The sequence below is a fragment of the Watersipora subatra genome, chromosome 10 (genome assembly GCF_963576615.1).
Source record: "Watersipora subatra chromosome 10, tzWatSuba1.1, whole genome shotgun sequence".
Classification (NCBI taxonomy): Eukaryota; Metazoa; Bryozoa; class Gymnolaemata; order Cheilostomatida; family Watersiporidae; genus Watersipora; species Watersipora subatra.
In genome coordinates, this window is record NC_088717.1 from 13,714,263 (window position 1) to 13,786,351 (window position 72,089).

Consider the following 72,089-nt stretch of genomic DNA (forward strand, 5'->3'; position numbering starts at 1 on the left):
CCCTCCTTAATCCCCACACCCTTTTTAAAAATTCAGCCTCTAGTACAACAGCTTTTTTACTACCTAAGCTTTTAAAACCTTTAAAGGGAAGTCGTCAAAAAAGTATTTGAAAACTACAAACTCGCCTGTCATTTTTCATTTTGTTCCATTTTGAGTATCTTTGTGTTTGTTGAAACTTTGGATAAGAAATATTACGTGTTGGTTGATTATAAGCAAGCATGAAATGATGCAAAAAGTATTAGCTGATGCCTATAATTATGTTACACATGTATATACAAAATATAAATCAGAATTTTATCACCATTACCTGAATGGACAAAGGTGGAGTTATCTTCTCTTTTTTAACAATAGTAGACAAATCCTAATTTCAGTTGACTTGAGGCGGTAAGGTCAGGTATCAGCTTTAGTGAAGTGTTATGTTGGTTAACAAATAACTATGACTACAGAATGTTGAAGATTTCAAAGTAATAAAAGGGTAATTACAACTTTATCAAAAGACTTGCTTGAATTTCTTTTAGTTTCGAGTGTTGATTCTTGTTCTCTTTATTTCAGCAACAACCAGTCTGAAGCATTTCAACAGAAAACTCCATCGCAACCAAAAGTAGAAGCTGCCTGAGTGATATTAGCATTTTTATTGATTTCTGTTACACCAAAGAGTGTGAATTTAATGCTATCTCCAGGTTCTTTTAGCTGATCAAATGATTACAGGCCACTTAGTAGATGCTAAGTCCAGATAAAGATAATAAACCCACAGCAGCGCGCCGTATCATGTCCCAAACCACGAGTGCCAAGGCATACAGGGTTGACATTTTAAAACATCGTTTTATCTTTAGTGCCACTTAGGCGTGAGCATTGAGCGCAATAACCTTGAAAAAAATCTGTTCAAAAATTTTCTAATCTTGTTAAGCTTCAGTAAGTTTTTCCCACAGCTAGTGGCCTTCACACCTTTCCAGTATGAGATTTGCCAACATTTTACTGACATTGTTCTTTTTAGGCCTTTTCCTCTTTTTACCTTCCACTTTATCATAAATTAATACTACTGATGCTTTGAACAGGCTTACAGTTCATCTGCTGAAGAGTTGTACTCTCGGCTAGGTTTTATTTTCTAAGACTTGCCAACAGTTCTAGCATCTTCTGCTTAAAGATAGTTTTGAAGTAAACTTTCACATATATAAATAGACTATATATGAAAAAACATTATACGCCTCAGCCACAGCTTCCTTTATTTAGTTTCTGCTTTATAAAGCTGTGAAATTAAATATCGACCTTCTATTTGAGTCTGCACTGCTTGTAAATGATTTCCTTTAAACACTGTGCATTGGTGAGAAATTTTTTGTATTCTCACAGTTTTTTCGCTTTTATTTACTGTTGCATTTTATTTGGTCTAACTTTATATAATAATTTATATAATTCTTTATATAATACTTTATATAATACTTTATATAATTAGAGAAATGTACAGTTGTGAGTGAAATAAACTGGAATCATTAACTAAAAAATTAAAATTCTCATATACAACTTTGTTACTCATTGTGGATTTAGTCAATAACCATAAATTATCTATTAAATTAATACTCATTTTGTCCTGATTTTGAATATGTAAACCAACAAACTGAAAAAATTAATTTTGTTTTTGAATAATTATTTAAGCTAAAGTTTAGAAAAATTAGTTTTCCAACAACGAGGTCCAGTTTATTCCACACACCGCTGCATATACTGCATCAAAAATAGGGGGTATTTTTTTAAAAACGAAGCTTATTAAAAAATTACTATTGGGTGTTTGTTCTGAGTAAATGACAGTTCAAAATTTTGGTTCAAAATTGCACACATTAGTTTTATTTTAATTTATCAAACATGGTTTGCTGCAGCTTTAACCCCGCGGTCTATATATTATAAGTGCCATTCAAGAAGGAGAATTTCTATAAGTGATCAAAATGTAAGAAGACACGGCTGGTTCTATAAAATTTAGCAAGTCCTCATTGGTCTGACATTAAGCAGACGTTCACAGTGTAGGGAAAACAGTATCGTGTTTCCGTATCTAATTGAACCCTGATTTATCAGCTGTTGCCTCAAATTACAGATACATGTATATAACTATCTGCTATCAGTTAGATAGCAAGGACAGATCAGGCGACCCACGTAAATGGGCTACTCCTGAACAGACAGTTGTAGCATTCCTACTACTTAGACTGTCTCAAAGGGACATCAATGGCGATGTCAGAGGACGAAGATGGAGCAATAGCGGGCAAAGAAACAGAAGAAAGCAATGAAAATGGAGAAAGCGGAGAAACAGGAGCAGTTGTTAGAGTCAAGCTGCAAAAAAGGCTAACAGTGCTGCCGGTGATGGCTATAATCATTGGGAATATTATTGGTGCTGGGATCTTCATCTCTCCGAAAGGAGTACTTTTATACACTGGTTCAATAGGTTAGTAGAAATGATAGTCAGTAGGGTTAAAGGAGTGCTATTATACACAGGTACAATATGTTAGTAAAGGTACTAGTCAGTAGGGTGGAAGGAGTAGGCCTACTCTGAGAACACAACCTGTGGCAAGCGATTGTCAAGTGTAGGACCAGATAGGAATGAGGTCAACCACATGGCAATTGACAAAATGACCAGGCCGAGCGCTAACTCAGCAGTTGACACAGTCCCCGGTGATACTTCTGGTCGACCGAAGGTTGGCTGCCGAGCCGACCATGCCACCGAGGGGCGAAGCCAAACCGAGACGAAGAATATAAAAGACGTTGCGGAAGCAATCCAGAGCAGAGTACAAGCCCGTGCACACTATTGCTAAAATCGACCACTAGCTGTGCGATTGACCCAAACGATGGGCTGCTATAACATCATTTTGCGATGAGCACCCACCGTTATCGTTGCTAGCGACGATGCGATAGACTTTCAACATGTTGAACTTTAACACCGATGATCGCAACTGTTAGCATCTTGATTGGCTGTTTGTTGACCACTTCCAATCCAATTTCAACAGTTGTGAAGATTGGTGTCAATTCACATTCGCAAGCAGGGCAAAGAACTATGCTGTGTTGAATTACGTAATCAGATAATTAAAAAATAACAAAAGTACCCGCGATATCACCAATGCAATTTCATAATTTCTAATTGGTCATTGGACACCTACAGTTAATAGCTCATAGCCATAGTGTGTACACCTTATCGTTGGTGATGACGTCGAAACAGATAATCGTTGATTTGAGCTATAGTGTGAACTGGCCTTGCCTGAAGCCTCATTCTATGCAGCTGATTGCATGCACACTATTGACTGTATTACCCTACAGGATGAAATTATTTGATGGATTTAATAATTCACGCGTTCGCATACAGTCAATTCCGCGAACTATTAAAATCCGCAGACAATCAATTTCATTTTTAACATGAGGGAGAATAACTACTACCTCAAATTAAAAACTAGCCGTTTAGCAGAGTTAGCAAACGTAGCTGAGTTCCGAACTCTTAAAATCATCGCCGGGGCTTTGAGTTAAGCCCATTTCTAATGCATCACACTTCTTAACAAAATTATTCAAGGTCGTCACAAATTATTCGGCATGGCATCATCGAAAAAATCTCTCCTGCAGTTCTTTACGTTGAAAAAACTCATAAATTACCAAAAATTGTTGGTTCACCAAAAGCCTCCAAATCGATGAACATTTGTGGAAACCTCTGGATGCAGCCAAAATTTATAGCTTAGCATGATCGACATAAATTTATCAGCTAAATAGAAACCTAAACACGTGGTATACGCATGTGAAGGTTTTATTCTACTGCTGGCTGCTCTCACAGATTAATTTATTCGCAAATGTGTTTATCCGCGAATAATTTAGTCCGCAAATATGCATAAAAAGACAATTTTCGCGCAATTTAACTCCGCGAATAATTTCATCCTGTAGGGTAGGCCCTATTATATATTTAAAAAACACATACTCATTGCCTTGCTCAGTGGTTTATCTCCTTGTGGAATAGTAAATGCCACACGGAAGTTTCCTTTACAAACCCACATATTTTAAATGAAATATTCTCAGCAACAACAGCCCTAACAGTTTTAAAATGAAATATTCTTGCTCTGACCTATTCACAAATAAGTTATAATTTCCTACACTTCTTATCAGAGACAATGTTGCAACAACGAGAGCAAACTCTGTATCTACAACTTCAAGCATTCAGAAAGCTTCATTTTATAGACTGGTTGTTTTAAGCTATGAAACGAAGGAGTCGTAGAATGACCTATTTCATGTAAGCTCCAATGTGATAACGCTTTATTTTATGACCATCTGACCTTATTTACTTATTCTAACCTTCAATGGCTTATCTCGTACAAGGCAAACCTGTTTTATTAACTTATAAAGATACTCATCGACCACTCGGCTCCTCTTCAAATATACACCATGATAGACATCTCTAATGATTTGAGCTAGCGGCGTTGACTTTATCTGTGTGATTAGATTTATTACCTGAAATGCTCTAGTTAGTCTTGTAGTTTATGCTGCAGGATGCTAAAATCACAAGACACACAGACTTTTGTACTTAGGAATAATTACGAACGTTGGGAAGTTGTTAGAACCTCTGATGAACTAATCCTATACAAGCAAGCCCAGTCAGTTTTAGTCAGCATTTAATGCCAACTTAATAATGTGGTTAAGGAACGAGTCGACTCAAAATGGTCAATGACTAGCTTGAGCCAATCCATCTGTTTTGTAAACTAGCTCCAACCAATCAAACTTTTGATTTAGCTAACCTTAGCCAATCAAACTGTTTTCTGAAATTTAACTGCCATTTGAAGCTAAGCTTTTTGTGTCTTTACTGCTACTAGCATTCACTTTGACCTTGACCCTAGTAAGAAATTCGTCCACCTTTAAAAAGAATTTTTTGTTGATACGAAGTGGCAAGCATGGAGTTTATTCAGTACCAATCCCTGATAAGGATTTGCATGACAAATATAATGTTCCGTTTAATATTCAGGAATGAATCTAGTGGTTTGGGCTCTGTGTGGACTTATCTCTCTTGGTGGTTGCCTCTGCTATTTGGAGCTTGCAACAGTTGTAAAGGAATCTGGAGGAGAATGGGCTTACATAAAGGAGGGTTTAGGTGGAGCTCCAGCCTTTTTAGCAGCATGGATGAATACTATTCTGCTGTCATCTTCATCAGCAGCAACATGTCTGGCTAGCTGCCAATACCTGCTGTCGCCATTCTTCACGTGCGGCATCCCTGTAAGTGAGTGTTATAATGAGTACTTCTTCAAAAATTTGTAAATTTATTTGATGCACTGTTAAAGCTATATTGAATTTGTGTTTAGTAAATTGTCAGTGCTATATAGGAAGTGAACTTTAATAATGTTCAGAATGCTTCAATTATTTTAAATGCATCAAACAGAATGTTTCCATTATTTAATTTGGAGCATTTTCTAAAGAAGTTTCATTTGGTTATAGTTGAGAACGTAAATTTAGTTTCACTTGAATTAAGTAGACTAACAAGTACATTCAAAGCCTGTTCCTGATTAGGCTAATTAAGGTGTGAGAAACCACATGGGCAATAGGCTGAAGACGGGTACAGTAAAAAACCTTTCTGTTAAACCCTTGAAAAAATTAGTACTTTTTTCTTTAAATGAACTTGAATCTAGTCACTTTTCAAACCAGACTTTTCTTTATATGATCTTGAATTCAGCAAGTTTTTAAAACCAGACAAGTAGCTGACTTATTAGATAACATAGCACCATTATTTGGGAAGTTTATGAGATGGCAATCGTTGGAAAATTGGAAAAGACGTGTTTCACCTTTAATTTTCAAAAACAAACTCCGGCCTAATTGGTTGAAGCAAAAATCGAAAAAATAGATGTATGCGTACTTAGAACTCTTGGAACCACCAGCCAGAATACCAAGACTGCAGGCTACAAGAAATACCTAAATTTCTAGAATAGACTTGAGTAGAATTGCGCAAATTGCACAACAACAACAAATGAAGGCTTGCTTATAGACAGATATATTATTACTACTGACAATAAAAATGCACTGAATGCTTGAAAATCACTCATACGCACCTGATGACACCTGTACTGGCATTTTTTGCTTACTGTAAGGTCACCGTGTCAAAAGTGACAGCTGTAGCGGTGTTGCCAATAAAAATGCATTGAATGCTTGAAAATCACTCATACGCACCTGCTGACACCTGTACTGAAATTTTTGCTTACTGCAAGGTGACGGTGTCAAAAGTGACAGCTGTAGCGATGCTGTGGCTGGTCATACAGCTCAACACCTCCTCAAAGTCGACCACCAAAATCCTCAACTTACTTTTCCTGGTGAAAGTGTTGGCACTGGCTTCTATTGTGGTTGGTGGAATTTACTGGGTAGTTACAAGAGGGACAACAAACCTAAATGATGCCTTTGCAGGTAATGTATAGACATTTACCGTAAGACCTCTAATTGAACGCCACAGCGCTTTATTTTTCAACCCTTTTCCCATAGTGGCCGTCAAATACCGGCGGGGTTTAAATAGAGGTTTTATGTTAGGTGAAACCTCTTAGCATTTCACCTTCAAAACAACTATTCAGATTTACACAGCGGTAAATTTTCTGAAACTGAGAAACTTGTAAACTCAGTTATACAAGTTACCTTTTTAGCTTGCTTTCTCAGTTAATCTCTACATCTAGCTTTAAGGAAATTAGACACACATCGAGCCTAAGGCTAGGTAGACAAAGTTATAAGCATGTTGGAACTGCCAATCGAGATTATTCCCTGAAAATATATCTTTAGCCTTTATACAGCAACACTGGTTGTTAGATAGCCTGTGATTTTAAGTATACTCTTTAGAGCTTGAGACCTTTGCACACTCTTGAAGGGAGTACTTAGATCTAAAAGTATTAAAATTGAGAATTTATGCTAAAAATCTCCTTTTCAATTGCTTCAACATATGTGAGAAATTTTAAAATTTGTTCACAAGCTATTTGCAATTTTATAACTTTTTATAAAAAAGTTGTAGAATTGAAAATCGCATGTCGCCTTTCCATGCTTGGGTACTTGTGCGCTCACTGCAAACTACAGTACTTCAGTGATGTTATTTATTAATTTATATTATATCTTCTATATATATAAATCTCAAAGTTTGTTGTCATTATGTAGACCTGCAAGATTTGTCTCCCCATGCCAATTCGGTTATCGACCTCAACTTTAATCGAACACCGTTTATAACCGACACACATGAGGACTCACCACGGTGTCAAACGATGTCACATATCTACGTATATGTAAAGTAAAGATTAAAAAACCTTTCAAGAGAAAGTAGTGTCCATTTCTATGGAAGATTCCGTGTAACTCCCCCAAGTACGCAGGCACAGTTTTTATCATATGGAAACCGAAACCGCACCTCAAACTCACACCGGTTAACAGGTGTTTTCGGTTTTGTCCGGTGTCAGAAAATAAAACATTCGGCTCGATTTAATATAAACTCACCGCAACCACTGGATCAAACCGAAACATCGTGCAGGTCTATCATTATGTGTGCGTGTAGTTCAGTATGTCCGGCTATTAGCTATTAAAATCTTGGAATTAAAAGCTCACATTCTGCTAGATTTGAACTCATGAAGATAACAAACACATGATGATAATCCAACTGTTTAACCACTAGTCTACAAAGGCTCTTACGATTTGCAGATCTTACTATATACTGTATACAACTTTTTCTCAATTGCACGAGCTAAATGTCATTTTATTTGAAACTCTGTGAACTCTATTAATTCTATGAAACACAATGGTTTGCCGTGTTTGCGCGAACTTCTATTTCCAGTTTTTCGTAAAGTTCAATTACTAAATCGCGGTCAAGGCTAATTATTTTTACGTTGACAATAGTATTATCTCGAGTAGGAATAGCCCCTACACTCTCTCTCCGTTCGGTCAGACGAAGTACTAAACAAAGACATTCCGGTATCAGAAAAAGACAGTCCGTATCTCATTTTTACATTTGAACCAGTATCGAAAAGTACCAGTATCATTGTATTCAAAGTTTTGATGGATAGCTTCTGCTGGAGCAGTAACCTTTATTATACACACACTTCTATGCAATAATTGTTATTATTAATTAAACATATTCAGGATTTTTATTTTGTGTTCTCAGTTCATATTAATTGCATTATTACCTAATCATCTTTCATTGTAATCATAGCAAAACTGACTTAATTTAGCTATTATAACTATAGCTAGTTATAAGATATCACTGCTAAAAGTGACAGCATTACAATGACGATAAAACAGACGCGTAAGAACAATAGACATGATTTTATTGAATGCGTGAAGTATATTTGTGAAAATATTTCGACGAATAAGGTTGCATGAAAGTGTAAACAAAAACCATCTCCCACAACTACGTCACATTTGAGCCGTTTTGGAAAGAGAATCCAAACTACTGCAATCTCGTGTGGCTTCGATTAACTGTTCATTTTTGAGCTTTGAAGAGCTTGTAATCACATTTCCACATATTTGGCACCTACAACACAGCAAATTAAGACATGGTGAATCTTTAGATACCAAATAACTGTAATGTGAATTTTGTTGCGAGTCAACCTTTAAGTGCAAAGATAATCTATCCAATGATACTTCCTCCAGAATCTAGTCATCAACGATTTAACGTCACGCTTAGCAGCAAATATACAGGCAGCCGTAGCTTACAAGTAGCTGTACAGTAGTACATTAGCTGCCTACTGTACTACTGTACCATCTTAGTGTGGCTGATTGATACTTATATATAACCATAGGAGTGTGATAATTGTCTAACAGTTTGCAACTGGATCTAATAAGTGTAAAAAGATATCAAATTTCTTTGTTTAATTCCTATTCTTTAGCCTTAGTATATTCTTATTACACTTAGCCTTAGTGCATTCTTCTTTCGAGGTGTCAAAGATTCTATCCGGTCAAACTACATTCTTTGCTCATACCCCCAGCGACAGCACAAATCAAATACATGGAGTTGTTGTTTGGTACTATTTGCATTGAATGTGTCTGAAACATGAAAATACATGCTAGTTATCATGGCTTGACAAATAAATTTTTCTTATTTTTTAGACCCTAAATCCAGTATAGATTTTGTAACTGCTTTAGACAGATTTTAAATAATCAAGTTGAATTTTAGTTAGAACAACTTTGAAACTCCTGTTTTTTGGCTAAATAACCAACTCATGTAAGACGACAAAAGCAATGAACAAGCGGATATCATAACGATTGCTTCACATTGCTACAATACAGCGTTGTCCACTTGAACAAAGTTTTAAAACTGATTTGCTGAAGGTTTGTCTTGACACGAGTTTAATCTAACTATTTTCTAAAAACCGAGAAATATGGCAACAAACTTGAAATCCTATGAGCTTAAGGAGTTGTCCCCTACTGCTGATTGTTACGCACTAAAACCTTTCTCAACTCTTTTTCATAGAAACGACCAAGGATGGCTGGCAGGTTTCACTAGCGTTCTACAGCGGTCTCTGGGCCTACGAAGGCTGGAATGTTGTCAACTTTGCTACAGAGGAAGTCAAAGATTTAAAGCGCACCATGACAAAAGCTGTGATTGGCTCTACAGTTCTTATCACCATTTTGTACCTGCTGGTCAATATTTCATACTATGCAGTCCTTACTCGACAGGAAGTGAGTTTGCTTTAAACTTGTGCTTACATAATTCTAAGAAAACTGGTAGCATTAGCATTTAGATGTACAGCTTGTTAGTAGGTCAAAAATTAAACACATGAAACTCAAGCATGTGGAAGTGTATGTAAAAAACCATCTATTTTGGTTGTTGTCCTCTCATGAAAATACACTACTAACATCACAACTATGTTTTCTACAGTTAAGACTTGAAGACAATCAAACTATAGCCTTATAACTTAATTGATTTATGTTTCAGGTGCTCGATTCTGATGCTGTCGCTGTCGACTGGGCTGTGTACCTCATTGGAGATTGGTCAGGCATAATCGTCATTTTAGTTGGTCTCTCAACGTTTGGGTCGGTCGTTGCTGGTTTCTTTGGATCCAGCAGAGTTTTAATGGCTGTCGCACGTGAAGGTAAGTATGACCTACGACGTATGACCAACTAGTCCAGCACTCGGCTACTAGCAGGTTAAAAGAGTGCAGATCTTATGCAAGTATATCTTTATAATGTAATAATTTGGTTATTAATTCTATAACTTTTGAATCAACAGAATTTAAATGTTAGTATTAACACGATGCATTATTTTCTATTTAAACTGCGATCAAAATTTTATTCGTTTGTTTTTATTTTTAAATGGCGAAGCGATTCACAATTTCGTGAGCTGATCATCTCTTCAAGATTTGAACCACGCAAAATGGCATAAAGTTTTAAAAGTTACTGTTTCAATATACTTTACTCTTTAGTGTGTGAGGTAGTTTTGTCGCAACCTCCTACCAGTTTTGACTCATACTCGCAGACAGAATAGCAAATAATTTTAATAATGATCCACTAAACATGATAAAAATGCTTATGAAAATGTGAAGGCATATCAGCCTCGCCTTTACACTAAAACTAGCTCTATGTCGATCATCTGGCTCATTTACAATTTAATGGTGTCCCGTGCCCTCTAATCAGTAGCTCAGTTAATGATTGGCTGGTTGTTGCACTCGACCCCTTCTTAACACATTTGTTGTAACGTGGTATAGTGTCAGCGCATGTTGCACAGGTATCTGTACCAATACAGTAGCAACAGAATTGCTACATTGTAGAGAGCATCTAGTATAATGTTGCTCTATGCAAAAAATGGGCATACAGTCGACCTCCGTTTAGGTGTGTAGAGTTTGATACAATCGACCCCCGCTTTTTCATATTTTACTTGCCCAGACTTAATCGTCTGGACAACGTCTGTAGTCTGTATGATTGTCTGATGCGGTCGTGCCTGTTTGAAGAATGACAACTTCGACCAATAGGTGGTTATCATGACATATGATGCGAGTGATGAGTACGCATTGAGTTTCTGGCTCAAGTGTTGTCTTGTAAACTTAGCTTGTTGTTATTACTGTTATTAATATTATACTGTACCCTATTGCAGATATAACCATATTTTGTTATCTTGGGTATCCGCATATATTGGGTATATCCATATTGTATTGCTTTATTGTAGCCTAGGAGTATGCGCAAGACAATAGAGGCTGTTTAATATGCAGTAGGCCTACAGTACTTAATTTTCAATGTCTGGAATTTTTCAATGCCTGGACATGAGGTTTGTCTGTACCATGAAATGCGGTCCAACTACCTGACAGACTTGACAAACCTTCATTGCAGCAGTAATGGCAGCAACATTAATGGAACTCATTTTTGGATTGAGTCTCCTGTGCCTAGTTTATCAACAGGCTATACTGTATATATAAATCTCAAATGTCCATCGTTTGGTCTGTCTAGCTATTGTTATTAAAACTTGCGAATGAAAGATCCACATCATGCCGGATTTGAACTCGGAACTTTCTGTTCACCCGGCAATAACCTAACCAATTAAGCTACGCAAGATGCAATGGATTCATTGGGCATTATGAGTCGTTATCTTGGTTAAAATATGCATAGTACTCTACGTTACGCAAGGTTGCTAAAGCTTGCTCTCTTATTAGTATGTTTAGCAGTACAGATAGAAGCTTACTCAAATTAGTCATTGGCAATGTACTAGGCTAATGATAAATTGCAGGCAACTACATTCACTGCGTTTCCATGACCTGCATAATTCGCAAATTAGAGATAATCCGCAAGTTATCCGCGTCATGGAAACGGCATAAATCCGCAAGCTATCCGCATAAATTCGCAAGCTAAGCAGTTTTGCAATCCGCAAAACTTTATCGAATCCATCGTGCTTGCGAATCATGGAAACGGTACTTGCGATTAATGCGCATTAGAATATCGATGGCTATTACTTTAAAAACATTTTTACGCTTCAGTCGTTTTTATTTCGATATCAGCAGCCTCAATGCGCCAACGCTCCGAACGATCGCTGCTAAGCTGCGATCAAATAGCTAGAAATGACTGCTATAAAAAGCTAAGTGTCAAGACTGCTTAGCTATTTATAGAGTCACTAGCTGCATTACCCGTGTTCGGGAACAGATTTACGCAAAGAAATAGTTTTATTGAGAGTTGTTTTTCATATTGTAAAACAACTCCAAATATGCAAGTTTTATTGAGAGTTGTCTTTCACACTGTAAAACAACTCCAAATATGCAATCTACTGAAATTTTTGTGCTGATCTGACTGCATAAACATATGCAGTCCTACATGTCAATAATGTTAAAGAGCCCAATGGAAATATGCAATGTGTTTCACAGCTAGTCTACAATGCATCAGTCTCGAACCACTCAAATCGGAATTGTCCTAATTTTGTACACAGAACTGATAACGAAATTGACATTGCTAGGCAAACTGTCGTTCTTCAAACTGGCAGTATTGAAAAGTTTTACATATTTTAAGAAATTCTAGAAAATATTTTCCTATTGCACTGCTTAGCTATCGCCAGGATTTATTGAATTGAGACTTCTGCATGCTTGAAACACTAATCATGACTCACCAGTTCTTCGTCTATAGCCTGTGTTTTGACATGGTATATACAAACTGTGCAGCAGTAATGTGGTAGTGTTGATAAAATTTACTATCAATAAAATCTACTATATAAACTACATATATGGCCTCTCGTCTTTTCAACGTAAGGCATTACATCTGGAGCATTTTTGGACATTCGTCCCATAGAAAAATTCGGCCCTATACTATGTTGCAGGACTGTAGTCAAGTGCAAAGTTTTCTGTCCATACACGGGGCCTGGTAGCAGCTGCTGTAGTTAGTGCATCTCGCTGTTGTCGCCGTTTCATCTGCTCGGAAAATTCAGCTCGGTGAGCAGCTGTTGTAGCTAGTGCATCATGTTCTTATCGCCTTTGCATCTGCTTGGAGGTTTCTGCACGTCTGGCCGATGTAGCGGCTGCTCTGAGCTGTTTGAGTCGCTACTGGGTCGGTTCAGTAGTCTCTGCACTTCTAGCGGCTGCAGCATCTATTCTGGCCTGCTCTCGATGTACCTGTGTTTGTTCAGTGGTTTCTGATCTTCTAGCAGCTGCTATTCGGGTTTCTGACATTCCTCTTCTAGCAGCTGCTATTCTGTTTCATTGTAGGTGTAGCTGTGTTTGCTCTGCAGTTTCTGCACTTCTAGCAGATGCAGTAGCAGTTCCGCTTCGTTGTGGGCATAGCTGCGTTTGCTCTGCAGTTTCTGCTCATCTAGCTGCTGCTTTGCGAATTCGGTCTCTTTCTCTACGGGAATCAATCTGTTCTTGCGTTTGGGCGGTAGGCTTTTTGAAAGGCATTGCACTGCTTCAAGCATTTCTAAAATTGAATGAGATGGTGTGCTTTTTTGTAATATACACTGCTCACTTTCTTCTCACCGTTGCCTATCGCAATGCTCGGAGTGCCCGTGCAAGTTCTGTAGTAGCTACTAATAACTACCTATGCTGATGACACTATAGCCATTCCAGATTTTTGTGATTACACAGATAATTAAAATGCACAAAGTATAGATACAATGAATTTTTCGCATAGCAGTACTAGTTAACATGTTGGCAAAATCTACTATATAACCAAAACAAACGTTATAGATGGAGTTTCAAATTGAAAACATATCATGAAGCAATATCGGCAAAATGGCTGGCAGTAGGCCGATAGCTAAATTTGTACACGGACGCAAGTGAAAGGTTTATGTGGTGGAAGTGCGGCAATTCATAGACAATACAACATTGATTAAGGAATACTAACCTTTTTTATGTAGAAATGTAATAGGTGAGAACTGCGTTTTCCAGTGGCCGCAAGAAACCAACGTTCGCGTGACCTTCTCGGTACACGTTGGCAGTAAATATTAATCGCATGTAAATTACTATTCATTAATTTATTTTATTTAATGATTAGTACATTTGTATAGCTGTATAGGCCGTCGAACTCAGGACGGCGCTTTCTAACGCGACAGCAATTTTGCTGTTTCAAACGCACCAATGTTGTTGGACGCCGTAAAGAGGCGCGCTAACCAGATATGACGTGTTCCGTGTAAAAACGATGATGATTAGGTTATGTATAATGAGGCGTGTACTAACCGGAGATTCCCGTTAACGCGCCCGAGATACCTAGTAGCGGGTAATAGTCCGAAAAGTACGGTACTCTATAACGCGGACACTCAATCACACACACACACACACACACACACACACACACACGCACGCACGCACGCACGCACGCACGCACGCACGCACGCACGCACGCACGCACGCACGCACGCACGCACGCACGCACACACGCGCGCACGCACACGCACACACACACAGACAACGATTGCCGTTTATATAGTAGATTAATTAGGCTAATACTTGACCTATGGGGTCACGTACCAGTGTTAAATCCGCATCGCCAGGTGTTTATTGAAACGCTCGATTGCTAAGTAACTCAACTTGCAGATCGGATCGTTCGAATTATGTGAATCATCCAGATTATACAAGTCATGGAAACATAGTGATTATCTGCCACTGTTTATAAGCTGATTTTTAATACACGTGCAATGCTGGACATTTGGCTATTCTATACTATAAGAGCAGTGCTCGTTGTCTGTTTGAAGCCATGCTAATAGCGTCAAAAAAAAAAATCGCCTAGCACTGCAATGAAACCCTGGGCATCAGATTCAAGGGCAAAAATGCTACTATTGCACCACTCAGGCGCCTTACGGCATCGCATATTAACTCTTTGGCTTTATGAGCCGCGTAGTACGACTCGGCAAAGTGTTTCCGTATGGCCAAAAGTCGTATGATGCGCTTTCACAGTTTTCTTACAAATAGTTTCTGATGAGCGAGTAGTTAATAAATTACCCTATCGTATCTGTACTTAAATGAACAGCAAAAATTATCTACACACGTTGAGCCAAAAAAAAAAGTTAACAACCCATTCTGAGCATAGTGCGAAAACTTATTTTTATCGCAATTTATTTTTAGCAGTGACCAGTCATGCTAGACGCATTACTCTTCCCAGGTTTTACTAATTTTAGAACTATGGATTTTGGTTGATTTTTATTGAACAATAGTAGGCCTACTACTGAGAGTTATTATTCATATTTTATCAGTAATAATAGATAATAGTGCCGTAAGCTATAATAATATTGATAAACTGTCTGACTCAGTCATGCTCACGGTCTTTTCGAAAATGGCTGAAAAAGTGTTTGTTCTCATTCTACAACGTATTTGTGACGTTTTTGATGGCATCAGCTGATTCAAAGTTTTATGATGATTAATTTTGTATCAAAACATGTTTTATAGACCAACTGGCTCAAAAGTTAGGACAGTTTTACACGCCCCTGTGAAATAGGCCTACTATGTTTTATCGAGTATGTAATTATGTTTTGGATAAAGAAATTAATTCGGTATCGAAAGAGTTATTTATGTACATACTGATTATTCATGACGATCTCTCACTGTGCGAAGGACTGTCAAATGTACCAGTGTAATATATTTTCTAGGTCACACTGTGGAGTTGCTGTCTATGATCAGTGTGAAGGATAACACCCCACTGATCTCTGTTTTCTGGAGAGGAGTTCTCACCTTTACACTCATAATGGTCGGAGACATCAGTGCCTTGATCGATTTCTTCAGTTTTTGTGCCTGGTTGTTCTATGGCCTCTCATTTCTCTCCCTGTTTATCTTACGATATCGCAGACGTCACAGTGACAACGAAGAGATTTTTCGCGTGCCGTTAATAATTCCTGCTATAATGCTGCTCATAGCCATGTATCTAGTCATAGTCCCAATTATAGCTGCCGACAATCGCCTGCCATTCATCTATGCCGTAATCATCATGCTGAGTGGACTCTTGTTGTACCTGCCTTTTGTACTTAAACGATTAGAAATTCGTGGTTTTCACCGAGTAACGGTATTTTTCCAGTTGTTGTGTCGAGTAGGTTTGCCTGACAAAGATGTCTAGCAAGCCCTGAATCATATTTTTATGGATTTCCATTTACTGTTTCCTTCTACTGCCGAATATTGTAATAAATTACAGAATTCAATCGTAAAAAATAACCAAATGGAATTGCATTTTGGTGCTATCTAGGTCACGTCTGGATATGTTAGTACTTTATGAATGGTTCAGAGTACAGAGAAGCCAGAATGGTACTGCGTATCCTTTTTGCCTTGCTTGAAATTTTAGGACCCCTATAGATGATAAGCTGTTAGCATGCAGTAATCAATTGCTGTTCGAGCATAATTAGTACTTTTTGTTTTATGATAAATATAATCTCTGTGGCTTATCAAACCTATCACTTTCCAATTTCATCATATTCATATTTGCAAATTCATCATATTCATATTTGCAAATTCATCATATTCATATTTGCAAATTCATCATATTCATATTTGCAATTTCATCATATTCATATTTGCAAATTCATCATATTCATATTTGCAAATTCATCATATTCATATTTGCAATTTCATCATATTCATATTTGCAATTTCATCATATTCATATTTGCAAATTCATCATATTCATATTTGCAAATTCATCATATTCATATTTGCAAATTCATCATATTCATATTTACAAATTCATCATATTCATATTTGCAAATTCATCATATTCATATTTGCAATTTCATCATATTCATATTCGCAAATTCATTATATTCATACTTGCAAATTCATCATATTCATATTTTCAAATTCATCATATTCATATTAGCAAATTCATCATATTCATATTTGCAAACTCATCATATTGATATTTGCAAATTCATCATATTCATATTAGCAAATTCATCATATTCATATTTGCAAATTCATCATATTCATATTTTCAAATTCATCATATTCATATTTTCAAATTCATCATATTCATATTTGTAATTTCATCATATTCATATTTGCAAATTCATCATATTCATATTTTCAAATTCATCATATTCATATTTGCAAAATCATCATATTCATATTTGCAAATTCATCATATTCATATTTGCAAATGCATCATATTCATATTTACAAATTCATCATATTCATATTTGCAAATTCATCATATTCATATTTGCAAATGCATCATATTCATATTTGCAAATGCATCATATTCATATTTGCAAATTCATATTTGCAGATTCATCATATTCATATTTGTAATTTCATCATATTCATATTTGCAAATTCATCATATTCATATTTTCAAATTCATCATATTCATATTTGCAAATTCATCATATTCATATTTGCAAATTCATCATATTCATATTTGCAAATGCATCATATTCATATTTGCAAATGCATCATATTCATATTTACAAATTCATCATATTCATATTTGCAAATTCATCATATTCATATTTGCAAATGCATCATATTCATATTAGCAAATTCATCATATTCATATTTGCAAATTCATCATATTCATATTTTCAAATTCATCATATTCATATTTTCAAATTCATCATATTCATATTTGTAATTTCATCATATTCATATTTGCAAATTCATCATATTCATATTTACAAACTCATCATATTCATATTTGCAAATTCATCATATTCATATTTGCAAATGCATCATATTCATATTTGCAAATGCATCATATTCATATTTGCAAATTCATCATATTCATATTTGCAAATTCATCATATTCATATTTGTAATTTCATCATATTCATATTTGCAAATTCATCATATTCATATTTTCAAATTCATCATATTCATATTTGCAAATTCATCATAGTCATATTTGCAAATTCATCATATTCATATTTGCAAATGCATCATATTCATATTTGCAAATGCATCATATTCATATTTACAAATTCATCATATTCATATTTACAAATTCATCATATTCATATTTGCAAATTCATCATATTCATATTTGCAATTTCATCATATTCATATTCGCAAATTCATTATATTCATACTTGCAAATTCATCATATTCATATTTTCAAATTCATCATATTCATATTAGCAAATTCATCATATTCATATTTGCAAACTCATCATATTGATATTTGCAAATTCATCATATTCATATTTACAAATTCATCATATTCATATTTGCAAACTCATCATATTCATATTTGCAAATTCATCATATTCATATTTGCAAATTCATCATATTCATATTTACAAATTCATCATATTCATATTTGCAAATTCATAATATTCATATTTGCAAATTCATCATATTCATATTTTCAAATTCATAATATTCATATTTGCAAATTCATCATATTCATATTTGCAAACTCATCATATTCATATTTGCAAATTCATCATATTCATATTTTCAAATTCATCATATTCATATTTTCAAATTCATCATATTCATATTTGCAAATTCATAATATTCATATTTGCAAATTCATCATATTCATATTTGCAAACTCATCATATTCATATTTGAAAATTCATCATATTCATATTTGCAAATTCATCATATTCATATTTACAAATTCATCATATTCATATTTGTAATTTCATCATATTCATATCTGCAAATTCATCATATTCATATTTACAAACTCATCATATTCATATTTGTAATTTCATCATATTCATATTTGCAAATTCATCATATTCATATTTTCAAATTCATCATATTCATATTTGCAAATTCATCATATTCATATTTGCAAATTCATCATATTCATATTTTCAAATGCATCATATTCATATTTACAAATTCATCATATTCATATTTGCAAATTCATCATATTCATATTTGCAAATTCATCATAGTCATATTTGCAAATTCATCATAGTCATATTTGCAAATTCATCATATTCATATTTGCAAACTCATCATATTCATATTTGCAAATTCATCATATTCATATTTGCAAACTCATCATATTCATATTTGCAAATTCATCATATTCATATTTGCAAATTCATCATATTCATATTTGCAAATTCATCATATTCATATTTGCAAATTCATCATATTCATATTTGCAAATTCATTATATTCATACTTGCAAATTCATCATATTCATATTTGCAAATTCATCATATTCATATTTGCAAATTCATCATATTCATATTTGCAAATTCATCATATTCATATTTACAAACTCATCATATTCATATTTTCAAATTCATTATATTCATATTTGCAAATTCATCATATTCATATTTGCAAACTCATCATATTCATATTTGCAATTTCATCATATTCATATTTGCAATTTCATCATATTCATATTTGCAATTTCATCATATTCATATTTTCAAATTCATCATATTCATATTTGCAAATTCATCATATTCATATTTGCAAATTCATCATATTCATATTTGCAAATTCATCATATTCATATTTGCAAATTCATCATATTCATATTTGCAAATTCATCACTTTCCCGAAAAAAATCAAAAAAATTACTACAATAAAACACTTAAAAATTATATTACAATACCTTACAGATTTGCAAACAACAAGCATGCCTAATCTACTATCATCCGAGGCAACTGTTACAGTAGAAATATATGTTTAAAAAACCCTTATTTAGCATCACCCTTTCTTAAATCCAATGTTTTGAAAATACAATGATTTAAAGTTTCAATATAGCAGAATTGCTACTGTAGATGTTGTGACAAAGTTGTAGGTCTTCAAAAAATGTAAAGAATTTCTAGTATTGTTTATGATATATGCCGTAAAACCTCCAATTGATGCCACTATAGAGAACAAAAAGAGCGTCATGATGTTCAATTAGAGGTTTTCTCCGTAGATTGCTTTCATTGTGATTATGGCTCCTGCTGAAAGACCGGTAAAAAAATTTAACTAAATTTAAAAAGATGTACTCTATACGATGATAAATCCTTGAACCGTTTTCAACCTCCAAAAACTTTCTAACCAAAACAGAATGCTATAGGCCTACATGAGAATCTAGGCTTCACTTTTGCTTGTTTTAAAAACTGCTGAACGATCTAATTCTTAGCCTAGATTCACATTTCAAATGAATCATAAACTTATTTAACAAAGCTACAACATTCTTTAGACAATAGTTAGATGTTATGACAACGGTATATAGTTAGAATGTCGTAAAATAGGAACATAGGCTTTCTGATTAAATACTCTTGGAATAATAATAATCAACAGTTGAAACCAGCCCAGTGAATAAGTCAAACATTACATCACATGTTGTAATTATTTGTATCCTCTTGCTCGCTCACTCCTGTGTCCTTCTGAAGGTTACTTTAATGGATGGAACATTCACTATGTTTCCATGATGCGCAGTGCTTCGGAGTTGCGCTATCTCCGAATCATGGAAACGGCGTCTTCGCACTGAAATCACTGCGCACTGATCAGTGCGAAGCCAGTGGAAATTCGCAGCAAGGAAGCAGCGACTGCGCATAGCTCTCATGCCGTGGAGACGGATTCTTCGAGGGCCATAAACTAGTACAAAGGTTGTCCTGCTAATCTTGGTTTTTCTATTCTTTCGATCTTCTTTCACCTAAATTTAATTATGGTCTGCATTCACGAGGATGATGAGGTAATTACTTTCCTGGACCTTGTTATCGATGCCAACACTTTTCGAAAAATAGGTGGCAAGTCCTAAATTAATGTTTAAATAATATATTACTTTAAAATACTTATTAAAAATATATTACTTTGTAAAAAGTGTGTTAAGGTTTGTAAAACCTTGTGAATGTGTATTGTAAATAAAAGTATAATGACGACAGAATCATAAAAAGACCGTTTCTGACGTTCGGTATCCATGATCGATTCTATTTCTCCATCAGGCGATTCGATTTATACAATTTCTCTTCTCTGGCTAATTTGCTAAAAACCACTGCGCAGCATGGGAACGTACAATCCCCTCGACTTCGGAGGGGGCTGCTTCGCAGTACTGCTCACCATGGAAACATAGTGATTGTTAACTCGGACCAGCTGGCGCGGTTGAGTGAACAACTGTAGGAAAATTCGACTAGCAATGGTTTTGTTGATAGTACTACTGTAGGAAAAGTACGCTAAAAACACTAGGCTCTTCCAAGGCAATTATCACTGATCACGAGCTCGCCGACTGGAAGTTTTAAAGATCTATAAAACAGCATAAGATTGGAGAGGAAATAGTGAACCTTAATAAGCTAAACAGCATTTATACACGCCTCATGAATTATGTAAAAAATAAAAACAGTCTAGATTGAATTAATGAGTTTTATACGAGGAATATAGTTTTTATAACAAAACAAACTTCACTCATATTTTACCAAGCTGATGCATCTTTAGGTATGGAATACTGCTGGTTTAACTCCTACTAATATCAGCATGGTTACCTACATGTAAGGCCTCCCTTTATGATCTTATAGCCTATGACAGTACTGCAATGAACCAAAGCACTGACCTTTTCATATGTAAATTTGTACAGATTGTTTGAGGCCTGTACATTCCATGTTAATACATCTGCGAATGTTTTGATGTGAAACCTGTAAAGTGGTAACTTGGGAGGCCAAGTGCATTAGATACTGCCTTTTGCACTTAATATAGCTTGCTCGAGTGTCACCTTTAGGCTAAGACTTCGAAAGGATTTGAATATTAAAAATATAGCATTATACTCTTTACCTAAGAATTGCTCTCTTGCTGCATCTTAAAAAGACTTGAAAACCAGAGTGCCATTTTATGAATTCTTTACACCTCAAACCTATTCTTGAATAATCTTGATAGTAAAATAAAGAGGGCACAACTCCGTGATACAGCTGAATTTTTCAGAATGGGATATTGGTGTGTACTAGTGCTGGGCACGAGTACTTCCTGGCCAACGAGTTTAGACTCCGTCCCTTCCGTTCAAGTTTTTCGAGTATCGGGTAGCTGGTAGTGCTGGGCACGAGTACTTCTTGGCCAACAGGTTTTTTTGGGTATCGGGTTTGTTGATATAGGTTTTATGTCTAAAATTTCCAAACATCAGACATCTTAAAATTTACGATGCAATTATAATTTTATTCAATTTATTGATTATTTTTTACTATTTTCTATCGACCGATATTCGTGATCGCAGCGTTAACAGGCAAGTTTATAAACGGTGCTTAGAGCACAGGACGCAATAGACTGAGTTTTTGTCCACTGCATTCGATGGATTTGTGTACCAAAATCAGAAATCGCAAGTCAAAACCCGAACCCTCAAGATCTAAATGCTCAAAATTTCTATTACTTGAGACTCGAGAGAAGATAAACTCACGAGTTCAACGGGTTTTATTACCCGTGCCCAGCACTAGTGTGTACACATACGCACACATGAAAAATTTAATCAACACATGGCATTATTATCCTAGCAGCTGTATGAATATGTTACTGTCAGCGCAGTGACCAGATTTTTATGAGTCTCTCTCAGCATCATTTGAATCAACTTGGCTCGTGGGTACAATAAGCCATCCATCTATTTAAATAGGAGATAAGACAAGAAACCAGGTGACAGATGAACGTATCCCAGAGATGGTTTGATTGCATATAATTTAAGACTGTGTCAATTAAAATCAGTCCGTTAGAAATAATATAAGCAAACTAACAGCAATAATGGCAAAGGCTACATTGGCTAGCAATGTGCAACCTCCCTAACAAAATACAGAGAATATCGCATTACTAGAGGGTTTACTTACTAGATTGGCATAATGGAAGTGCTTGCAGGTAATAAATGCAAACAAAATATAAATATATTAGACTGCTATTTCATTGTTTCTCTCCTTGTCTATGTTTTAGGCTAACGATGAATAAGTACTGAAGGAACACCTACGAGGTGTACACTACATAGCCATATACACTATATGGTAAAATATACCACTAGCAGCGCTGTTCACCGAGTATGCACGCTGACATGAAGGCAGCACTAGAGACTGTTTTGGAATGTGTTGAAACAATTTGCTAATTCATGTCTTGGCAATAGTTCAGCTTGATGAGATGAGAGTTACACTTAGCTGGGGGTTGAGCAAAAGCTTTGTCAGCACCTTCCCTCATCTGTCATCTCTGAAAAATATTCTATATGTAAGGAGTTGTTTCCTCTATCAACAGAAATGAAAAAGAGCTGTTACCTCTACCATTACAGGTTACATTATTTTGAACACCATTAATGAAATCTATAAACAAGTTCTAAGTTACAAATCTATCTGAGCTATTAACAGGGTACACCATCTTTTTCTAAACCAGTCTTCAAAGAGAACACGACTCTAAATATAGCAGGTAAAGAAACAATAGCTGAGGCTATTTATTATTTGATCAAGTCTAAGAACTTCATGTGGGAATTAAGCCAAGGTAACAAAGCAACAGAAGCGAAAATTCTAATAAGATGCATGAATAATGCAACCATACTCACTCATTCGACTTTTGAAAATGGTGACCCTACGGTCTGAGCTACAACAATCAACACTTGGCTATCGAGAGAACCTCATCCTCTAGTGATCACAACATGGTTTCGCTTTGTCTAGGCGATTTACTTGTTAACAGTTCACCAGACATTAGCTCTAATTTAATTGAATATTGTTTATACGTAATCAGATAGTTACGATTGTCTACCTAATATTATCTTGACATATCAATGCTCCATATGATGCAAAATGGAGTAACTATTTAGTTATACACCAAAAATAATTCCCAATGCATAGACCGATGTTTCAAGCTTTTCGAGGTATCACATTTTCATAACTGAAATTGAAGCAATTAAATGCAAAAAGCAAAAAAAAATTGTGTAAAGATGAAAAATGCAAAAACAAACTAAGTTAGTTTGATCTTCGCCTAGTCCAATACTTCTCAATTATATTCTCTTGTCTAAAAACAGAATAATTTATTTATATAATTGTTATAAGTACAGCGCTGCATAGCGTTGTATACCTTATTAACACTAAAGAAAAAAAATGCAGACCAACTTACAACAAGGAACAACTTTATTAACTGTAACAAAAAATATTTAAGACTTCACACTATACTGATAGTGAGAGCGTCAGATGTAGTAGACATCAATGTAGATGCCAATGTAACTTGCGAGTGCATATATATCTAGTTCAGTAAAAACCTAAGCAAGAAAAAAATTGAAAAACACCGCCTTGATGTAGCCCCGAGGTCCCTGAGTGGAGGGGGAAGGCGTGAACCCCATTAGTTGAGAAGCACTGACCTAGACTAAGTTAGAGTAAGTTGCACTCTACCTGTGAACATACACGTTATTAAGCCTACATTTCCTGTCTGTAAGACACAACAAAAGTAAAAAGTTCTATTCGTATGAATTACCTACTGCTATATTAATGTACTTAGCTATTTTCTTTGTTCTGTTGCTATGCGTAATTATCTACAGTATCTATTAGGAAGCTATGATAGGTTTCCAAGCTGTAGAACAAATCAAACAAAGTACTCTTGTGGAAATAGTGGGTGAGAAGCGCAATGGTTTTGAGATACGAAGCGGGTGCAGAATGAACTAAATTGCAATGTAGATTGTAGAGGCATAGTTTGTGATTGCACTAGCCAAAAAGCGTGAAAGAGGGACAGAGAGAGGGAGAGAGAGGAAAGGAGAGAGAGAGAGCGAGGAAAAGGGTGAGAGACAACAAGAATGACAATCATCAAGAAGAATAACTGCAAAGAGAGTCAACTGTGAAGGTGAACTGAAGTGAGAACCAACTGACAACTATATTCCACAAATTTGAGTTATCTTTTTTAATCACAGAAAATCCAGTATAAAGTTGTCGCAATACGTCGCTAGCTACCAGCCTTAACTAATTTTGTTACCCGGAACGTTAATGTTATTGTATTACAATCTCTGGCTACCTAAATTTTGGACAGGCCACATAAATAGCAAAAGGTGACTCTAACTACTGATGTAGGACATTGTAAGTTGACATGCTGTGTCCTACATTATATCGCTTTAGACTAGCATCCTCACTTGATATATATATTGGCAGTTTGAAATCCAGTCTCTCCTTGGTGATTACAAATGAAAAATGACTTGTAAACTTAGACAGACTTGGATGAAATTGCTTTATAGCCTAAGAGCAACGGGATGCATCACCATTTATTCTCAGACAATGAGTACCGCCCCCAGTTTGTTGATTGTGCCACGCACCAAGACCATCTGAAAAAGTTTCTTCCCACTAGACATACACAGAGCTGGTGTGCCCCCAAATATTTCATGAAACAAAAATAAAAAAATATTACAGCAGCAAAGTAACCATATTTTGTTAGGCCCACCAATAAAGAAATTTCCAGACTGCTTCTGTTTTGGGATTGCAGACACTTGATGCACAATACAAATATTCATTCTTTACCATCCTACATACAAGGATTAGTGTTCAAAAAACCTGGTAGTATACCGTCAGACAGAAGTTATTTCAGCCAATATTGTGATAAATAGAACTATTATTAAGTACTAGATCTGCTGATATGAGATAACGAAGTAATTAACCACTTCAAAGCCACTCATGACTGACATGCAAATGCTTCGGTCAAATCGAAATCGTGCCCCTTTAATTATAGATGTCTACAGTATGTTCACAAATGACAGATCTCTACAGTATGTTCACAAATGACAGATCTCTACAGTATGTTCACAAATGACAGATCTCTACAGTATGTTCACAACTGACAGATCTCTACAGTATGGTCACAACTGACAGATCTCTACAGTATGGTCACAACTGACAGATCTCTACAGTATGTTCACAACTGACAGATCTCTGCAGTATGTTCACAACTGACAGATCTCTACAATATGTTCACAAATGACAGATCTCTACAGTATGTTCACAACTGACAGATCTCTACAGTATGTTCACAACTGACAGATCTCTACAGTATGTTCACAACTGACAGATCTCTACAGAATGTTCACAACTTACAGATCTCTACAGTATGTTCACAAATGACAGATCTCTACAGTATGTTCACAACTGACAGATCTCTACAGTATGTTCACAACTGACAGATCTCTACAGTATGTTCACAACTGACAGATCTCTACAGTATGTTCACAACTGACAGATCTACAGAATGTTCACAACTGACAGATCTCTACAGTATGTTCACAACTGACAGATCTCTACAGTATGTTCCCGACTGACAGATCTCTACAGTATGTTCCCAACTGACAGATCTCTACAGTATGTTCACAACCGACAGATCTCTACAGTATGTTCACAACTGACAGATCTCTACAGTATGTTCACAACTGACAGATCCTATTTCTCGCCTTTTGTTCTCAAATACTTCACACCTTCTAGGATTATGACTGGTAGAAGTCTTTTTTTACGAAGTTATCAAAAGACTATGTTATATGTGTAGTCTTTCATTCACTCTAATTGGACATTTATTCTGTTAGATTTTTAATGATAACTGCGTAATTATCAGCCCCTCCAATATCTATCACGCTGTATGATGACCGCCGTTGTTAGAGCTCTAGATTCAATAATGAAGATGATAGCAAGACCAATCACAATATGCGTACCGCATACAGTCTAAAAATAACAAGAGACTAACGCTATGGAAATCAGAAGTTTGTTACATGCCGAGTTATGAAACAGTCAATCAATAAATATATCCACTCAATATTATCACCGCAAACCTTTCAATAAAATGTCACTATGTAATGCTATACTGAGCTCATCAACGACTCACCCAGTCACCCTTGCCGAAGCTTCTGCTAGTTCGTTTGCATTTAAAAAGCTACCACCAAGCCTGCTGATGATCTCGGCTACTAGATTCTCACTCAGCCCTGGGTCTGTCTGGTCAACGATCTCGAATGCCCTCTGGAGGTTGTCTAAACCGTCGGACGGTCTGCCATGAGCTTCCTGCGCAACCTTGAACTCTCGTATTAGAGGTATTATGGTGTGCGTGAGACATGGAGAGTATCTTGGCGCTGACTGTATGATGTAAAAAGAGTGTGAGCATTAGTCTACATATAATAAGCTATGATAGATGGCTGAGTAACAGGGACCAACAGAGTGAGTGGCTTTCTACACGTGGAGGCATGAAGTTATAGAAGACCGTTTACAGAGCATAAGCATTTGTCGTATCTCCTTCAGGTTATTGTATACTTACTCCATTGTTCAGCACCAGATAACAATCGTAAACAAGTGTAAACCTCTATTTCAAGCGTTATCGACACCTTTCATTGTATTTCTATTGTTCATGAATGAGTGGCGATTCAAACAATCTGGTTAAGATCAACCCGCGTGTGAACTACCCGTACAAAAGCCTTACTTTGTGATAATCAGTTAATATATTTGAAAGGCTTAAAACATGTAAACTCAAATTTGATTGCCAGGCAAAAGAGCCCATCATCGAGAATACTGTGTGTGTAAAGGAGCTCACACATAATGACAGAAGTAGAACAAGTTTGCTTAGGTGATACAGAGTGACATCATAACCATGCACAGGAGAAGTGATAATGTGACACCTGCAACGGTTGACACATCTGTCATAATCTAGCTGTTCACCAAAGGTCTCAAATCTATAGACTACATAGTTACTTGTGATGCTGGATGACTTTAAGGCATAAAACCTGAAGAAGCTAAGTTTGCCATCAAATATTACGAAAACAAAGTATGACATGTGTCACCTCAGTACTGCGCATAGTTTACTTATTAAGTGCCGCTAAAAGAGGGAAAGGTACAAAAAGAGGTGGAAATTGAGACCATAGCTTACTTACATTTGGCGCTGAAGGAGAGGGTGGTGGAGAAGGAGATGCAGGTGGAGACGGCTCTTGCTCAGGAGAGGAAGGAGGTGAAGGCTGAGAAGGAGGAGACGACTCTCTCTGCAACTGCCAAAAAAACAAACAAATGAAATGCTTTTCAACTGCGTGAAGCCAAAAAGCCTGAAAAATTCGTGAGTTTGGGAAAGTGAAAATGAGATTATAAATCTTAAGTGTTTCATGAATATTTGCTAGCGAAACGAGTTGAATCGCAAAATCTCTAATAGGCATTTGCTGATTTAGAGCTAAAGTTGTGCTTTTGCAAAATTGTGAAAACCAGCACGAAATGCTTCCAGATAGCAACACACCACCTGCTGTTTTAAAATACCTATAAACTTGATATGGCAGTAAAAGTAATTCAATGAATCCATGATGAAGCGGTTTCTAGCAGTTATAATAACAATTATCATAGTTTATTTCCTTTGTAAAATGAGCATCTAGCTATCGTCGCATGGTTGGTGAATGAAACTAATCTTACAACCCATTTCTGTCCGTCATCTTGTCTAGAAAAACAGTTGCGATATTTTCCAGTCTCAAGTATCCTTAAATTATAGAGGGAAAGATGAGATTACAAAAAATAGTCTAATTCGAAGTTGTCCTCTTTTGAGGTTTCTTTGATAGAAATTTAGGAAATCAGCGCCCACTTAGTAGAGATCAAGGAACCGTATTCATACACCAGTTAGTAGCTTTTAGACTCAGCATGGTTATTAATCTGCATAAAAAATTAGTGTTCTGGTTATACATGTAGACTGAAGCGAGGCGGTTGCTTGTTCTGGTTATACATGTAGACTGAAGCGAGGCGGTTGCTTGTTCTGGTTATACATGTAGACTGAAGCGAGGCGGTTGCTTGTTCTGATTATACATGTAGACTGAAGCGAGGCGGTTGCTTGTTCTGGTTATACATGTACACTGAAGCGAGGCGGTTGCTTGAGCAATATTGGTTTTATTTCTTGAATGTTTTCAGTACAGTTTACAGTTGTTATCAAGGCAAGAAGTACTGTTGGAGTTTCGGCATTTGAATCATTGCTTGATAAGTTAAATCTTTTTCAAAAAATTATAAAGTTAAATTTTTTGATTTAATAATTTCATGTAATCATATTTTTTTATTTAGTAATTTTAAGTAATCCTTTCCCTTTTATGAAAGCTGATTTGTTTGGTTGCTGCCACACGGCTTCATGGTTCAGGCAGCAATATATCAACAAGATATTATATTAGACATGTAACACATTCTGCAATGAAGCACCTTTGAAATGACATATTTATGTAAGTCACTTGACACAAAGAATAATGAACTTTCACGACCTCGTATACCTGCTTTAGACTCATCAACTCAGTTTTGATGGGAGAGTTACCTCATCTCTAACAGTACACCAACATAAACATCAGACCTTATATTCAGATAAAGATCCACCGGCGCGTAAGGATAATATCAAGGTACAATCACTGTCCTAGATGAATCAAAGAAATGTATAAAGCACACACCTGATTATTAGAGTCATTGTATATAGAGGGAATTCTCTTGTCTGGGTGAGTATCTTTCACCTTTACAGTGAAGACCCATGGTTCTATTTTGAGATTGGGGTCATCTTCTCTGCAACCATTCAATATGGATATCAAAGCTCCAATTTACAATAAGTGTCAGAAATGAGTAATGCTCTACTTTGATGAAAAGCAATGCGTTCAGCATAATAAAAACTGGGCTTATCTCTCACACCAGCAAGTGCTTTTCAAGCTATAATACAATGAAAATGTGAAGACAGTTGATACCCAAATTGGCGAGAAAGGAGTTATTGTCATAAGGTATAATAGTCAATAGTGCTGGTCAAGACCTCATTTCAGAAGCAGAAATAGGTGATGCTACCAATTGGTCAGCATTATAAACAAGCAAATCCAAGTCATCCGATGAGTTGAAAGGTGTCTATGTGGAGCAAGAGCAGCGGACAGTAACTTACATGTCAGCTGGTTCGTCATCGCTGTCAGACCCGCTGTCATTCCTGTCCTGCGCCTTGTAGATCCGAAACCGATCTATCATTTCAGTGAGAAAGGAAGTCTTACCAGCCCGCCTAATAAAGCGACTCTTGAGGAGATCTTTGGCATTAGGTCGCTGCAACAGCAAATGATAATATCAACATCAAAATCATTAGCAAAGGAGAAATAAAACTGGAAACCTTGTCCACTAATTGCAGTTCAGGCTTATTTTCTCACAGTTGTCTGTGCATGTTGACCTCTCTAGGTGAGATGGTGCTGATTCTTAGCTGTTTATTTATTACCTGTAAAATGAGCATGGCAGGAAAGTTTATCGAATAACCAAGGCTCAAGAATGGTTCACACTGTATCGTTGTATGGTGGCGTTAATCTCACACCGGTGATCGTCTGCAGTAACAATGTTCACACTATCACAAACCAACCCGCACTTACATCAGTGGAATAGGCCGCGTTTTCATTATACAAAGCGCTTGCGGAAATGATGAAATACTAGCCCTGCAGCAACTATTATGAAAGAAAATATATAACAAGCAATCCGCGAAGGGTAATCACCATCACCGAAGTGGTGCACATTGCACAGGCTGTCATGGATGTTTGGTGAACTATCAAGCAAGTTTGACAGCTGCAAACTTTCCCAACATATCCGTGTTGCCTCGACGATGCTATCGGTTCACGGCGCACATAGTTGATGAGTAATTGATGGGACGACAACACCAACATACTACAGTATAATGTGAACAAGCCCTCAGACAGCCAGTACCCTCAGCCCCCTCTCGTATCAACCTGTATAGTATCATCGTTACACAAAGTGTCCAAGGCCTCCCGAGATCGAAGAAGAAGCTCATTTGAGCAGAACTTTAAGGTCTTTATATTCTAATATAAGTTAGAATAATAACTTCTAAATTCTAATAAAAGTTAAATACTCTAATATAGTCTAACTTTATAAGGTCAACGCCTAAATAACTCCAAATTCATTGGAGCAATATGCCTTAAGAGACCTCTCTAAGCGTGGTTTCATTTATTGGACTGGAGTTGTTTTCTCATTGTGTCAAGCAAACATTTTTTCCATTTTAAAAGTAACCAATCGTTATTTGTTATGTTTGAAATCCTCTCAATAAAAACATGCTGTCTGCTTTTGCAAAGACAATATTTCAGACCTCTTCATTCCATAAAATTTCAACTACTTAATTCATCAATTTATTTCTGTAAGAAACTAATTAACGCAAATTTATTTTATTTTCATAAAATAAATTTGTGTAGGAAACAATCCTGCTTTTAAATGAAAGCAAAATAAACAATCCGGTTCTAGCATAGCCAAAATGAGAAAGCAACATTTCTATGATAACCATAAACAAGTACATTGTAGTGAGCCTCTGATGTGTGGAACCTGCCCCCAGAAACATGTGCTTGCAATGACTCCAATTGATGAGGAGCTAACTGCAAGTGTCTCTTCAAGTAGGACTATTTGGACTCCGACCAGAGACTAATAACTACATCCATAATACATACCTAAATTGATTTTAAAGATAATTTTCATGTAGTAGTAATTTTTTGAGCAATCGAGTGATTCTAAGCTCGGTGCTGTATTCATGGCAGTACCGCTGACGCTAGTACAAACCGATGATGACCAAGCATACTTTCACTTAGCTCACACACAACCACATATTACATATTTGTAGACATCTGCAGCCACCATGGACCACTAGCATCGTGGATCCAGGTTTGAGGCCAATCGGATAGTGTACGCACAGGTGGTAGTCTGGAGTGTCACAAACGTGTTGTGTGAAGTTGGCACAGCATGCAAGAATCTACTTGTTCTCTGCGCTTTACTGAGACACATGACGATCTCCAGCGGCGAACAAAACTGCCAGGGAACTGATATATATATATATATATATTAGGGATAATAATCGTTTACGTCATTTTTCCACCCGATTGCGGCGAGGGAGAAAGTAATCTTTTCAAAACTGAGATTTTTATTATTCCAATCGAATTTGAGAATTTATACCAATGTTGCACGTTGTATGGAAATTTTACATAATTTGGAGCAAAAACTGAATTTTATGTATTTATGAATTTAAGTTATAAGAGCATCTCCTGTACTCATAAATAAAATCAGTTTTTTACCGAATATCGTGACAGGCGATTACCTACAGCCAATGAAAACCCTCCGATTCAGTGATTGCATAGCCTTGTGCACCCGAATTCAGAAAAAACTATTGTAACTCTTCTACAATTGTGTGTGGTACGCGATTGCTATCTGAACACTAAACACGAACCCATATGGGTGCCTTCCACGCATACCATCTACGTTTAGCGAATCTAAAAGCAGCCCTAATCGTAACCCTTTATCCAGGTCAAGACATGCAGTCAATGCTTTCAGATAGAGAGGGCAGAGATGAATGAAGACTAACGACTCGCTAGTAAAGGGTATGTTCTGACCTGTTACTAGCCTGCAGAGTACTCAGAGTGACATTGTCTGGCAGCATTCACAGAGCGTATGACGCATACAAAAGGAATACATACACATCAATGTGTATGTATTCCTTACCAATACATATTCGTTATCAATACATACACATCAATGTAGCTGACAGACATGCAGATAAATATCACTCACATCCTTAGCGTCTTTGTTGAGACAGAGCTCTACAAACTCCTTGAAGTGCTTGCTATAGGTACCACTGAGCTTAGGTGGGTCATTCTTGGGAATTAAAAAGAGTACCCTCATTGGATGCAGCTCTGAGTAAGGTGGCTCCCCCTTGGCCAACTCGATAGCTGTGATTCCTAATGACCAAATGTCCGCCTGGAAGAGAAAAACGCACAAGCCATTCAGAAGAAACTTGGAGTAAAGCTTTTACACAACATCAACAATGTTGTATGGGTGCGAAATTGTAACATTCTGGGTTGGCAGGTAATGAAAGTTTATTCAATGTCATGAAACTTGCATGATCAGCAACTCTTCTGACGCCATTGTTTTTCTCTGTGATCAGAGCAGATGCATCCCAAATCTTATAAGTACACTTGAATTGCACGATTAGTTGTGCTAGCTACTCCACTTTGCCACTTTCTTTAATTGTTTAACTGGAAACCTCTTTCAAGCTACATGCATTTGTTGCCACCAGCTAGGTCAGCCTGGTGGAGGCACTCTTCACACTAGACACACGCTCTTGACATATCAATGAGTAGGTGTTGAGTTATTAGCCGTCCATACACCTAATTTGAATGCGACTGACTAGAAATGAGGTGTATTTCCATGTGCTCGTGTCACCATGAGCATGATTAGTGTGATAATACTGCCATGATTATATATGTCTGTATATCACAAGTTGTAGTTCTTATAGAAAGTTTATACCATAAGTACTTGTCCAATGCGTATGCTATTATTTGCAGAAATAGTAGCATATTAGCAAGTAATGAAGATCTATTGTTTTATATGAAGCCGCTAAATAGTTATTTGTTACAAGGAATGAGCCAAAGATGACGTTTGGGAGTTTGTATACTAGAATTTGTATGCTTTAAGAGATAAATAAATATTTAACATGAAATAACTCTTCAATAATAATAAATAAAACGGAAATTTTACCTACAGACAGACAAAACTACATATAATATATATGTGTATATTATATATATTATATATGCATAATATATATATTATACATACATGTATATATAAAACACATAATATTCAGTGAGGGAAGATGACTCCACCATATCTACGAGTGATGAGAACAGCTCATGCTCCATTTTTTAACCGAAAGGAGAATCACAAAGCATCGAGAGCAGCATACAAGCTATCGGAGTGTCAATGATGCTAGCTAGACCAGACTGCCATGGTGAGTCATTTACGACTATTTTTGATGAGAAAAAGTTGAAAAAGGAAAAGTTTCAAACAGGTTTGATGAGCCATCCAGGTGTAAATAATACACCAATAAAAATCAATGGCATTATCAAAAATTGCCAGATGGCGAATTGCTAAAGGCAATCAATTCCACATAAGCAATCTTCAGACAACTAGAGATGAGACTGAACTGGATAACTAGACTCAATCATAGAGTGTGTTAATTTGAGGGCATCGCAGAGACAGTGAATACTGTACAAATACTTTCAACTTTCCCTTCCAAGCATTCCACTATGAATGAAATTCAGCCTGGACTACCTACTTGCCTTTTTAGGCCATTGCTCAACATCAGCAAACAACCATGTAAATGTGCCTTAATGTAGAAGTGCGAGCTCTGTGTTGAGAGACAGACAATCCCGGTGACAATTTCAAGCAACTTGCGTGCAATAAATAGCCCTGTTTCACTCAATTAGATGTATAAAACATTCTCTTTCTTAATTCCAACCTTATTAAAATCCAAAACTTAATAAAACTGACACCATTACAAAAGAATTCATAAATTAAATTTGCTTTTACAAAGAAAATGTAAAACCAAGTTGTATACACAGAATGTAAACGGACTCCCAAATGCTTATGGTCAAAAAGAGGGCTACCAAGTAATATAAACAGGGCAGATGTAAGACTATCATATAAGTGACTGTACATATGCTTGTGGACAGGTACAACATCCAGTAACCGACAGCATCCATACGTGAGCATAGCAGCATGAGAAAACAACGTACCTTGAAATCATATGCCGACTGTTTGATCACTTCTGGAGCCATCCAAAAAGGAGTCCCTACAAATGTTCGTCTCTTGGACATTGTGTCTGTCAGCTGTCCTGCGACGCCAAAGTCAGCAAGTTTGACATCTCCTTGCTCTGAGAGCAGCACATTGGCAGCTGCAACATAGAGCAATCATTTTACAAAAAAGTAACTCTTAAATACTTTTGAGGATTCACTGGAAGGACAACATTGTTTCCTCTGAATAAATGGTTTTATTTAAAAAACTACAAAGATATTTCATAGCAGCCATGAAGGACGACTCCAAAAGTAACTAGGGTGTCACTGTACGAGTCTACCGCTTCCTACACTGACGCTCTGACCAATCGTACTTGTCATTATAAATATAGACGCTAACCGAGATTACAGTTAGTGACTTGACAGTACTAGACATATGTTCTACCGCAAGTCACTGGAGAGCAAAAGGATACAACTAAAGCCAGATAAGATATGCAATCTGTTTGGACAAGGCGCACAGGGTGCTCATGATAACGCATGAGTGCTAAGTAAATGCATAAACCTCTGTAACTATAAGTGTAAGAGAAGGCTTGAAGATTAAAGGAAGAGATAAGCAAGAATGCAGCCTATTTCTGTTACACGCCCTTTTACATGGACGACTCCTAGACCACGCTCAACTCATACATCGGCTAAAACTAGTGTGAGCAATATGCAAAAAGTGTACACAGTTTGTACACATGTTTGACACGACAGAAACATGTCCAGCTGCAACGATGTCGACAGCTGAGTGAGATTTACCTACACAAATGTAACAAACAACAACATAATTTCCTCATCATGCTCAATGCTCAGGAAATAATTTTAGTAAGATTTTAGACTGGCATGCTTTTTGCATGTTTGAACGGGCAATAAGTCAAGCTAACAAAAACGACTCTCTGCCTTTGAACCCGCTATTTCCATTCACCATCTAGTACGCAACTGTATGGACAACAATAGCGGCAACATAAAAACTGTGATTATTTGATAAACCTAGTCAAAGCGATCGTATTAACAATAGACCACAGAATGCGTGTTGTGCCAGTGAGTGATTTTGAGAAATGAACGAATGTTGGTTTTACTGACTGCTCCAGGATATAGGCAGGCAGCAGCTATGAGCCGTAAAAGTTGGATCAAAACACAACAACGTTCACAAGACATAGAAATGACATCCATTCCAATGGTAGTGTTACGCTAAAGAGCAGACAATTTTAAAACGAATGAATATGTTTGAGAAAGCGTTGCTACTGGGTAAACAAATCACCATCATTACAAACGGAGACATGCAAATGACGTGCTTAAAAAGAGATGCCAAGGTTGTGGATTACTTCCCCTTAGCCCAGACTCCCCCCTACAATCTTCATACCTCCAAAGGCATGAACAACACTTTTGCCAACACTTCAGGTATTAACCCTTTCGTGGGCGAATTTTCAAAACTAAATCAGACTCCCATGGGCGAATTAATTTTCCAAAAAATCAATTTTTTCCAAAAGGTTCATACACTTTTCTGTGTGTTATTATGTGCATATCTCTATGTTTAAAGGTGCATATGTATACATGTATATGTCCATAGGCATATATATATATATATTATAAACAAATAAAAATGTATAACATAAAATATATGCTTTTCATAATAATTGTCTATTTACGAATGATATTTTCGAAAGCATTCTCTTTTACAAAGGCCCACATCACAGTCTTTGCACCATGTACTTATTCGTGTAACAAAGAGCTATCACAAAAATGTACTTCCTGGATTGACAGGCTCAAAAAACTTTTCAAAATACTCTACTGGTTGAGCATCTACTAGAGTAAATACTGGGCCTGTCACTGCTATAAACTGCTGAATTGCAGGAGATTTATCTCTGTTTATGTTGGTTATATTCTTCCAGGCACTGGCATCACTCCTACTCACATCCTCATCATTACTGCTACCAGCCTTTTCATCACTGTCACTTCTAGATGTAAAGTCATTACAATCACAATTCAAACCTGATTCACTGTCATCTCTTGCTACTAAATCTAAAAGGTCACTGTCATCTCTGAATCTCTTAGTAATTTCGGTACTAGTACTTGCTTTATGAAAATAATCTCGGCAGGTTCTTTTAGAAGTCGCCATGACGGTAAACTAAAGTCAAACTCTCAAAAAATTCGGTAAATAAAAGCTAAAACCGAAGCAAGAAAAATAAAAGTTGATAAAATTATTTAGAACAATTTTCTAATTTTTTTCGAAAGTTTATTTATTAATGACTGCTAAAAACGATCGTTTTTTTTTTCAACCTTGAAGTCAATTTTTGAGGCTAACTGAAACTACTATATCGTAGCTTGCTATTGGTGAAAAAAGTAAACAAAAAACGGCATTTAGCTAACCAGAAACGGCAATAATAAAATACGTTACCGAAACGACAAAAACGTCGCACTGCCCATTAGCAGCCGTATCGCAAAGCGACAAAAACGTCGCACTGCCCACGAAAGGGTTAAGAGAGAGGATCGTTTATGGCGGTTACTTGGTTCTGATTGATCATAAATAAAACAATACATGTCTCCAATATCAACATGTTCTGTAGGGGTGCCAACACAGCATCTAATTTTTTTGAGGTCAGAAGCTTCGGTAGAGAAAAGTCTCCACAACAACTAGAGCTCAGAGGTTTACAACAGAACAGTCACGGTCATGCTCAATCTGATTCGGATAGGCTTAACCGATACTGACATTTCATCAGATTAACTTATTATTAGCAAATCCATTATTCTTATTATTTTTTTTACAAACGACTGACTGTATGATTCACAATGCAAAAAGAAGACGCCACCGCAGCAGACATGAAATACGTGGAATGATGCAATTCCTATATTCAGTTTAAGCGTGGTTCCCATATCGGGTGCGAGATCTCAGTAATAATCTCGAGCATCAAAACACCTGCGGTACTAGATGGTTTATATTCACATAGAGCTGCATCGCTGATTATTGCATAAAATGGCCGCTTGCCATGCCGTTTCGAAAGTGCTGACCTTCACCGGTACAGTGTATTTCGGGAAGGTTTTGCCAGTGGCTCCTTGCAAAAGTTGAAGAGCGCTTGTTCCCATTTCACCGCTGATAGCCCAACAATCCAGCCAACGGTACTTGTGGCGTAGATGGGAACCAAGCTTTAGACTTGTATGGCTATAACTTGTACGCTGCTACAATGGTTGGGACCAGCATACTTGTGAGGGGTCCAGTTCAGTTGTCACCCAATTGCAATCAAATAAATGACATTATACAGACCCTAACCCTACATCCTGATACACACATGACGAACTACAGCTACACAGCTGTACTTTTTGACCCCTGCATCATTGCCTATGCATTTTAGCCCTGACATGAAATTTGCCATACAGAGGATATAGGCATAGCAATTTGCCGTCACATTCCGCTCACCTTTGATGTCTCTGTGCAGCTTCTTTTCGGCATGAAGATACTCTAAGCCCTTTAAAATCTCCCGAAGTATGATGGCTATGAAAGTCTCTGAGAAAGGTCCTGGCTTCATAAGTTCAAGTGCTGAGCCACCACCCAGGTACTCCATTATAATCCATAGTTTTGTGCCCTGCAAATAGCAGCATCTGGTTGACAGACAGTAAAGAATGGGGCGTGCAAGAAGAGATTGATAAATGAATGTGTAGAAAAATAGTGCTAACGGGTGGTTAGATAAAATGAAGGAAAAGACTTTAGTTGAAAGAATATGACTGAAATCACAGACATCAAAGGCACTAAAAGCTGGCTGTGAAGGTAAGAATTGGAGAATTAGGTAAAAAGTCATGAGAGGTTAGGTCGACACCAGCAATGATTACAATAAGGCAAAACTAAACAATAGAAGAAGCGGTATGGAGAGGTTTGAAAAGATTAATGGAGGGACAAGAGATTGATTGAAGATGGAGAGCTAAAGATCGGCGATGTGATACATGCTTTTATTGCAAGGTGAAAATGCACTGCAGGTGTAAAAAGTGGAGTTGCGAAACACTAGTATATGTACTAGCTTGCAACAATTGCTATGCAAAGCAGGCTGGAGATGAAAAACCCCGAATAATAAAATTGGCCAATATATATTCATACATTCTACATGTTATTAATATTACAACAGAGGGAATATAAATTACAAAACTTCTTAAACTGCGTTCTGAATTTTATTTTAAAACATTCTCATAGACAACATTGTGAGCTAACGTAATAAATTATACCATCTGAATATGCATCAAGAACTCCATATGTCACTAGTGTCAGCTGTACCCCTCAAGTACACTTCATCATTAATGCAGCTAGAGAAGAGAATGCTAAATCTACTTCTACGGTATTCGAGTATGCTTCGTCTTACAGAAGCTGAGACACGAGACGTCTACTAACTTGTCAAAACAACCACAAACTCTTCCTCGTTGTCATTTATCTTAAATCAATTTCAGATATGCTTTCCTCCGTTTGTCCTTTATGCTGCTGCTCAAATGCTGCTGTTAGTGAATTTTAACGCTGTCTAGCTAACACTTTATTTGCATTGATAATGAAAAATTAGAAACAATTTGCTGTTCCACTATTTTAGTAGAGCGAAAATGAAGGTGTTTAGCTTGCGCCGCTTTGGTAATATTTAAACTAGCTTGATGAAAGTATATTAACAGACAACTATTCAACTACAGTGGAACCTCGGTTTATGAATGCCTCGCAGTTCGAACGAATCGGAGTCCGAACAAAAAATTCGAGAAATTCTTGCTTCGTAGTTCGAACAAAAATCGGAGTTCGAACGCCGGTACGACGCTTGAGTGCGTACGTGAGGGTGGGATGCTGAGCGGCATACGGGTGTAGATCGCTCTCTCCGTGACCAACTGTTGTCGCATTGTCCGAGATTAAACAAATGTGTAGCAAATGGGCCGAGTTACAGAATTTCGTCGAACTCCACCACCCCGATAAAGCTGCAGCCGCCAGAGTCATCAATGACTTTAACGACACTATCATGAACCACTTCCGAAAAGTGCTAAAAAGAAGGCAGAAGCAAGTGTGATTGGATAGATATTTTAAGAGAAAAGAACATCCTGTAGCCGAGTAAAAAGTCCTATTCATAATTCTTTTCTTTATCCTTTTTTCTTATTTTTACACGTTCATGTTAGCGTAATTTTTCGTATGGAAGATTACGACAACGCGAACGTGCGATTAGCCTGGGTTACATTTATGTTTATGTTATTTGTGTTTTTGCCATTTTGCTTAACATTTTCTGAGATATACATTGCTTTTTATGTGTTGGTCAGCATTTTAATGTGCAATTTCATGCATAAAATAATGTATAAAATACTGAAAAGGTAAACATTCAGGGTGTTGGAACGGATTAAAACTTATATATATTAATTCTAATGGGAAAACCTGTTTCGGATCTCAAACAACTCGGTTTTCGACCAACCTTCTGGAATGGATTGTGTTCGAGAACCGAGGCTCCACTGTAACACCAAACTTTGTGCAGACTTTCGCACGATTGCAATAGTGCATAATATTGCTATTGTTTATGGACAGCGGAGAACAAAATGCATACATTACTTGCAAAACATATTTAGAAAATTCAAAATGATAACAATACATCAATAGTTATTTACTATTAACGATTTGCTGTCATGGTAACTATTAGACTATCCTAAACCAAGTTTTCCAGGAGAAAAATTGAGAGCAATAATTTGTTACTCAAAACATTAAGCAAATCTACTAGGTATCTATTATGACAATTGTCCATGTTTGTTATTCACCCGCGAACCTGGTAATGCTGACAGACGATTATGTATTCTTTCACAACAAAATTACTTATGACTGAAATACGATTTTCGGCACCAGTTACTATTTTTACCGTCACACATCCTTTACAGACAGTTGAGAGAGAAATATGCAATACCTGTTTTTTTCAGTCGAAAGAATTAATTATTTTAATACCTATTCAGAAAAAATAAAATCAGCCAATTTACAGTACCATTTCTAGTAGGAGTCTAATAGGAACCATGCTAATTCTGCAACTCTACTATGAATGCACTGCATTTGAGTTCTAAACAATTGTAAGACCTGCTTTTTGTACATGTCGGTAGTCCCGCATGACAGAAAGTAAGCATTTCCAGAGTTTGAAAGACAAAGACTCAACCAAAGATTGTGGCATAACTTATCTACTTATATTATAGTTGTCAGCCCTCCTAAATCATCCTTGAAAAAGCAACGTTATAATTAGCTCCCCAGCAGGTGAAATGAGAAAAGGCGCGACAAGCCTCCCTAAACTATAGGCTAAAGATTAGTATGTTGATGGAGGTCAAGGAAACGATTAGCACTCCTGTTCCTTTACGAGTGTGTTACACCTGTTACACTAATTATTATACACACTTATGTAGGTGAACACCCCTTCCATCATTGCAAGCATTACCAGGTGAGACTTTGCACTCAAGCTAACAAATAGCTTATGAGCAAACACTGAAGAGAACTTGGCAAACAGTTGAAGGGTGAAAATACAGCAAAGGGTTGTTGGGAAAATAAACTCGACTAATGATCACCAGAACCTAGAAATCTTTTGACATGAAACTTAAATTCTGAGCAGATATCTGGCTTGATATACAAAGCAATTTTCAACATACTATCTTGGAAGTTTCTAGAAACATTGCAGTCCAAGGTGTTTTCCTTCACAATAGCTGGTACTACTGCGTTTGGAAACTAGTAAGTAGCGCTCCATACCAGTTTATAAAGTGTTAAAATCATGGATCAAAGACAGACTGGAATGAGTGATGGTGGAGCCAAAAGTGAAGAAGATATGCTTTTTACAGAATAATAAAACCTATGAACAACATATCCTTTAAAAAGCCTTTGAAACTAAATGGTTGGGTTAAGGGACAAGCTGTACACCAACCCTGTAGGAATTATATCTCATTCTTAAAGGTTGACTTGCAACAAAATTCACATTACAGTTATTTGGTATCAAAAGATTCACCATGTCTCAATCTGCTGTGTTGTAGGTGCAAAATACATGGAAATGTGATTAAAAGCTTTTAAAAGCTCAAAAATGAACAGTCAATCGCCGCCATCACAAAATCGCCGCCATCACAAAATCGCTGCCATCACAAAATCACCGCCATCACAAAACCGCCGTAGATTAGAATCTCTTTTCAAACCCTAGGACTAATATACTTCAGCACCTACAGCTATACTCTAGGACTAATATACTTCAGCACCTACTGCTATACTCTAGAATTAATATACTTCAGTACCTACTGCATACTCTATGACTAATATACTTCAGTTTGAGGAACCCATATGGATAAGGACAATAAAAACTAGAGGAGCATATTACTGACAGGCCAATCCCTCAGGGCTACTACTTGACCCACCTTGAGATAAGAGCCATAGTATTTAGTGACATATGGACTGTCACATTGTGAGAGCACCATTATTTCCTGTTGTATATCTTCTATCTCATCCTCAGCCTCTTCTAAGTCTTTAAATATAACATCAAACACTTCAAGGAATAGCGTGTAGACCATTTTTTGACTAGCAAATTCCATGGTATTATTACTTTGGTAAATCTGTTAGAACTTACACAGTTCCACTGACAAGTTGTTAATGACAAAATGGATGCACTAGCGTAAAAGGCTTGCAAAAGGAGGTAGCTTACTGCTTGCTATTTTTACACGAAAAGATGTAAAGCATATTTCTGTTGACTTTTCCCGGCTGTAGCATGACATACACTGTATGAGATTTATTAGTATATATAGCGACAATCTATGAATTATGAATAGTTTTCTGAATTCCTTGATACTCGCCAAGCACATCTTTATTTATAACACAAACTAGACCATTGACTCAATGTTAAGAGGACAACTCCAATCTAATATAAATATATCTATTTTCAATAAGTTTAAATTTAAAACATTTTGAGATTTATATAGCAAGACAATCAGTGAGATTATTTACAATGGTTCAATTAATTACTCCCTCATATATGTACAGTACTCAGAAGAAAGCCCAACAAAGAGAGTGCGCAAATTGTAGCTGACTCGACCCATGGAACAAGGTTGATAATGGTAAGCAATATATGGTAACACCATTAACCCACTCAGGACTGTTCCCGAATACCTCGGGAAGAGTTGTGCTCTCCAGGGCCCATTCCCGAAGTACTCGGGTTAAACTTTGATTTGCTCTATTGCTTAGCTGTTTAGGTACATCGGTTTTATTAATTCACCAAACGAAGTTTAAGAGTCTGGGCATCATTTTGATACCAAATATGTGATTGGACAAGAAAGTTTTAACTAACAAATTATGTGATAGATATCAACTGTTTTGGAAATTTGATGATCGCCATTTTGGAAAAGGTTTATCCGAACGATGGCAAAATTTTTAGATGAATTAGATGTGGTAATCAGCTCAGGGAAAGAAAATAGCAACAAAAGTAATGTTCAAGAAGAAAATGAGAATTTTCTGATGGAAGAAGGTAAGTTTTATGTGGCTATTTATAGAATTTTACCGAAAAAAAAAACGATAAAAAGCCAAAATTTTTCTTGTGAATTTCTAACAAACTTTATTCTAACAGTGTAAGATATGGATTTTTTTTCATGATACACATGATTATAACATTTTCAATCCAATAAAATTTAGATCTTTTTGCAGCATGAACTCATCACTCTATTACCCCATAATAAACAATAGTTTTATGATTTCCTTGTAGAACTACAAGATAATAAAAATTTCTTATTTCATTTATATCCAATTGTTCAACCCACAATTAGTCAAGCATATAGTTCTCAACCTCAACATCTACTATAAACTAGCCCCAACCACTAGGCTCTAATATTGGTCGATAGGGGACACTTACCACAGTAATCATCTTCATGACTTTTTGTGTTTATATTTACAGTATCAAAAAATATTTGCAATTTGTATTACCAATTGTTAGCTGCAGTAGACTACTTATTTTCAATTTGTTATCAGGTATTTACCCTGAAAAGCTACTAAAGCACAATTTTTTTAGGCTGTATCATATTTGCTACATGAAGGTGAAGACAGTCAAGGGCTTGTGAGTGATGATGCCGTTGATGATGAGCCTAGGGCTTCAACACCAACATCTGATGAATACTGCATCAACTAACTTATAATGGCAGCAAATATGCATGTGTAGTTGGCATCAAATAACTCTCACCGTGTCATAATTTTTTAATGAACTCACCCTTATTATACATGTATATATTGTTTCGTTTTCATGCATTTTCATTTTTACTGTATTTTTTACAATATATTTTACTGCATTTTTACACCTATTTTTTTTGCTGGTAATTGATTGTCTGTTAGCTGGTAACTTGAGTATTTTTTATGCATAATATATTCATAATAACCTCTGCAATGCATTTCAATATAAATTAACAAATTGTTTGATTATATAATTGATAAAACTGTCAGTGACGTAGTGTTGGTTAGAAGCTAGTAACACTTGTTCTATTGCTCGGAATTGAGAAATCTTTTTTTTTATTTGCTGCTGATAAAGTTTGCTATCAATCTAACATAGGTCCAACAATGTCAGTATCAAAAAACTGCTTGTGAGCTGCTACGAAACATGAAAAACAATTTTGATAAAATAAAAGTTCACAGAATTATTAGAAATTGTGGTCAGTAGAATTTGTAAAGGTGCACAAAAATTTATATCACATTGTAGCCTGGAATGTCTTTGTTAAGCTGCAAAAAACAAATCAAGATTATTTTGAAAAGAACTCTAGTTATACTCAATTTTGTGTAGCTCTATTTTAATTGTAAGGCTAGTGAAAAATTAATTGGGCTGGGGGAGCAGTCAACCAATAACTAATTAGTCCTGAATGGGTTAAAACTCAAAGCCTAAATAAAGCAATACAAACGGTCTTTGATGCAAATAACATGTATCATCAACAGTTCTGTCTCATGATCGTAACAAGCAAAGCTATCATTTGTCTGAACAAATAACTGGCGTGTTGCCATTTCAAACTCTAAAAAAACATCTGTCAATACTTCAGACACATACCTATGATTTTTATTGCTACTGTCTGTTGAGTCTTTTTGTCTATTCCTTTAAATACCTCACCAAAGGAGCCTTTTCCAATTTTTTCCTGTCTTGTAAACCTCTCTTCCGGATCCACCTGGCCCGTCTGCAATTATTGAGAAAGAATGAGAAAATGAAAGCTTATGTCCCACCTTGGCTAGCTATCTAGGACTAACAAGGTGAATTTCAAAAAATCTATTACGTGTAACTGTATAAATGTTGCAGTGCCCAATACTAATGCTGTTCATCTAGCTATTGTATGCTTTGTAAGTACCATATTACAATATTTTGGTTTTGTACCAGCAAATGGTTATTTTTCATAAATGAATAATATATATATATATTATGCGTAACTAGTTATATGGCCTTGAGTGTGTACTCTGTTACAAACTTATGATCTGTTAATCAGTAAACAATTGACGTTGAACCTTGTTCTTGTGTGAGTTATGAGAAGCTGAAAAAGCACAACCGCGAAAAACACTACTTTACAATTGGTTGTTAAAAACACTGACATCTGATGAGTCACATAGTTACAAGTATTCAGTACACTCAAACCTTGATTTACAATTCATTTTATAAAAAGGTCGGTGACACGAAACACAAAATCAGAGTAGATATTTGCCTTGAAGCGTGAAATAATTTCTGACATGTTACGTCAAGAAACTTGTGAAACAGCAATTTATAAAGTAAAGAACTAGTTGAAACTAAAAGTGAAGCTTAAAAAAGATAAAAATTACATCAAGTTGAACTATATTTAGAGTAACTTGTAACGATTTCTATCACTCACTTTGCCGCTGGACATACACATTGCTGAGCCTACACACCCACTCGTGTCTCCTCAAGGTAAGCAGCAATAAAAACCTCTATAGGCAGATTACTACTTCAATCCATAGTTTTTTTGACGTCATCAAGTCGTTTGCACATGCGCTCGCTCACGAAAAAGCCGCCATATTTGTAGAAAACCATCGCTTTTCTTTTATTTACTAGTACTTTTAGGTGTTGTTCTGATACTATAATAAAAAAATTGCAAACAAAAACATCTTTTTCAAATTATCATTGCAAAAGCTTTGTTTTTTTTTAACCGTAAAATTGTCTATAAAGATGGCCGACAAAGATAAAATGACATCCCAAAAAAACGAAGGATAGAGTTTTTACATAAAATCTAAGTTTGTAAAATAAGTTTCTATATAACTTTTATGTAACGTATTTCTTTAAATACTATATGAAGCTACCCTTGAAGTATTTATCATGGCTTCTTCTAGTTTCGGAACACATCAAACACTTGTTCCAACGTATGAGAGTTTTGACATATGAAGCAAAGTTTGGAATATATTATCCTTGTATGCTGATGTTTGACTGTACTAACTGTTTCGTCACAGAGAGGATTGATACCAAGTTATAATAGGCAATACATCCTGAACTCTCTAATCAAGTATACTGGTGATAAGACTCCAGGAAAAATCAAGGACTACATGCGGTTGCTAGAAGACTGCATCATGACGTAGCGATGGACTGACTCAGTCTTGTACCAGTGCTTATCAAATGAGTTTTCCTAAAGAGGTAGCTGATAAAGCAACATCTCTAGTAACAACTAGTTTGATTATTTGACAGAAAGTAAAATACTAACCCGGCCATTTCTATGAGACATTTTGCATTAATGTTAAGACATGCGGCATCTAGTAAGTTATACTTCTAACTTGTTGCACAAACAGACCACCTGTGCACTAAAAGACTCCTACTTCAACAGAAACCTACAACAAATCACATATATCATAACAAATACTATGTGTTACTCTAAACATAATTGAGATGATCAAATAACCTATACTGACACTATGCTGATTCGAGTAACCTTACAACAGCATTTTAACCAACATCATTAACTGGTTTTAGTGAATTCTAACCTGACGAGTATATCAGGTGATTTATTATTGGATCTTTCTCGATGATGTAAATGGAAAAAATGACAAAGGTCTAGGATGTGCGCTGTTTATTTCCATATTTGTATATTATTACAAATAAAACTATATGATAGCAAAATACTAACTTTCAAAATGTAAGCTTTTACATATCAGTATGCGATGTGTCCGTCGATGAGCCAGCTACGAACGATGTTATGGTGTATATTCAAGGTTAAGCCACCGAAACCGTAGCCTAACAAAACTTCAAGAAAGAAATTCAATAGATATAACTTGTAGTGCCGCTCCTATATGACTGCGCTCACACGTAATGACACCATTGACGAAATACTCGATAACCAGCTTTCATACACCAATTGCACTAACCTGCCAAAAAGGGCGAATGTGTTGTCGACGATTAACACAAAACTTCTTTAATGTCCTTACAGAATATCCTGCATGATATGATAGATCACGAAATCTTATTTACAGCTCAACGTTGCCATCAACCTTAGTTTACCACCAACCGATTATCCAACTGGTATCCTGTACGCTGATGTCAAGTCCTGTAGCTCGTTTTAATTGCTGATTAACTTTACGCTAAACATGTACTGATGAATTCAATGGTTATCTGGCAGCTTAAGAGATATTCCCGGTCAAATTCTAGTTAGCGCACAAACTTCCTCGGAGTGGTCTCAGCTTAACCTGTATAACGATATTATCTTTAGAAGTTCAGTTGTTGCCTTGCCACACCATGAAGGGTGTGGCAAGCTATTGCGCAATAAAACATATAACAAGGTAACAAAGTATTGGTAAATAGAATTACTAAAATTTAAACCAAATTAAAATTTTTGATGTGTGCAGCAAAATTAAATATTTTACTTCAAATAATATATTTATTGTATCCCTGCGCCACGACAGCGGCTGGCTGGCTTGCTTACTGCTGTGGTCAGGTATAATTGCAGTGGCTCAAAACCTGGTCAGTTTCTGGGTCGTTTTGTAGAGGTGGAGCTTAATCCGGAAATGCAAATGTTTGTCGGCACTAAGCGACGAGGTTTTAAGCAAGTGCCAATGTTTAGTCGGTTAGAAACTGAGTCTGTAATCTTTTTATTTTTTGTAACAAAATAAAGCATAAACATCGTTTTAGACAAATCTTTAATCAAAAATATGAGATCTTTCATCAAACTAGCATAACGTATTCACACAGTTGTTTACCGTAGTTTTGTCGTGTTAAGACGAAATAGTAACATGCTCACGAAACAGAAAAAAATCTTCTCAGAAATACATCTTTAATTATTCTGTATTTGTTTATACAGTGTGTATGAAAAATATCTTACATACGTTGTAATATGATTGCACTTACATGTATGTAACGTGGTATTACATAAGTTATTGAATATTTGTGATTATGTTCTAACCAAATAAAATGCACATTGAAACAATTGTCTACTTTGCTACCATTCTGAGAGCTAAAGAAGATTCTATTTCATTTTAGTGTAACTATTTATGTTAGCGTATCATAAGACAAAGATTGTGAAAAGGCAACAGAAGACATTAGTCTATCGTATCTTTACTGCAAACACCGACTTCTCCAACAACTAACTTTATTTAGATTTTGAACATGACCGCACTTTGTAGGTATTGATTTGTCAATTTGCTTATATATTTATTATTTATGTACAGCATTGTGTAACCAAAAAGTTTTCTTGATTTGTTGGGCAAAAAATATTTTCTTACTGTTGGCATGATGATGTATTTTCTTGCTCCAATATAAATAATGCATGTGGCAATTGTTGTGCATCATTGTTAGCAGCTTTCCCGTTACCTCCACAAGCACAATGTAGCCAGTTCTGGAAAATCAGAGGGCAGCACACAAAACCTTTAGCATGATGTATATCTATTGGCATTGTTGACGTTATACAGCATACATTGTTTGAAAAGTCGATGTGCAATGACAAAATGTCTGGTGATGGACCACTGGAACAATCATAGGAAGTAGGTTGTTTCAGTTATTAGACGAATCTATCATGATAAATTGTTAAGTTTAATAATTTTACTTTATTTGATATAAAAAGAAATTGTTGCGCATAACTTAATTACTACCACATCAGCACCAAAGCCATAAAAGGCCTTTAACAAGAACAAATGAGAACAGAATAACACAGTAGAAAAGGGCCACATATACTACATGTAGATATGTGAAAATGAGTGAATATAAGTCTGGGTTATTTAAAAAAAATCAGTGATGAAAGTCCTGAATGTTGTTTGTATGCAGGTATGTTTTAATTGGATCAATATATTCACTCAAAATTGAGCACAGTACCTAGCTGAAACAGTTCAAGTTTTTGCATATAAAAGTATTCCTATCTAGAACAAGTTTGTTCTCTATGGCTGCAGATGAACTGGCAATGAAGGGAGGGCACGCCAGATGCCGTCTGGCGTGCCCTCCCTTCATTGCCAGTTCACCCACAGCTATAGGGAACAAACTTGTTCTATGCCTATCTAGATATTGCATGTATTATAAAGCCTCAGGACTCAGGAAGCATTTTTCCTCTGTCATTTCTTACTCCCTGCAAACTCCTCTTGGAGATCCTTGATCTAGAATAAAGACAATCATAGCATGTGTATTTACATCCCCTTGAACTTGTAAAGTACTGTGAATGCAGTATTTAAGTGGCATTGTTTTGAGGTGATTTTTGACTTTGACAGGAATATTATGTGTTAATTTAATGAAGTAAATTGGAAAGTTACATTGGACATTGTGATTAGCTGAAAGTTAATTTGGCGATCTGAAAGAACCGGGCAAATCTGCTTTTGCTAGTTCCTGACTTTATTACTGTTTTTACAATAGTTTTATTTCACAATTATTTCCTGGCTTCATATATCTACTCCGATCCTACACTGCTCAACCGACTTAGCCCATAGAGTTGACTTGTAGAAGACAACAACGACATTAGTCCAAGTACTCAGTCAACGAATCGGATGGTGTTGTGGCACCTTGTTATCAACTTCTCAAAGAGTTGATAACAACTCCAAAGATGCTCCCAAATCCCGATTAGAGATATGCAAATCACATCAAATCACCAATCATGAGATTGGCATCAAAGCACCATAAAAATGAATTGCCCAGCTTGTAAATTAAATCAAATAAAACCATCAATTACATAGTGGATGATGGTTTTAATTTCATTTTTTTTCAAAGCTGAGTTGTCACCCTTCTAAGTGATTTGATTTGGAGCAAAACGCATGCCAGCGATTTGATATGCTTTACAAATCTGAAATCAGAGATTTGGGAGCATCGCTGCACAACTCTCTCCAATTCAGACACTGAGCACTTACACTAAAGTGACACGAAAGCATCATGCAACAGGGTTCTAATTTTAAAACTGAGTTACTGAATATTACTCACCAGACTGTTAGGTATGAAAGTAACATCAGGTGTCTCAGTAACATCTATAATGCTGTCGTTTGTGGCGTTTTGTAGATGCTCCCCACATCTATGGAAGCTCGCATAGCCTCTGCTCTTACTCCTACCCGTCCTGAGCAAGCACTGCGTTTCCTCCTTATCTTGAGCTATAAATCAGAATGCTCGAGGCATTGAACGTTTGGCTGGGTATGAACAAGCAACTTAACAAATATCGCAGTTGGCAGCAAATAATTTGTTTCTAAAACCTAATCCTGCATACACAAGGAGTTCTTCTGCATTATCCTACTATAACTTCATGTTTTTCTAGCTACTAATCTAGGGCTATAAATGGCTTGAAGATCTGCCTACCAATGAAATTCCACATTTAACCATAATTAATATTGCACGATTTGCCTAAAATTTTATTGCTGGTTATGTGAGTGAGTACCTCCGTGTTACTATCAGATGTATTGTCTTGAGGATGCGGTCTCTTTGTTGGATTCTGTGACTAAAAATATAAACAATACGTAAATTATGTATATCGACACCATGTGACAACATATATGAATTTATGCACATGTATAGCATATTTATATTTGTGGGCACAATCTAACTAAATTCAAATAGGCAAAAGAGTCCAAACAAAGGCCTTGTTGTCAGGGCTCCAAAATAAGCATTCATTTTATCTTACTTTTAATGATTGTTTTTGCATATTTTAGGTGTGAAATACTAAATGTAAAATAAAATATTACGTCCAAGTTTAACCAAAGGTGTGAACTGCGATATAATACTATCTGGCGCATGTGTGAGGCCTCGGGATGAGAAATTCTCAAGAAAAATGAGACAGATTGCCGTAAACTTCACTGGCTATTGGGTCAAGGATATGGTATCTAAGCATTCCAATCAAGTCCTTGTTTCTTTGCAATTCTACCAAATTTCTATGAGAGTGTAGATAAATTAAAATAAGAGAAAATGTTTTTGAACGTTGATGTACTGTGAGACCGAAAGCAAAGTATCGAATACAACTTAGGCATGTCGCAACCCTCACAGTAGTGTAGACTTAGATTTACTGCATTCTCTGATTTTAGCTTACAAGAATATAAATGTGCACACATGCTTTTGTTACAAGATAGCTATTTCAGAAATAAGACAAATTAAAATCCATAAAAGTAATAAATATTATTTATCATCTCTATGTAAAATCCATACTATACTATCTGTGCATTTGCAAAGACATGGAAGGATAGCCCTGTCTAAATATATTGGACATACAATGACCGAGTTTTGCTGTCCAAAAACATCCTTTATAATAGGCCGAGTAAAATATTCTTGGTGTACCGGTAACTTACCCTCCGCTGTTCTTTGTACTTTTCCTTCTGGGTTTGCTGTCTTTTAGGGCCGGACATGCAGCCATACTCTTTTTCTTCGCCATACTCTTTTTCTTCGCCATACATACATAAATAGCCTTGACTGTCATGAATGACGTTCTTACCTCTCCAAATATCTTTACCTTGCTAAATTAGAGCAGATAAAATTTTAAAATTAAGAAACATGGTACAGATTTTTTAGATTCATTGGCTGAAGACGTTGTAGGTTTTTAGCCTTACTTGATTGGTAACACTCAATTGGGAACTAACTGCTGCATGTATATGATGCTTGATACATTTATTGCTTGCTTGATTGTAGTTATTAATATATACAATGATTTTTAATGTCATTTAAATTGCATGCCATTGCTTGTACACTGAAGCCCATGTATATCTTCTAATCAAGGCTGCACTATAAGCTTGATTGTAATCCACTGCATGTCTGTATATACACGAATATCCACTTCGTCAAATTAAGCTTAAGAGTTGAGTGTCTATAGAGAGTAATCCTTTATTGCTGAGAGGTAGATGGTGTGTATCCAGTGTGAGTTGCTAGTGAACTGATGAAAATTGTGTCAACTCTGCTTCAAGTAGGGCCTGTGACGTCATAGATCACATGGTACAAAAACAAACCAAAAAGGGCTTCATAAAACTGCAGCATAAAAACATATAAGCTACTATTGACATGTACTTCTATTGCACAACAACCAAGCAGAGGACTACATTTTACAATCAAGGTTACACTTCACAATCAAGGTTACACTAAAATATCCGAGGTATAAAATGTTTATTTTCAACACAAGATCACAAATTAGGCAGTGGAGAAAAAGTGCATTAAGGATATGAGATTACCTTCAAAAAGTCTTTCATGCTTGTTGAATATGCCGTCCTCATGGTTTGTGTAAAACTTGTTGCCATATTCGATTTCATGGGCTTTGATGGCTTGCTCAGCCTCGTCTAACAATGAGGCAAGAAGAAGCGGCATAATGCTTAAATGCACTGCAATTAAAAAATATATTTGGTAGGCCCTCAGGCTCCTCGTAGAAGTTGACTGTCGTCAGCGATCATGTCATTCAGCTATCGAGGCTTCGATAACCTACCGACATGATTGCCGACTACAGGCACGGGAGGCCTGTAGGTAGGCCTATATAGAAGATGAAATGATGAATACAAAAAGTCAGTTATGAATACATGATGACCCACTGAGGTCTTGAAGCAATATGAATATGCAGTGCATTTCAATTAATTTTTTAAGACAAATTGCAAGCAGTAAGCGACTCTGACTACTGAGGACTACTGATCACAGGCAGACTGTCTAGTCCGAAAATATAACTGCCCTGCATTGCAGAAGACTACAAAAACTTGCTTTACCTTGCCTCCTCTCCTACACTTTTTGTGAACCAAACAGATGAGATACAGCCTAGGCCTGGCGGTGCTACTGACAGCGCACCATTGTAGTAACAAGTTCAAATAAAATTTGAGATACACAATTAAATGGTTGTTTCTTAGGTAGCTACATACTGTCGTTGTTTCAAAATGTGCTACAGTTGAGACTTGGTAGTAATATAAAGTTAGTTGTTAAAAAAGTGTGTGCTTGCAGCAAATACAGTAAAGATAAGAAACTGATGTCTTCTGTTGCCTTCATTTTTACAATCAATGCCTAACGAGATGCTAATACTAATATTTACAGTGAAATAAAATAGAATCATTTTAGGCTCTCAGAATGGTAACAAAGTGGACAACCGTTTTAATGTGCATTTTATTTGTTCAGAACATAATCGTAACTTTTCAATATTTTATGTAATACTGCTTTACAAAAATGTATTCATATTAAAAAAATATATAACTATTTTTCAAATATAAACGAATACAGAATAATTAATGGTGTATTTTTGAGAAGATTTTTTCCGTTTTGTGAGCGTGTTACCATTTATTCTTAACAAAAAAACTACGATAAACAACTATGTAAATACTCTATGTTATTTTGCTAAAAGAACTCATATTTGTAATTAAAAATTTGCTTGGAAAAGATGCTTCCGTGATATTTTGTTAAACAAAAAGATAACTACTCGATTTCTCAACAACTAAACGTTTGCAGTGGTTCGACTAACTTTAAAGCTTTTGTATTTCCGGATTAAGCTCCACCCCTACAAAACGACCCAGAAACTGACCAGGTTTTGAGCCACTGCAATTATACCTGACCTACTGCTGTTCATGTACGCACTAGCGACGGCAGAGACAGAATGACAGCAGCGATTAAACAGTCGTAGCCTTATTAATTACTTGTTAAAATTTATTCAACTAACGTTACTATTATGTAAAGTTGTAGTAAAAGGTAGTTAATTTAATTTAGTTTACTTAGAGACATCTTAGAATAATGTATTTCAACAACAAAACTTTAGTTTTGGTTTCATTTGACGTTCGTTGTATTTCCGAAAGTAACAAGCCGCATTAAGCCGCTTCGGAGCGCTCCATTGTTGCATCGGAGTGCGTCCTTAGATACTGATAGGTGGCTTTTGAAACGTTTACGGAAATTCCGAACGATCATATGGGCAATGCTGCCTAAGTCAGTCGCTAGGAAAAAGTGCAATTTATAAACAATCTATTTCAGCTTGGATGACGTGTAGACCGCCTATTGTTAAACCGAAACAGTCATGTTTTGATACAAGATTCCCAGGAATTTTGATGGGAGATATTGTGAAAAAATGTCGGCGGTGTTTCTCTTTTCATTGGAAGAGGCCAACAGCTTTATAAGAAAAAAGAAGCTACAAACAAACATTCAATGGTCGACATACAAAACAGACAAGAAGTTCTCGGAGACTATAACATTTGGTGGTATGTAGGACAATGTTGGGGCAAGAACTTATTGTTGGGTTTGGCAATTGACTCCGGATGTGTAGACAATCATTGGAGTAAGTCCTATTTTATACTTTAGAGAAGTAAAAAAAAACATCGGTTCAGTATTAGTCTTGCTTGGCAGCTACTCCTTGAATCATTTATCTGTCTAAATAATTTTACTGACATCTCATTGGTAATCATCTATGCCCAAATAGATTGTTTATAAATTTCAATCCCAGGAAAGGGAGCTTTGAGAGGGCTTGTTTGACGGCGCTGAAAGGCGCAACTATCATTTATGAAGTTCAGGCGATGATACAATAGAGGGACATGCATGTAACTGCTTCTTGCATAAAAAGCCAAAGATTTACTCTACGAGTTTTGGTGCTTGAAGCCATTGAATCTGCAATTTATGCATTTATCACACTTATTGACAAACAATTTTTCTTTTCTGGTAAATAAACCATTAAAAATTCTACTTCACCGGCGAATACTTTTCAAATGCCAGAAATGTTTATAAGGCTATAAAATTGTCTCCATTCATTTCAGCTCTCAACAAAAGATTAGCAATTCAATTCCTAATTATTTTGCATCATATGTCGTATAAGCATCGATTCAACTCACGATTCATTGCAAAACATCACCATTCAATTCTCAATTCTTTTTCTATCATTACTTCAATGACTCGATTCAGTTTTCCCAAATAAATGAAAACAGTTCTCTATCAATTCTTACAAAAAATTGACCAACAATTGCTATCAATCGAACAATTGCTAATTTAGTTACACACATTAGCTCAGTCTATTGATTGTTTGTATAGCAAGTATCAACCATTTCTCTAGGCATTTCATTGTTTTTTCTGGTAGAATTAAGTCATGCCTACAATTTTTTGCTGGCTTACATTCGGTACTTTTGCTGCAAAAGTAGAACTCCTGTCATGTAACTTCAATTTAAAGTTTTCTAGAATCAGCAAAAAAGTTCTGCACAAGAATCAATGCATTTGAAAAACACAAGAAATGTTTAATGTTTTTGTGACTTTGTGAAACTGGCTGCAAAACCAAAACAGTATTATTTTTGCAGTTTGACTAAAACACAAACACCCATTATTTAGAAATGTAGTAGCCAAAAATATCTTTGGTCTTTGAAGAATTTGACTAGCAGAAATACGTTCAAGTCGCTGTTTACAATATTTCTCTCATTCGTCCTAAACTGAAAAAAAAGTTGTAAGCTTGATTTTATGCCGTGTTTTATGAGTAAAGGAAAAAACTGCAACTGGTTTCTTTGGCACAATGATAACCTAACTTTCAAACTTTATTGTGGCAAAGTTTTGGGTGAATCTATTAACACTGCAATCCTTGATCAAGGTTTTTTGGACAAGTACAACGGTGGGTCGTTATAAAGGCTTTTCGGTAGAATGAATGATATTCGCGAGCAGTTATGAAGCTTATAAATGAGCTTATTGTCAGTACGCAGGCAAACCATAGAGCTAAACTATATTATTGTGTAGTACATATTAATGACTAATAAAATATATGCAGTGATATCGAGGTCTTGTAAAAATTCGTGCGGGTGAAAACATGGAACTGCACTGACATCTTTTCTTTGACGCACGTCAAGTAACAGATTGGATTATTTGAAGCACATCAATTATATCAGTACGGTTTTAGCTTATTCAGGTTCTTCAATATCTTGGCTTTCAAATGAGCCATTGTTTGACATGGTGATACAGACATTGGTTGGTGTTTATAGGATTTCCCCAAAGCTCTACGGCAGAAATGTTCAATTGTATAGGCACGGAAATTGAGATGTCACAATTTCCATATTCGGTGTTGTGTGCTCATACTGCTTATTTTTATCGCTTACCGCTTATATTCATTAGCGACGAAAATGTCGTTAGTAGCAGGCGAAGATAGGACAACTCCAAAGAACCAGTGAAGATGACAAAAGAATCAGTGTCATTAGCTCTCCATGTACAGATTATTTTTATGATAAATAATTTAGATTCCAAGCACCATATCATATTTTCCCGATGATATTATACACTAGCCCTCTCTTTTTATTGTGATGTTGAGGGGCATGATTGAGGCTAATTATTTGCAAGCATTGCGTGATCTCGCAAGAGTGCAATCTACATATAGTCCTAGGACCACGCCACTGCAGGTCGCAACTTAATCAATGTGATTTCATTACCCTTACCACCATGGATGGTTAACAACCAGGTATGTTGTTAGTAGTCATTTCTGTTCTTGTTTAATTTTGTTGTAGAAGTCAATTGAATTAAGTCAATCGTTGGGGTTGACTCACTGCACTCCAGGATTGTTCAAAATAGAGACGCCTACTGTAAATAACTTAATCTGCCTGCAAGCTAGTACCATACACAAAGTGATTAATTTAACTGTTCAATACACCTGTTTTCTATTTTCCATATACTGTAATTTATTCGAATATAATACAGTATAAATATTTCAACTATTTATATTTTTTCATTTTTGTTATTTTATTATTAATTAGTTATTAGTTAAGTTACTAATCATTTCTGTATGGGACAAACAATGCCATCATATAAAACAATGTAATAATAATTACTATAAATGTTTAAATTTAATGAAATGATGAAACAAGTAAACTCTAACAATCCCTCCGAAATCTATTAACCCAGAACATGTGTTTGTATTAGTCGAGCGTTAGCACGATCCCTGGGCATTGTTGATTATCTGGAATGCTAGTTTATTATTAGCGCTCTCTGGGTTTTAAGAGCACCGATTGTCACAGAAAAGCGCAGCCTCAACGGCCGCGAGAGGAATCGATGACCTAAAGCTAAATGATAATTATGACATCACATTGTGGAAACTACAATCAAATTTTTATTTTATCGCATGACATACTTTTGACGCCCTGTTTTTCATAGTTGTATTATTCTTTGTATATTGAATATAAGCTCATTCGAAAGCCAAGACTGATGTACTAATATAAATGATAAAAGTACTTATGTAATTGATGTGCTTTAAGATGTCATGTGAAGGATCGTGAAGGATTTTCTGTCAATGCAGTATTAATAAAGGGAAGCATAGGTGCATTTTGTCTCGGGTTGTTTTGCTTATTGAAAATAGAGAAATGAGTCGATTCCTCTATGGTGACAGTAAAGAATTCAATTCAATTCTTACTGGTAGGATGCTCTGAGTCAATACAATTCTACAGCAAGAACAAGATACCACAGAATCGATTCAAATCAATTCACTTGTGAGATGAGCCTTAAGGCTTACTTGAGTAAGCATGTTACCTCCAGCTCATATCTCTGGCTTCTCAGCTAATTTATTTGAACAGTAGAAAAAAGGATTACAGCGACTATTTTAATTAACTAGTAAATCACATGCAGGGTGATGCAATATCGAAAAGGAAAAGGGTGTCACTTCCATGTACAAAAACCCACAATTGTGATCTATCCAATACTCTGAATTTTACGAAGTGTTGTGTAGGCATTTGATAGTTACTCAACAGTCCTTTTCAATCCGCATTCTCAAACGAGCAGAAACTGTGGTTTACATAGAGGCTTGGTCATTAACAGATATGTATATGACCATATATGGTCATATACAGATATGTATATGACCATATATGGTCATATAGATGGTCACTGCTGAATACAAACTAAAACTGAATGTGCTGCTGTTCTCCAAGGAGGTCATAACAAACATATCTTTGCTAGCAACACATTTCCTCAAGAATAGGGCACCGTAGCTGGAAGAGCAGAATGTATGCCTTTGATGTTGAAGAATGTACATCTGGTTGCAAAAGGAATACAAAAAGATTAGTTCTTTGACAGCCTCTGACAGTGTCACGTCTTAAGTTTCACAAAAAATAGGGCAATAAAAGGTTGTTCCTGGACTTCCAGCTTACAGGGGCTCTATCATCGATAAATTTAGAAACACAATTGGTAGTTGATTGTTGATAGTTTGTGTCAATCAAAATTGTAATAACCAACAGGTATTTCATCAGTAAAATCAAAGGTGAACTTCAACCAAAAAAAGTTTTTTGGTACTCGCCAATATCCGAATTCTCACTTTACTGCTGACGTGTTGTAGGCTTGGTAGTACTAACAACTGTAACATTTTTGATACTAAGCAAGTCTGGTGTCTGTAATAAGGTACCGTGGAACTTCTATAATTACGTAACACTGATTTATCGCTAATATGAAGTTTCCAAGTTACAAAATGTAGAGACATTGCTTCGAGTTATGAAAGATGTTCTAGATATGAAAAATAAATAGGCCATTCATATTCTGCCCTGCTTGTTTCATTTAAAAAAAGTAAACCAAAAATAAGCAACAAAAAACTAGCAAAGAAAAAATTTAAATGTTACTGTGTGAGCTCATTTTGAATTCAGTGTTCATGTTTTGAATTTAGTGAGTATGTGCGCGCTTGTTTATTTTTGTACATTACATTTTTCTCAGTTGTCAACCATTAGCTGCCTTGTCCGATTGCTGTTTAATTTGGAGTTATCTTATCTCACATACAGAGTAAGACACTTAGTTTCTAGCAATTCTCAAGTTTTGTGTTTTTTTGCATGATGACACAGTTTTTCGAGTTGTGCTGCTGTACATGTAAATAACTATTTTTTCTTACACTTTTACAATATTTATTTTGGGCAAAGAAACAAAACAACACCCAGATTCTTTGATCGCTGTCTTCCCACTCCCCTCAGTTTTTGCTTAGCTTCGTCTAGACAGCTAACGTCAGCGGCAAACGGACACACATTACACATACCGCTTGCAGCTTTTGTTCACTGTCTCTCTGTTCTTTCTTTTCATGTTTATGCTTTCTATTTACCATGTAGTACTATATATTATACATAATACAATATACTAATATGTATTCACTACAGATTTATTACAGGAATTATTGTGTTACAAGTTAACTCGTTGTTAAGTTGATACAATCAATATATATCAATATATTGATTGATGAAGGCATATATTAAGATATATCAATATAACTTGATATATCAATGATATATCAAGTTGTTGTTAACTTGTTACAAGTTAACAAGTTAACTGTTAACCATTATGCTCAGTGTTTAAATTATTAGACTGGTTTTATAAAATTGCTGAAAAATGAATAACTTAATAAAACTTTGTAGAATGTATAGGCTCTATGCACGATCAGAGTGATTAAATTGAGCAGGTTATATTCTAGGAGTTATCCTCAAGCTAGCGTCACAAAATTGGTTGAGATTATATAGCTCTGCAAAATATTTGCTGCTGACTGTAATTAAGTTTTAGATTGAATAATATTTAGCTAGTCTTAGTTGCTGCTGATTTTCTCTGACCGCTGCCTAATCTGCAATGACCCAGCCTAATGCTGCAGTTTTCATATAGCAATGCCATACCGTTCAAGTTTGTTTTTTTAGCAAACACGCTACAGTTTTTATACAACAATGCCATACTGTTCAGGTTTGTTTTTCTAGAATACACTACAGTTTTCATACAACAATGTGATACTGTTCAGGTTTGTTTCTCTAGAATACACTAAAGTTTTCATACAACAATGTGATACTGTTCAGGTTTGTTTCTCTAGTATGCAAGCTGCAGTTCTTATATACACTGATGTCATACTTTTCTTTGCTTCTGTCGCATGCATTATGCAGTTTTTACATAGTAATACTGTATTGTTTTTGGTTTTTCTAGGCAGTGTGCTCCAGTTTATATACAGCAATGCCATACTGTTCAGGTTTGTTTCTTTAGCACTCATACTGCAGTTTTTAAATGTAAGTATATCTATATATACTTCTAAAAGTATGTTTGTCGTCTGTCTGCATTCCGGCTATATATCTTAAAATCTTGATATTAGGATTTCACGAAAAGATGGATTCGAACTCACAGCTAATGCATCAACAAGTTTCATAGGCAGACGCTCTGCCACTGAGCTAGAACGCCATAGCGATCACTTACATTTTCATATAACGGATACACCATGCGTGTGCTAATTATTTTAGCCTAGTGTCGACGATTTACGATGCTTCTGTTCAGAAACATTTTGGGACTTGACTATATGCAACCCGATGCTTATTTGTCTTTTTTGTTAGGTCTAATTTATTTGGCTCCACGATATCGACAACTTAAAATTTGGCGACTTTTGTACCGATTATATACAGTGGAACGGCTCTTGAACGCTTTGGTTCTTGACGAACTCCATTATACACCGCAGATTTTTAGATTTGTTCGTCCTGGATCTCGAACATAAAATCGAAAGCATGCGCATTGAAATTGGAACAGCTCCGGAAACAGCATGCAAACGCTCGTTAACAAACAAAGAAGCGATTTACGCTTCATAAATTCTTTACAAAAAAGGAGGAACCATCTGACATGAAGAGATTCACTGAATAGATTTGCTAAAGAGATAACCCCTCCAGTCGAGTTATCCTAAACTGTTTTGGAGGAGGAATCTCCTTCAAAGATGTGAAGTAAATGTGCCATTGCTGTTTATATTTTCCTTTTCCTACGATTTTTGATGTAACTGATCTGTTGCATTTTTTTGCTGTTTCATTAATAATTTTTGCACTTTTTGTCATTGTATCTTAACCTTTAATGTTTTTGAGGTTTTAAGAGCAAAATATACGGTATTTTTACTTTTTTCCATCATAATAAATAGAAAACCTTTCATTAAAATTAACCACGATCTATATCTACCCGTTTTTATTTATAATATGCGGTAAACAGTACAGTTTATGATGTAAAATACTTTACCAAAGTTGATTTCTCGCCTTGAAAACATAAACATATATATGTATATATATATATTTATATATATATATATATATATAAACATACTTATATATATAAACATATATGTATAAATTGTTTCTTCCCCCGGTTAACCCATATGGGTGGTGGTTTCTGCTCTAACTCAGGTCTCCTACCAGAGACTGGAGAGTTTGAGCACTCGCCTCAATATCTTAGCTGTTCCCACTTTTCTGCAACTCACTTGAGTTGGTTGCTGTCGGTATCTGAGCAAGCCACATTTTATGCACTGGTGTTATTGCGCCCAGTGCCCTAATGACTACTAGAACTACAGTTGTTCTTACATCCCAGCATTTTTCAATCTCTTTTCCAAGGGGGAGATATTTTTCTACTTTTTCTTTCTTTTTGCTCTCTATATTGTAGACATTGGGTACTGCTATATCTATTATAGTAGCCCTTGTGTTTTCCTTGTCCGCCACTGCTATATCTGGTTGGTTTGCTAGCACATGCTTGTCAGTACAGATGTAGAAATCCCAGAGGATCTTAGCGCGGTCATTTTTATTGACCTTACCAGGAGTTTCCCGCCAGTGTTGTGGTTTATTAAGGCCATACTTGTCACATAGACTTCTAAACACAACACCTGCGACATGATTATGTCACTCAGTGTATGCATTTTCTGCTAGCTGCTTGCATCCACTGATGATGTGTTGGATGGTCTCAGGTACATCTTTGCACAGTCTGCATCTAGGATCGTCTCTAGTGTGATAGATTTTTGTTTGGAGTTGCCTTGTTTGGAGCACTTGCTCCTGGGCTGATTAGCGACTCTGTATTGGCCATTAGGTTTCCTTTGTTTAGCCACATATATGTCTGGTGAAGATTGCCAACCTTAGATATTTGTCGGGGGTAAGCACCATGAAGAGGTTTCGTGTGCCAGTCAATTTCCTCATCATCACTGCGAAGCTCCATTGTAAGAGCAGGCGATTGAAATTCAGCTAGCAACTTATCTGAAGTGGCCATGGAGGCTGCATAAGCTTTGATGCTTTGCTCTTTCTCCTTCACTGTCTGCTGTACACTTTTGAGTCCCCTACCGCCATCTTTCCTATCGAGATACAATCTAGTAGTATCAGATTTTGGGTGGAGTGCTCCATGCATGGTCAGCAGTTTACGAGTTGCTATATCTGTTTCCTTGATGTCTTCCTCAGTCCACTTTATTATGCCTGCTGGATATCTAATTACTGGCAGTGTGTAGGTATTTATTGCCATGACTTGGTTTTTGGCATTGAGCTGGCTTCGTAGGACCTGCCGAAGACGTTTCATGTATTCGGTAATGGCTTTGTGACGTACATCGGCTTCGTGGTTGATGTTGCTTTGCATAATCCCCAAAAACTTGTACTTTTCTTTTATATCTCTGATGGTACCATTTGGCATTCTTAAGCCATTTGTGAGCATAGAATGGTTTTTCTTAAGAATTAGTCTTTCACATTTCTCAATACCGAAGGTCATTTCGATGTCCTTGCTGTATACCTGAGTGAGGTGTATTAGCGAATCAATGTCCCTTTCTTTGTTAGCGTACAGCTTAATGTCATCCATGTAGAAGAAGTGGTTTATCTTGATGCCACTCTTAAACTGGTACCCATAGTGAGTCTTCTCCAGCATATTGCTTAGAGGGTTTAGGCATATGCAAAAAAGCAGCGGTGATAAGGAGTGATCTATCCTTCACCTTGATAGATGCCTCGCTTAATTTTTACACTAGCCAGCTTTTTGCCATTAGCTTCCAGTTCCGTCTTCCATTTGGTCATTGAAATCTTGATGAATGCCACAAGAGCAGGGTGAACATTGTACATACTGAGGCACTCAAGTATCCAACTTTGGGGAATTGAGTCATAGGCCTTTTTGTAGTCGATCCAAACCATGGCAAGATACATGTAGGTATGCCTTCTCCTGCTGTCTTGACAGACCGTCCAATCCACCAGTAACTGATGTTTGGCTCCTCGGGTGTTGCGCCCAATTCCTGTCTGAGCACTGGTCATATAGTGACTCATGCGCTCTTCCAGTTTGTCTGCAACTATTCCTGAGAGCTGTTTTCAGGTGGTTGGCAAACACGTTATTGATTGATAGTTTTTGGAAATCGGCCCCTGCCTTGGATCTTTTATCAGAAGTACAGTTTATCCTTTGGTCAGCCATTCCGGATGGCTGACTTCTTCTATTAGGCATTCCATCTGCTTAGCCATTCTAGTGTGAAGTGATGTCAATTTCTTCAACCAGAAGGCTTGAATCATGTCATGGCCAGGTGCTGCACAGTTCTTCATACGCTGCACTCTGCACTTGATGTTCCCTTCGCTGATGGTGAGTCCTTGCTGAGCCACAATGTGTTGGTGGCTCTCTTTAAGCCTCTTCAGCCAATTTCCAGTGGTGTTATGAGTAGTTTCTTTCTCCCAGATGTCCTTCCAGAACTTTGAGGTGCTGGATCGGGGAGGATCTGACTTTGGCCTCCGCAGTTCACCTTTGAACTGAGAATACACTTTAGATGGATTATTGATGAACAGTTTGTTCATTGTCTTGTTATCCCACTCTTTGGTTTACCGCTTCAGTTGTGCCGAGAGTGCTACTAGCTGCTGTTTGGCAGGTTCTAGAGCTTCCATTGTGGTTAGATTTTGGACGCTTCCAACTGTGGTTAGATCTTTCACTGAGCCTACTAACTTTCTTGCGCAAGTCCTTGATCTTATTTTGTAGCCTCAGCTGCCAAGATGGAATGGCTTGAAGCCTTGTTGACAGTGGTTTAATACCCATCTCTTCCAAGACAACGGTTGCCATACTGTAGATTAAGGCATTAGTCTCACTGATCGATTCAGTTGAGATCGACTCCAGTGCCAAGTTAATGTCTTCTAACAGCTTCTTGGGTATGGTCTTGCTAACTCTCCATAGTGGTACCCTGCTTCCATAATCATTAGCAGCTGGCAGCTTGTTGATGATATTTTCCGCAAGCTCCTTCACCATTGGGTCAAGGTCAAAGTGCATGTCTTCTTCAACTTGTGAGTCAACACAAGATCGTGTATGTGTGACGGTGTGTGTTGATATGCACTCTTTGTTGGTAGAGGTTACTTGGGTGAACTGTTGCTTAATTTCATCTACCTCAAGTTCTGATATGAGGTGCCGCTTGATTATGTTACTTCTCTGAGCTACAAGTTGCTTAGCGGTTAATGGCAATTCAGGGCAATTCAATCCGTTTTGAACCAGTAGCCCATTTTTCGCCGCCTTGTCTTAGTTCAAGGCGGCTACAGGCAGCGCGGACCTTGTTTGACCGGGCGACGTCCGAGCCGGCATGGCTTTGGTTATTGCACTCATCATAGAGGTTGTAGACATTATACAAGCAAGAGTCTTGTCCAAGGACCACCAGAGGGGTGCAGTTGTTGGGGTTTGAACCTAGGACTTAATGATCACTGTCCCAGTACCTTACCAACTGTGCTATCTGTCGCTATATATATACAGTCAAACATGGATAACTCGAACTTCAAGGGACCGAGCAAAAGTGTTCGAATTATCAGAGCGTTCAAGTTATCAGAGCACTGTCACAAGTCCATATATTTACTTATTTATTAGTAGATACATGTACATATACAAACTATAATATAAATCAAAAGCACAAATGGCTTGTTTCAAATTAAATGCTTCTAATGTAAAGTTTAAAACGTTTTCATGAAAAAGTATAGAGATTTTTCTATCACTTGAGATTGGTTTGTTGTTTGAGGTGATGTTATTGCCAGGACGTTTTTCAGATTGACATTGGCAAAACTTGATCGTTGTTGAAATGCTCAAAAGAAAAGACATTTTTTTCTTTTGGGGTTTTACCCACGATCAATTTTGCCGTTTTTTCTTGAAGTTTATGCAGATTACCTTACTTTACCTGGGATTCGTTAAGAGCAACACTCCGAGGCAGTTCAATTAGAAGTTTTACGAGGTTTTACGGTACATTCTATATCACTCACGCTTTTTTAATAGATACTTATTGAATTTACACACGTATTCTGTGTTTAGGTCAAACGGTGAATAGTTTTTTTGTAGCTCAGACAACGTATATGTTTAATTACAAGAATTTTTAAGACAATTTAAACATTCAACATTCCGACGTTGATTCAACACAGAATCAACGTTGGAAAACTATTCATCACGGGCTAGCTGGGTTACGCCACGCACTCAAGGATTTTCGCCACGCACATACAAAACAAAAACAACATGCGATTTTTGTTTTGTATGTGCGTGGCGAAAATCCTTGCACGCGTGCCCCGGCTAGCCCGTGCTATTCATCGTATCGCAATATAAATCAAATTTCACCAAACTTTTAGAAAAGTCGTTGACAAAAATATTTTGCCGATGGTGGTAATAACGACGCTTATGAATTACGAAAAGATGAGGTTTACCTCTATGGCTTTGAATAAAGTGATTTTCTAAAGCAATAACAACCGTTTCGGTAGCCGTTGGGCAAAAAAACAGTTCGAATTAACAGTTTTGAGTTCGAGTTATCTATAACAATTTATCATTACGTGGGAACGGACCAAAGGAAATGTTCGAATTAACCATGTGTTCGAGCTATCCGTGGACGAGTTATCCATGTTTCACTATATATATATATATATATATATATATATATATATATATATATATATAACAGCATAAATAGAATATGTTAATAATTCATAGAACAATCTACTTGCTTTACCAGGGAAAGCATTTTACCTACTTGCTTTACCTTGCTATACCTTCTGTATATACTCTATAATGCGCCTCTACTTCTAAAGCTGTTACTTATTGACATAGAACAAGAATACTCAACGTTACAAAATTTCAAAAAGAAAATTCTTTCTTTTCAAATTTCAGAGTGGACAGTTGAAAAAACTGCTGAAGGTCTTCCAATAAAAACTTGGCACTCTCCTGGCTCCAAATATGATGAAGTAGTCGGTGATGGTCTAAGAGGCTATGCTGTTGATGTAAAAGTCTGTCTTCTTTCGGACAAGAGTCGAAGTGGTGCAGTGAGATGGATTGGTTGCCATCACAACCGAGCGCCTCAAACCTCTGAAGCAAATTTCATTGTTGGCGTAAAACTGGCAAGTGGCTGTTTGCATAATAGTTATAGATCAGTTTGTCATTGGAGTACTCGAAGAGTTTGTATTCATTTTTACGTGTACTGTGGTATTAGAAGGGCAATCATCTGACGTATTGCTAATCCTACGGTGTTATATTCTACTCAATCGCATCGTTTATATTCATTATTAAACCATGCTGAACGTTAGGTTTAGAGAAGGTATCGCACTAATGGTTCTGTGTTACAGGTGTTTTATATGTGTTAATCTAATGTTGGATCACAAGCACCTTAATAATTGGTTGCCAAAATAGTCTTTGCTGTGAAATTATTCAATTTAGCCTTTAGTTATATCCAATGGTGAGACCTTTGTCATTGAACGCGTGCTGGTAAGGAAGTCCTATGTGCGCATGTCAAATGCACCGGCAATAGTTCACATCCCATATACTGTGTCTGATTTAGGTCATCAAAAATCAGGATTCAAATAAAACTGGTTGCCATGGTTAAAGTTTTACTGAGGAGTGTAAATGCGACAGACGCCTAGTTTATTAGAGGTGAAAATGCAGAGTATGAAACCTGCCTACTCCTATAGTATAATTTGTAAATAACCATGCTTGATGTTCGTTGTATATTTTGTACATCGTTCTTAAAAAACTTGAAGCTTTAAAATGAAGTTAATAGAATAATAATCAGTAAGAAAAGGTTTTTATTGTTAAACTTTAACTTGAAGACACACGAACTGAAGTATAGGCTAGACATTGGTTAAGTTCACTGGTTCAGTGAGTTATATAAATAATTTACTCTAGATATAATTTAAGTAGATTTGAATTTACATTGTTTTATTATTTATAGATTCTGTTTTTGATTTTCAGCTTTTTGGTGATTTACAAATTTGTAAAGTTTTGAGAAATTTGCTAAAAGTTTGAAGTTTTATGTCTAAAAATTCAAATGTAGGGGTAATTTCATAAGTCAAAGTTTAACTAAACTTGGTAAAAACTATTGTGAGAGGATGGCTTTGTTTATTTTTTGATGTTGATTCATTGTATTTAATTGTAATTTAGTAAAGTGAAGGCTTATATTGTAAGCCTGAAAAAGCAATGCTGTTCTAACTATTGACATCGTTTTATACCTTTTGCCCTATTGATCGACTTTAGATTCGGAACTTCAAACAGTTAAGCTTTCAACAAGCTGTCAATGCACTTTGACAAGTATTTTTCCTCAAAGTAAATGCTCACTATTTCTAGTGCATTATAAATGATGACAATTCTGTAAGATTGTTTTTATGATGCGCCTGAAACTTAAACTTTAAATATTAATTATTCTAAAAGAAAATAAGATTTAACACATTTTAGGCAAAGAAGTGAAATAATATTTATTTGAAATCAGTTTACGATATATCGTGAAGTGTTACCAAGATATAACATACATGTAGAGCTCACCATGCTCTTTCTTTGTAGAAGTGTGAAAATTGTATATAATGAATATTTTGGTGACTCTGTGTAATTCATGAAGAATGATTCATTTGAAATAGGAACAACGACTAGAAGGGTTTCATATAATAGTGCTCATCATTCTAAATATTAAATATTAGTGCTTAATCATGGCATGCTCTTATAGTACTGCTACAGTTACACTGTCTGTGAGCATCTCGATTATATGCCTTTTACAATTTGTGTTCTTGGCACAAGTAATGTATGCTGTATGAAGGTGCCTGTATGTGTCAAATTTTTACTAGAGCAAGCAGCTTCTTATGTAGGTTTGTTATTAACTATCTTATTGTCTGAGTTGTGTCAATTTGTTTAATAGGATAAACCAGAGGAAGATTCAGTTCCTGAGTGTCTGACTGATGGTTTCTATGAAGGAGAAAATTTGATTACATCTTCCAAGAAGGACATTAAATTTATTAAACTTCAATACTGCTCTTTAGCTGATGCTCCTGCTAGAGACGCTGGACCAGTAGGGGACAGAGGTAATTATCCTTACCTTCTATATTCTATAATTTTCTCAAGTTCTAATATTCAGATGAATAATATAGAAATTTATCTTACAAATACTAAGATATTAGTTGTGGTGCATTCTCAGTATCCTCTAATTTATAACAATGTATATTATCACATTTTAGCACATTGTGACTATTAACAGCCTAGCTCATCTGAACACTTTTACCAGCCATATCATAGATCTTATCGTCTTCACTGCTTACACTTCGATTAATATTTCTTTCTGGTGCCAGAAATTTAGAAATTTCATCATTTACATGCAAATGATAGGAAAGTATGTGAAGTAAACTGAACATGTCATATTTTATAACAACAGCCTAGAGGCCATGATGTTAAGTTCTGCCATATTTTATATTTTTACTTTGTTGTAGTTGGTTTCATAACGACCGATTTGATTTGAAAGTCATCCAGCCAAACGAGTGAATGGTATTGACATCTATGTGTGGATATTTACATCTAAAAAGTATCGAAAAAAGCTCATAAACACACAAACTAACATACAACCTAGCATAAATAGTATATGTTATGGATTCATAGAACAACCTACTTGCTTTACTGGGGAGACCTCCAAAGTATGAGTCTGAGCGCAGGCTAGAAATAGCTATATATGCAGCGTATTTTGGCTGCTTTTTACAAAGTTAATTGTTTTTCTTATGATGTCATCTTTGAGTTTTGGACAGTTTGGCTCTTGTTTGCTAAATTACTAAGAGTAATTGTCTACTTTTGTGTAAACTAATGAGTTCTTAACAATTAATTTATATATGTTTTTAATTCATTTTTATATTTAGACTCCAAACCTTCAATATATAGACTTTTTAATGTGTTGGACAATGATTATTTTTAGATATATATAATACAGCGTAAATATTTTCAACAAATGAACTATAAAATTGGTCATTGTTACCGTAAAGCTTTTATTTGAAAGCCATGGCGCTCTATTTCTCAACCCTTCCCTTCTAGTGGCGCTTTATTAGAGGTGACGTTCAAATACAGAGGTGTAGTGTTCAAACAGCCTTGACAGAATTTTCAGTTCATTTTCAGTTCTTTTCAATTTACAGTTTCATTGTTGTCTCTTATGTCTGGTACCAGCTCAAGCACTGCGAAGTGCTCTAGTCCTACATTGTCTTATTTGACCTTTTCGTCGTTGACCTTAATACTGCGCAGTTGGGCAGTCGCCTTGCAGAACTACAAATGGACCTGACATCAATGTACACAAGCAATGAAAAAAGTTATGAGATGAGAAAAGCAATGACCCCTTTGTTCTTGTGGTTGTTCCTGGCTTTTTTCAGAACTCACTATCTTAAATATACATCTACTATAAAAACGGCAAAAAATCTGTTTGTATATTTGTGTGTGTGCGTGCGTGCGTGTGTGTTAGTCCACCTTATAGAGAGGGCTTTCCTTTTTTTATTCGGCTGTACAAAGCAAACTGCATTAATATGAGTAGTAATTAAATTATTAAAATTAAACAAATTTAAATTTACTAATCATTAAATAAACTAATGAGTAGTAAATTTAATTAGTAAATGAGTAGTAAACTAACATTTACTGCCATACGAGAAAGGTCATGTGAACGTTTTTCTTTTCCGGCCACCTAGGAAACAGTTTTCGCGTCGAAAATTACCTACTAAACTAGCTGCATTACCATAGGAACAGATTCACATACAGCAAGAGGCTTATTGAAAGTTGTCTTTTGTACTGTAAAACAACTCCAATTATACAGTCTGCTGAAATTGTTGCGCTGATCAGACTATGCAAACACATATGCAGTCATACATGTCAGTAATGTTGGAGAGAACAATGGAATCTGCAATGTGTTTTACAGCTAGTCTACAATGCATCAGTCTCAAACCACTATAATTGGAATTGTCTTATTTTTGTATATAGAACTGATAATGAAATTGGCATTGCTAGGCAAACTGAAGTTCTTCAAGCTGGCAGTATTGAAAAATTTTGCATCTTTCAAGAAAATCTACAAAATATTTTGCTATTGCACTGCTATGCATATGCTGAGCTATTGCAAGCATTTATAGAATGGAGACTTTTACATGCTTAAAACTAATCATGGCGCACCAGTTCTTCGTCTATAGCCTGTGTTTTGACATGGTATATACAAACAGTGCAACGGTGATGTGGTTGTATTAATAAATTTTATTATCAGTAAAATGTACATGTATAACAGCACAGACAGTATGATGTCAAGGCAGATACAGTATTAGCACCTTACAATAATAAAACATAACGCCAACATGACAGCATGGAAATATATACTGAAAAGTATGTTAGAAAATGCTGCATGTGGATAATATGTAGGTATGTCAGAACATGAATGACATAACATGACATAACAATAACATAATGTTAATTCAATGCAAGCATGACATAACAATAGCACAATGTTAATTCAACTCAAAACTTGCAGATAGACAACAGTTTTTGTTTTTTTGTCGGGTGTATGAACAAACAGTTTTTGGCTTGTGCCTACTCTTGAGCAGGCAACGTACAGCTGGCTATGGCTAAAGCAGGGGCACACTAAATCGATACCAGCTACTTTGAGGGACTGACCTTGCGACTTGTTGATGGCCATAGCGAAGCAGACTCTAATGGGGAACTAAATCCTTTTAAATTCAAATGGTAGGTCTGGTGGAATAATCAGAATCCTTAGAATAAAAACGGATTTTTCTTTACATGATGCTGTTTTGCTAGATGCAACCAGAATCGCTGCTGGGTTAGCTTAACAGTACTTCTAGCAGCTGCAGCATCTATTCTGACTTGCTCTCAACGTAGCTGTATTTGTTCAGCAGTTTCTGTTCTTCTAGCAACTGCAGTAGCTACCCTAGGACACTTAAGTATTCGCGGCATCTAACTTTCGCGTTTTCGCGGAGTCATCATCACGCGAAAAATTCATGCGCGAAACTAAACTATCATAACGAACTAGCGAAAATTCGAAACTAAATAGCTATGTTCTACACAGGCCTGTATTCACTGGTTGCAAGTTGGGGGCTAATGTTAGACGACTAGTTATGAACATCTGGGGTGTGGAGAAGGAGGGGGGGGGTGCTGTAAGCTCCCAACAGGTTTCTCTTATGTAAGGCCTCAGCCGGGCCTCTCACGTGAAGTTTTAAAAAATTTTATTGGCAAGTATCAACATTTTTCTATTTTTTGAGATTTGCTTTGTTTTAGCTGATGTGACTGACAAAACGTTTTAAAATTAAAACAGGCAAAACTTGTATGCAGTTAAAAAGCTCAGAAAGAAGACAACTTTTTTTTTAAGCGTTTTAACAAAGATCATTTTTGCCGATTTTATTTCAAGTTCATTAAGTAGGATATGGGCAAGCAGATGTTTGCTAAAACTTGATATTTTGCAAACCTTTATAAAAGTCGTTAACAAGAATATTTTGCTGCTGATGAAGATAATAATGACGCCTAAGAACTACTAAAAGTTGATGTTTGTATCTATGGCTTCGAATAAAGTGATATTCTACAGCGATAAAAACCTTTCTATAGCCGTTGGACTATGAAATTCCTAAAAAGTTGGGGCGTCTTAGCCGGCCAGCTGTCCAAGGGAATACGGCCCTGTAGTTCATTGATATCCACAACAAAATCGTGATATTAGAAATGCAGATAATTTTGTGTGTGATTGAGCTCATTGGGAAATTTCTAGTAAATTCGTTAATACACCGAATGAGCAGCATGGCAAAGCAAATTAAGATAACAATTTTTTTGGAAAAGCCAAGACAAACGAAGAAGATGATGATATCAGTTTAGTCACCGAATTTGTAACTGATGAGGATGAAAGTCTGGTAGGTGAAGTCATACAATTAAATAATACTTATTGTAGTGATGAATTTTAGTGCCAACCAAAAACTATAACAACCCTCACCAGGTCCAACCATGTTATACAGTTCTGGTTGTGATGTTGGTTGTTATCTATTTTCTTTTTTATGAGACATGTACTGTATTTGATTTTTTTAAAATTTGAAATATTGTGAACTCAAAACGTGCCATGGCCATCGCTTGCTATAAATACTTGAGATCTAATATTGGTACTATATCGGTCACGACGGAAAGGACCGAGACGTCATTGATAGTCCAAGAAACAAATGGCAGCAAGCGATCACGTTGAATTATCGATTTCTGCCATACATTTATACCTGCGGGTTACAAATACAAACTAGTCGCAAATATAAAAACTTTTTTTACTAGAGGACCGGACCTGAGGAATCTAATTTGTTTGTTCCACTGTATTTATTTTCACATCACTATATTTTCGCACTCATCAGAGCTGCGAAAATAAGTTGCAGCGAAATTTTACTCTGTGTGCTACTCACGAAACTAAATACTAGCGAAATATAAGTGTCCTAGGGTATTCTGTTTCATTGTAGATGTAGCTGTGTTTGCTATGCAGTTTCTGCACTTCTA

General features: G+C 36.1%; 3 protein-coding genes across 4 annotated transcripts; 1 reads left to right on the forward strand and 2 right to left on the reverse strand.

Moving 5' to 3' along the window:
* Window positions 1-2,324: 2,324 nt before the first annotated feature.
* On the forward strand, window positions 2,325-16,004 carry LOC137406803 (b(0,+)-type amino acid transporter 1-like). The gene is made up of 6 exons (XM_068093415.1): window positions 2,325-2,425; window positions 4,970-5,217; window positions 6,201-6,393; window positions 9,422-9,630; window positions 9,887-10,043; window positions 15,500-16,004. Exons 1-6 carry the CDS (start codon window positions 2,344-2,346, stop codon window positions 15,958-15,960), a joined length of 1,350 nt encoding a protein of 449 aa, XP_067949516.1. The 5' UTR covers window positions 2,325-2,343; the 3' UTR covers window positions 15,961-16,004.
* A 6,359-nt stretch (window positions 16,005-22,363) lies between these two features.
* On the reverse strand, window positions 22,364-46,993 carry LOC137406582 (serine/threonine-protein kinase 24-like). Of its 2 annotated transcripts, none has more exons than XM_068093180.1 (12): window positions 46,634-46,993; window positions 45,976-46,099; window positions 44,331-44,454; window positions 41,677-41,783; window positions 37,730-37,895; window positions 34,279-34,436; window positions 32,273-32,458; window positions 29,619-29,770; window positions 29,149-29,257; window positions 27,625-27,729; window positions 26,592-26,836; window positions 22,364-22,964 (listed from the first exon to the last, which is right to left on the reverse strand). In XM_068093180.1, the coding sequence occupies exons 2-12, from the start codon at window positions 45,994-45,996 to the stop codon at window positions 22,952-22,954; spliced, it is 1,386 nt and encodes a 461-aa protein (XP_067949281.1). In that variant the 5' UTR covers window positions 45,997-46,099; window positions 46,634-46,993; the 3' UTR covers window positions 22,364-22,951. The 2 variants fall into 2 exon arrangements, with proteins under 2 accessions (XP_067949281.1, XP_067949280.1); XM_068093179.1 differs by having other exon boundaries at window positions 27,625-27,735.
* Window positions 46,994-48,721: 1,728 nt separating this feature from the next.
* On the reverse strand, window positions 48,722-52,076 carry LOC137406421 (uncharacterized). Its single transcript, XM_068093002.1, has 5 exons — window positions 51,872-52,076; window positions 51,002-51,166; window positions 50,101-50,160; window positions 49,656-49,819; window positions 48,722-48,844 (listed from the first exon to the last, which is right to left on the reverse strand). Exons 1-4 carry the CDS (start codon window positions 51,947-51,949, stop codon window positions 49,700-49,702), a joined length of 423 nt encoding a protein of 140 aa, XP_067949103.1. The 5' UTR covers window positions 51,950-52,076; the 3' UTR covers window positions 48,722-48,844; window positions 49,656-49,699.
* Window positions 52,077-72,089: the final 20,013 nt, after the last annotated feature.

What these genes read in the sequence shown, in the direction of transcription:
- LOC137406803 (XM_068093415.1), top strand. Translation starts at nt 2,344, where the DNA reads ATGGCTATAATCATTGGGAATATTATTGGTGCTGGGATCTTCATCTCT. An exon ending in TTTATACACTGGTTCAATAG is followed by an intron (nt 2,426 to 4,969) that starts GTTAGTAGAAAT and finishes TTTAATATTCAG; the next exon opens with GAATGAATCTAGTGGTTTGG. An exon ending in CAGTCCTTACTCGACAGGAA is followed by an intron (nt 9,631 to 9,886) that starts GTGAGTTTGCTT and finishes TTTATGTTTCAG; the next exon opens with GTGCTCGATTCTGATGCTGT.
- LOC137406582 (XM_068093179.1), bottom strand. Translation starts at nt 45,996, where the DNA reads ATGTCTCATAGAAATGGCCGG. An exon ending in TCAACAAAGACGCTAAGGAT is followed by an intron (nt 29,771 to 32,272) that starts GTGAGTGATATT and finishes TTGCTGTTGCAG; the next exon opens with CGACCTAATGCCAAAGATCT. An exon ending in CCTCTCCTTCAGCGCCAAAT is followed by an intron (nt 26,837 to 27,624) that starts GTAAGTAAGCTA and finishes TACATCATACAG; the next exon opens with TCAGCGCCAAGATACTCTCC.
- LOC137406421 (XM_068093002.1), bottom strand. Translation starts at nt 51,949, where the DNA reads ATGAAATCGAATATGGCAACAAGTTTTACACAAACCATGAGGACGGCA. An exon ending in GCATGAAAGACTTTTTGAAG is followed by an intron (nt 51,167 to 51,871) that starts GTAATCTCATAT and finishes GCTCTAATTTAG; the next exon opens with CAAGGTAAAGATATTTGGAG. An exon ending in AGTACAAAGAACAGCGGAGG is followed by an intron (nt 50,161 to 51,001) that starts GTAAGTTACCGG and finishes TTATATTTTTAG; the next exon opens with TCACAGAATCCAACAAAGAG.